Source organism: Microcaecilia unicolor, chromosome 3, assembly GCF_901765095.1.
Source record: "Microcaecilia unicolor chromosome 3, aMicUni1.1, whole genome shotgun sequence".
Lineage (NCBI taxonomy): Eukaryota > Metazoa > Chordata > Amphibia > Gymnophiona > Siphonopidae > Microcaecilia > Microcaecilia unicolor.
In genome coordinates this window covers 396,822,032-396,884,577 of record NC_044033.1, presented here as the reverse complement: position 1 = coordinate 396,884,577, position 62,546 = coordinate 396,822,032, and the positions used below count along the sequence as shown (strand labels likewise).

The following is a 62,546-nucleotide window of genomic DNA, read 5'->3' as shown; positions in this document are numbered from 1 at the left end:
AAAGGGAAATTATCTGCTTAGTTTTAATTTCATATTTAGCTATAAAGTACTTTGTAACCACATAAGTTACTTTGTTCTACAAAATATATACAGACCTACATCTGTTGAATCTGAAGTATGGCAAAATGTGACATTAATTTTCAACATTGGGACCATATATCACATATTCAGTAGGATTCTACATTAAATTACTCATCTTTTCCAAACTCAAGTTCAAGGTGAATTACAATTCATGTACACAAGTTATTTTCCCTGCCCAAGATGGGATTACAATCTAAACTATACTTGAGGCAATGAAGGGTAAAGTGACTTGGCCTAGGTTGCAAGGACCACCAGTAAAAGCAGTGGGCTATGAACTCTGATTTCCCTGGTTCTCAGCCTCAAGCCAGCACATGCAAGCTGGTAAATATGGTGTAGCTCAGTGGTATCCAACACGCGGTCCCCAAATTTTTCTGTTGTGGCTCTAAATTGTAAACAATATGCAGACACAAGTAACTCATTAATGATCTCTGCCACAGTTATATTTGCTACCGCTGACAAGCCACAGTTAAGTGAGTTTAAATATATCATTTGTGTTGTAGAACCAATCATTCAAGTTTAATAAGCACTTGATGTAGTAATTACAATCTCTCTTAATGTGTTACTCAGGTGTCTCATTTATGACATTTGCTACTGCTGACAAGCCAAAATAAAGTGAGTTTTTAAAAATATATCCTTGAAGTGTTGCAGAATCAATATTAGTTTTAATGTTTAATACCTGGTCTGAAAAAGCAGTTAAAGTCAGTTTACAAATTCAGCAGTATTTAACTAGTATAGACTTGTATGTGTAAACCTGAAATATTTTGGTCGCCCTCAGAGCTTTTTTGTATTCACATTGTGGCCCTTTACATGAAAAAGTTTGGAGACCACTGGTGTAGCTAATAAGCCAACTTATTAACTACAGATTTTATTTAATTTGGACTTCTAGCTCAAATCAGAACCAACAGCACCATGAATTTTTGAGTCACACCTACTCAGAATACTTTCATTCTCCATCTGCCAATTTACTTTCTCCCAGTTCAGCCATTACAGTATCAGTCCTCTGGCCATGAAGAACAGACCATGATTCCTTCTGGAACCTGCCAAAAGCGTGCTCCTCAGCCAGCTAGCCAATCAGTAAGTGTTACTACTGACCAGTGGTTGGTGGGGACTCCCTCCCAAGGCCTGCAAATACTGCTGCCTCTAAGGTGCCATAAACTCTTGTCAGCACCAGGAGCAGAAGCAAGGTTCAGGAAGGCAACCCAAATGTCCTGCAGAACAGTACTGCTGTCAGGGCAGGAATAAAGCATAGGCAAACTAGGCACATGCCTAGCACCCAAATGTTTAGGAGGGGCCCTCTCAGAGGAGCTAGTCAATATCTCCTAAGGCAGATTTTGACATTAATAAGCCAGCTGCTGGCAAAAAGAAGTGTGGGTATAGGGGAAGGAGCCCATTGCTGCCCACAGAAGTCTGACAATTCTTCACACTTGTGCAAAGTCTTCTATTTGGCAGGAAGAAAACAGTGTTTCTTATCTGCTGCTTCCTCTGTTGAGTTTAATCTGCAGTCAGAACCACAGATGACCCCATTTGTGGAAGTTTTCACTGTATTTATGTTATGACTAGAGGGGCTCAATGCACCTGTCTTCCTTGGGCCCATTAAGGTTAATCTTGTCCTGACTGCTAGGCATTGGGTAAACCCCAATATATTTATTTATTTTGGCTGTGTGTAAGAAGTCCAAGAGAGTCTGCTGTCGTAGAGAACTCTAAGTTCCCACAAAAGGATAAAAGGGGTGGGAGATGGACCACGGATGCCAGAAGCTGGACAGACTTAACACAATGTTGTGTTTCGGCCGTTAGGCCTGCATCAGGAGTCTGTGTAAAATAAAGGACAAATGAACATCTAGTATCCTGATATGATGAAAGTGCAGAATGGTCTTGAAAAAGACCTTTTGGTGGTAAGTACACGTGTCAGTGGAGATTGAACTAAGTGAAATGCTAAAAGGCTGTGTGTTCCATCTCTGTGAAAAACTGTGGCACTGGGGGCTTGTCAGAATATACTATACCAGCTATTAAAAAAAACAAAACAAAATACCCCAAACACAATCAGTGCAGCAATAGAAAGCATTAACCAAATGGCTGGGTAAAGCACAAGTTTCATCATTATTGGTGCATTATTAGTGCACTGTACAATGTAAACAAACTGTGAAATTAAACAAACATTCTTTGTTTAATTTTACAGTTTGTTTACATTGTACAGTGCACTAATAATGCACCAATAATGATGAAACTTGTGCTTTACCATTCTTGAAAGGCATAGCTTTCTAATTACGTATTGCTATTTTCGATCCTGAATGTACACATCCTGTATTTGATGTAGCACTGGCAAAATACTATCTTTTAAATTAAGAAAAAAAAAAGGACAGCAATGTATATTTTCAGGACAGCTTTACAAAATGCATCAGGAAGAAAGAAAAAACAGAGTACAGTAAGAGGAAATGCAAATAAAGCAGACTGTTCCACAGTGGAGCATGAGCAACTGGGAACCATATTTCCAAAAATGTTGTTAGAAAAACAGGAAAAATTCTAAATAAATAAAAAAAAGAAAAACCATAAGTACATAAGTATTGCCATACTGGGACAGCATCCTGTTTCCAACAGTGGCCAATCTAGGTCACAAATACCTGGCAAGATCCCCCCCAAAAATACAAAACATTTTATACTGCTTAGCCCTGAAATAGTGGATTTTCCCCAAGTCCAATTTAATAATGGTCTATGGACTTTTCCTTTTGGAAGCCGTCTAAACCTTTTTTAAACTCTGCTAAGCTAACCGCCTTTACCACATTCTCTGGCAACGAATTCCAGTAAATACAGTTTTATGCTTCTGCTGAAGCCAGCAGCAGAATGTTATAAGGTCAATGAGAAGGTACAGCTGAATGCTGAGTCAGCAAGTTGTACTCCTCTTACACTCACAAAGGGAAATGGATCAATATGCCTAAAAATGGAGACAAAGCAATGTTTTGTGTATTCTATTTAAATCAAAGACTTGTATGCATGTAGCCTCTGAAGACATGGCAGTAATTGATGGGCATGGTTAGCAAAACACCTCATTAAACAGTTGTACCCTTAATGCTGATCTCCAGAAATCAGATTGCACTTGGTTGACAGATTGATAAACCTGGTAACCATGTCAATGTGACTCAAATTCACAAAATAAGATCAACATTTACATATTAACATAGTAAGTGACGGCAGATAAAGACCTGAATGGTCCATCCACTCTGCCCAACAGTCTCATATATTTGTTTTTTTTAAGGGGGGGGGGGGGGGGGAAGGAAAGGCAATACATAGCACCTGATGACGCGACCAACTCATGTACGTCAACATGGTGCTTTGTGAATGAGAAAGACCTTCATATTAAGAAACTTCCTCAAAGCTCTCCAGCAAAAATACCTGTCTGGATGCCCTGGGGTATGCTTAAATCAGGGCATCAGAAGAAGGATAGTAACCATTTTACATGATCATTCACCAGATAAGGTAAGGAACAGCATTACAGGTATTAAAAAAAAGCCCAAAATGTTTTAGTACTATTGGAAACCATACATTTCTACTTAAGCCTCATTCTCTTACATTTCTGTCTGTCAGCTGACAAAGCTTTTTCCTTGCTTTTGATTTTTGCAATTCCAGCACCTGGCATATCGGTTCTGGTTTTGGTGTTGATGTAAAGCATGGTTCTTCCGCTAGTCCCTGTCTCCCTGCCATAGCTGCTGAGATCCTAGTGGTCAAAACATTCTTATATGGCATCTTAAAAACTCCCTCATTCTCCATAAGTTCCGAGGTGTCTGGAGATGAAGCAGACGCTTCATATTGGCTAGCGAGGCCCAGATCTATGCTTCTTCTAAAGTTACTGTTTGAGCCAGCACTTGATATTGGGCTGATACTTGTTACTGGAAAGATTGCATCCTTAATGTCATGCGTTGCCAAATGTTTATCATCCTCCAGTCTTAAGACAACTTTATTCACCTGCTGAACTGCACCAGTATCTTCACTTGAGGACACCACCTCTTCTGTATTGACGCTATAATACAATGTAGAACTATCACATATCTCTGCTCTTCTTGGGTGCAACTCCAAACTGTCCGCTGCACCAAATTTTCCTTCAGTGAAGACTGCTGTTATGCTATCTTTCGCTCCATTTACCATATAATTTTCAAGTTTGCTTGCCGATACATCTGGAACATCATGTTCCCTTCTTATGGCTGACAGTGTGGTGATGCACTTTGTATCTTCATGTTTACCACTTGCTAGGCTGACATAATTGGAAATTTCACAAATATCTACAGCTTTTACCTTCTTTGCCAGGCAATTTTCTGTCACTAAATCAAGGTTTGGTACCACACGGCAATTTTGAATGGAAGACAAATAGCTTTCCGTTAATACATGGCCATTGGTAGATTTGCATTCCAGCCACCTATGAGGAAAAAAGTCTCCAAAGCCACCATCTCCAAAGGCAGAATTTATCTTGGATACATTTCCAGTTTTCAAGGCCAGTTTTAACAGCAGCCAGTGATGATGGTTGTCATAATCCATCCACGTTACAGGGCCCTCAGGATGTACACCTGATGCTGCTGCATGAGCGCCATGTGATTTTGCACACACTGCACCTGATACTTCGAAGTGTTCACTTTGGCTGACAGACTGCAAATCAGATCCATGACTGGCCTGCTTGCATACATGACCGTGCTGTTTTCTTCTGAAGCAATGTGCAATTTCAGTGGATTTAGGGTGCAGTTGGCTGTAATAAATTATCAGGGCTGCACAGCCTGCAAAATAGGACAATAATGTCATCTTTCTTCATCCTTCCCAATACACAAAAGTTTAAGAACTGTTGTGCTGTCTGAAGCAAGGGAAATTTGGCAGTCATTTCATTTAATTTGACTAACTTATAGCACAATACAGACAGAGAGGGCACTACAGTATACAAATCAAAAGAAAAAAGCAACACTGGGCCTTCAGAACTAGGACAACAGGAGTACTTTATTAATCAATGACCCGACACGGGCCGTGTTTCGGCGCTAACAAAGGCGCCTGCTTCAGGGGTCGATGTGCTGATGCAATGACGTGCAGATGACAAAGCACGATTGCCTTGAGCCACTGAGAAGTTATCTGCGATCGTTTGCAATGGCGAAAAACGCTGATAGCGCTGGCTTCAGCAGAAGCACTTTCTCCTGTGTTCTAATTAATCTTGTGTTATTGCTATAGAGAACCAATCTTCAATCGGAGTCAGCGCCTCTCAGCGCTTTCCGGCGCAATAACACAAGATTAATTAGAACACAGGAGAAAGTGCTTCTGCTGAAGCCAGCGCTATCAGCGTTTTTCGCCATTGCAAACGATCGCAGATAACTTCTCAGTGGCTCAAGGCAATCGTGCTTTGTCATCTGCACGTCATTGCATCAGCACATCGACCCCTGAAGCAGGCGCCTTTGTTAGCGCCGAAACACGGCCCGTGTCAGGTCATTGATTAATAAAGTACTCCTGTTATCCTAGTTCTGAAGGCCCAGTGTTGCTTTTTTCTTTTGATTTGACTAACTTATAGCACAAAATTATAGACCATCATAAAAACAACAATGTACATCACAAAATCAAAAGTAATAAATAACATAACCATCATAGTAACTTTGAAGGTTTTCACAGTTGCATTTTTAAGATTACCTCTAACAGTGGCATTTTAAGAGAATCAACTAAAATGCTGTCAGCATTTGTATACTCTCAAGCAGCAGCAACAGAAGAACAGACAAGTGAATGGAAGTAATCCAAATGTGAATTTGCCATCCCATTGCTAATACTTGTTCTCCCCAGGTGGCAAAAATAGATCCAGTATTAATACTCCAACTTCTGTGGCAAAAATCCTGTATCTAAGGAAGAAAAGCAGCATGCAAGAACTGGCTCACCTATATTAATTTTCTTCCTCAACTACTAACTAAAAAAATATTCAATACTTCTTTTTGTGTGGTTACATGCAATACAATACAATACAGTCCTGCTTGTGTTAAACCAAAATTTATGGCATAAGTACAATGCCTCAAGGTCTAGCAGTGTAGTGATGGAGACCCTGGTATGATTCACCAGTCCATCGGCTCAGTCAGACCTGGGTGCATCATGGAGGTAGTGCAATCAAGGTCCAGGGAAGAAGAGGATGGTTATGGTCCCTTCTGATTAACAAATGGCACCAAGAATGTGCCTTACAGGTGTCCCTTCCCATTCCAACAATGCCTTCTTGAGCTGCCCTGGAATGCTATGTTTTTGTTTATTTATAAACTTGACATACTGTTCTAATTGGAAAATCAAAGCTGTTTACAATAGCATATTATAAAATTCATAATAATTAACATCTGTATTGTGCACAGATACACAGAATAATGTGTTTACCTGCTAATTTCTTTTCCTTGAATCCAGCTAACCAATCCGTACCTATGACTTATGTCCCCTTAAGAGGAAATGGAAGCAGAGAACTAGAAGATTCTGATATCATCCATATAAGGAGAGGTGTGACCAGAAAGTTTCTAGTATACTAACGCCAAAACAACTTGACAAAAGATAAAATATGAGAGAAAAACAAGAAAGGAAACTGGAAGGAGGCTTAAAGGACTTCCTTTACAAAACAAATCATATGAACAATATACAGATGGTGGCAGAATAAAGCCCAAGAAAAATAAAGGGTGAGTTCTGGACTGATCTATCTGGATTCAAGGAAAGAAAATTAGCAGGCAAGAACAAATTACACCTTCCTTATCATCCTGCTAGACTAGTCCAGACCTGTGGGATGTACAAACCCTTATCTTTCAAGACACAGCGCTCTTCATTACTGCTCTGCCAAATGCAGTATATCACCTAGCCCAAACATCAAACAATGTTTGATAAAAGAATGCTGAGAAGACATATAGCAATCCTGTAAATATCTGCTCTCGACTCCACCTGCGATATTTAAGCTTATTGTAGTTGCTATACAAAATGAAAAACCCCTCACTAATCATAGATAGAAAAGAATACCAGGCAAAAACAGGAAAAGAATAGAAGAATCAGAAAAACAGAAGACAAAACATGAGGCACAAGGCTGCCTCCTGAGTGTCCCCTCAATCAGGGCTGCTCAATTCAAACACTTCAAAGCATAGCTAAAGAAGTGAGCCTTCGAGGCTACCTTACATTTTTCACATGGACTCTTTACATAACATTGGTGGTAATGAATTCCACAAAGATGGCACTAGATTAAAAAACAAATTCTGAGAAATGAGTAGAATCCATATGTGCATGGGTCAATGGCAGAATAACCAGTAAGTTCTCTCCTTGACAGCAAAGTGCTCTAGATGGCACATAAGAAATTGTTAGACTGGATAGATAAGCAAGAAGGCCTGTGTAAAATGCTTTATATGTCCACAAAACAATCTCAAAATGCATTCTAAATCAGTTTCCCCCAAGTCCGGTCCTTGAATACCCTTTGCCAGTCAGGTGTTCAGGATATCCACAATGAGCATAAGAAGATAAGAGTAGCCATACTGGGTCAGACCAGTGGTCCATCTAGCCCAGTATCCTGTTTTCCAAACAGTGGCCAAGCCAGAAACCCAAATTGTGGCAACACCCTATACCACAAATCCCAGGGCAAGCAGTTGCTTCCCATTTGTAGTATGGAGTGTTGCCACAATTTGGGTTTCTGCCAGGTAATGAATATGCATGGAAAAGATTTGCATATAATAGAGGCAGTGTATGAAAATGAAGTTCATGCATATTCATTGTGGATATCATGAAAACCTGACTGGCAAGGGGTACTCCAGGACCAGACTTGGGAAATACTGCTCTATGACAGAGGCAATCAGCGATGCTGATATAGGAATATTACATAATAAACAATTCAGAACTGACATACTCTGAACTGACTGCAAGCGATCAGTATGAACACCATGAGTACCACAATAAATCACATTATAATATTTGAATTTTGGAAAAATTAAGGCATGGATTAGTGTTTGTAAAAATGAGAAATCTAGATAAGATTTAAGGTGCACGTAAGCCTCAGAGCACAAAAAGAAGACTATTATTTTAGAGATGTGGAGCTCAAAATTCAGTTGTGTTATCAAAAAGAACTCCAAGATGGAGGAGAGTGTTGAGAGAAATCGATCCTCCAGCAAATTGAGATGAGAAAGAAGGCCAAAATACGCTTCCTGTGATCCAGATAGCCAAAATTTTGGAAGGGTTCAGCTTAAGGTGATGGCTAGACAACTAATTAACCACTGCCACAAAATAATAGTTCATTGGGCCCAGGCTATTATTATGCAGATGATATCATAAGAATATCATCTGCATAATAGTAGCCACTGATTCCATGACCTTGTAGCAAGGTAGGCAAAGGAGACATGAAACTGTTTTAAAGTAATGATGATAGAATAGTGGGACTCCACACAGCAACTTCTTAAGTGGTGAGATAACACCTGGAGTGGTAGAAACTCTAAAGCAATGGTCTAGAAGAAATGAGACAAATCAATTGAGGACACAACCACCCAGGCCTTTCTGCTAACTGTTGGAGAAGAAATGAGTGATCTACAACATCATAAGTGGTAGAGAGATCTAAAGAAACCATAAGCGCTACATGCCCAGAGTATGAATAACTGTGAAACTCATTCAGTAATGCTGTTACAGAAGTTTCTTTACTATAACACCAAGGATGCAATATGTTACATTTATGCACAAAATCGCAGTGTTAGAATGGGCTGTAAGACCCAAACCAACACCACAAACAATATAGGCTGACTCAATAGCTGGCTTAATCCATTGCACAACAGAAGCAGGAAACAAGACATATAAGATGAAAAGAATTAGAGACTTTCAAATAGTGCAGAAGAACCTTGAGGCATCTAGTTCATGGAGCAACTAAGAGAAACCAGAAACTAAGGATTTCCAGGAGGAAGGCAGAGGGATGGTTTTGTTAAAATGAAAAGGTGAAACCACCTTGGGAGGAAAGAAGTTAACTATCCACAAAGAAACAAAGGATAAGTAAGGATTCCTAGAAGACAGAGCTTGGATTTTGGAACAAAGAGTTGCTAGAAAAAAACGTTTTAGAGTAAGGTCTTTAAAGGAAGCCTAACATAGGGGCTGAAATGGAGATTCAACAAGGGCCTCCAAGACCAGACTAAAGGTCCTATTGAGGAACAACTGCTCAAAGAAGGAGCCTAATTAACTGCCCATAAGAAGCATACCATGTCTGGATGAGCCACAATAGAGGAACCAGCTATCATACCTCTAAAGCAAGAGAGAGGTGAGGTGAGGTGGGGTAGTTTGTAGGGGATTATATTTTGAGGAGTGGGGTACTCATAGGAAATAGGATTTTTTTTTCTTTATTTATAAAAATGAGGGCTGTTCACAGATTAAAATGTTTAACCGCACAAGTAATCGTGATTAAAATTTTAATCTAATGGTTAATTGCATAAAGTTTCCCCCTCACATTTTCACCTGTATAGTGCAAAATATAGACTGCAGATGTAAATTCTTTTACTAAACTGAAAATAAAACAATTTCTCTTACCTTTGTTGTCCAGTGATTTTATTTTTCTAATCATCTTATTCCCTGTCTCTGGTTCTGTTCCTCTGTCTGTGCTCTGAACTCTATTTTCAGAGCCTTCTCTCTCCTCACTATTTCTTTTCTCTCCTCCTCTCTTCTTCATTTCTTCCCCTATAACATCTTTCACATTCAACTTTCTGCCCTTTTATTTCCTCCTTATATCTGCCTGGTTTCTATTCCTTCCCTTCCCCTTCATCCATGGGCACCATCTCCTCTCTCCTCTCCTCCCCTCCCCTCCATGGGCACCATCTCCTCTCTCCTCTCCTCCCCTCCCCTCCATGGGCACCATCTCCTCTCTCCTCTCCTCCCCTCCCCTCCATGGGCACCATCTCCTCTCTCCTCTCCTCCCCTCCATGGGCACCATCTCCTCTCTCCTCTCCTCCCCTCCCCTCCATGGGCACCATCTCCTCCTGTCTCTCCTTTCACCCTGTGGGCACCATCTCCTCTTGTCTCTCTTTCCCTTCCTCTCTATGTGCACCATCTGATCTCATTCCTTCCCTTCCTCTCCTCAGGAGCTCCTGCAGCTTTTTCTCTCCAACTGCCCCATATTCTCTCCTACCCCCCCCCCCCCCCCCCAACACTTACAGCCTTTTCTTTTTTTTTCCTACCATTCCGTAACTCTCTCAGACTCTTCCTCCCTCCTACATATATTTTTCTTTCCTACTACTGTCCCCCTCTCTCCCCGATGCTCCTGCAGCTTGTTCTCTCCTGTCCACCACACACTGGCAGCCTTTTCTCTGTGCCACCGCAATCTCTGGTATCTCATCCCACCCCCGCCGCACGTGGCCCTCCAAACTTGCCTTATACACGTGGTGGCACTAACCTTTTCTTTCCTACCACCCCACTCTCTGGCATCTCATCCTGCCTGCCCGCCACCCTCCAAACTTGCCTTGTACACATGGCAGCATTAACCACATGCTGCTCCGCTCCTCTCTGTAACCGGAGCCCTCCCGCACTAGTGTCCAATTCCTACAGCAGGAAACAGGAAGTTTCATTAGAGAAGGCGGGACACTAGAGAGGGAGGGCTCCGGTTACAGAGAAGAGTGGAGCAGCGTGTGCTTAATGCCACCGTCTGTACAAGGCAAGTTTGGAGGGTGGCAGGCAGGATGAGATGCCAGAGGGCAGCGTGGTAGGAAAGAAAAGGTTGCCGGTGTATGGCAGCGGGTAGGAGAGAACAAGCTGCAGGAGCACCAAGGAGGGAGGGGGGGGAAGTGGTAGGAAATAATAATAATCGCATTAAAATTATTAGTGCAAGTTAAACATTTTAACACATTAATCGCATTAAATGAACAGCCCTAATGAAAATTAAACAATAAACAGTGAGAAAACCAATCTAACAAAAACATCAGTGCTTCAATAGCAATAATTAAAAAAAAAAAAAAAGGTGCCCCCCCCTCCCTTGGAAACCCAACAAAGAAAGCATCAAAAGAGGGAATTGCATCAGAAAGGTCACTGACTCTGGAGCACAATACTAAAGGAGGAATTTCTTATGCCAGGTCTCATATCTTCCCCAGATTCTTTCAAAAGACCACAAAATATTTGTCTTCAATGCAGTTAGATGCTCCATTTTATAGATGGTGGGGCAACTGGGGGTAGTTTTTTTTTTTTGGAGTATGACAATTGCAGGGCATATTGTTTAGGTGTGGGAGCATTATGTGTGGGAGCATTATTTTTCTATACCTATTTTCTTACTTTCCATCCTTAATCTCTTTGCATCACCAAGTGTATCTGACACCCTGGAATGGCAATGCCATAACAGACCTCTGTAAGCCACATTGAGCCTGCAAATAGGTGGGAAAATGTGGGATACAAATGCAATAAATAAATAAATAAATAATGTAGCAAAGGGGTGGGCTGGGGTGGGAATTGCAGGGGGCAGTGTTTGAGGATAGGGCACTTTGTAGAATGCTGGAGTAGCTGCATTGGGGTAGTTTTGTTTTAAGACGGAGCAGTTTGGGGGGTGGTTTGGCAGATGTGTGGGGGCAGTTTGAGGGTCTCAAAGAATAGGGAATTCCACATTTTAAACTGCTTTGCTCTGTTCTCAAACTGCTATATTTCACTCTAAGTTTATATTTTACTGAAGCTGGAACTCTTTCTTCTATAGAAATGACAGATCATTTTTTTTTTTTTTTGGGGGGGGGGGGGTGTTATCTCTGGAACCCCTAGTTCAATTTGGCCCTTTTTCAAACTCAGTGTGTCAGTTTTTCCCTCATGCCAAGTTTCATCTCATTCCGTTACATTTTCTGATAGTTATTTTGCTCCCAGATAGACAGACATCCTTGACCCCTTTTGTATAATTCGGCTAATTCTTAGTAGACTCTTTTGGGAGTAATAGAATAGTTAGACGCTATGAATCCCCCACTCATATATTTCTATACCAGGTTATCTAATCTTTCTGGAATTCATATTATACAACAGATTGTTTTTATATCATTTGGTCTTGTGATAGCATGGATGAGCGTGATGATCCTCACCGATAATAAATCCAGACATGACAATACTATTCAGCCACACATTATTCCACAGCATCCCCTGCTCAAAGTCTGTGGCCAACAGCAGAAGAGTAACATTTTCTATCAGCATTACCTGTGAGACACAAGACAAAAAAATACAATTATAAGGTGGTTGATTCTAAATTGTGTTATGCACTTAAAAGGCTTTTGTGTTGGAAATGGGAGGGTCATGAATATTTTGGAGCAGATCTGGGACGTGGTTTTGAGTTACACGCATAATTATAGAATAATGGTGCTCCACGCAAATTCAGGCACAGGCATTTACACCATGCTTAAGCATTTTTTCTATAAACCGCACCGAAATTAGGCAAGTCTTATAGAATACCACTTAAGTGTTTTTTTCGGCACCATATATAGAATCTAGCCTCAAATGTATACAGGACCCTTATGACTGAAGTCCTACAAAAAACTGGTCAAGCTTCTTTGAATGAAAGACACAAATTAATATACTCTCTGGGTAGCGAGTGGCGTAATAAAAAAAAAAGGATATATTTGTTGCCATGGGTAATGCATTCTACAGGACCCATGAAGTCCATCTCTACTTTCACGAATGCGGTGTTGACAAGGGGCATGAGCACGAGAGGGGCAGGTAGAACCCTCACAGGACTACTCAGCTGGCAGGACTGACAAAAGACCTCAACTTGCTTGAATACACCTAGCCCACTCCCGGGTCTTTTCCTCCTTCAAGTGACCTCCTAACAGGTGACTGTGGGTTAATCGCATGACCTGCCTACAATAAGGTTGAGGAACTAACAATTGCCCTAAATCTCCGCTCCCCCCAGGGTTCCTCTGGCCACCCTATACAACAAGTCATTCTTTATTCCAAAATACAGGAGTGCTGCCTTAGAGGGTTATTGGTTGCCCACAGGATTCCCATCTACTGTAACATCTGCTGTTCTAAGGGACTCATCCTCTGACTGTGCTCTTTTAAAATTCCCTGTAGCTCCCTTGCTACTCCATTCGGGTAAGATGTCTAAAGGGTCCGGGGTGTCCAGACTGCTATCTTCTCCCAGCTCCAGATCTCCATCCGCTGCAGCTCCTAGATTCAGAGAGCAATACATTTTCTCTAATCGCTGCTGGCAGTGGAATTTAGGCAGGAAGATCTCAGGGAAAGACTCCTCCTCTTTTTTTGGGCCAGTGATCAGCTGAGCCCTGATGGCACCGAAATATGGGAAATCCTGGTCTAAAACTACTGGGTATGGAAGCCAAGGCAAGGCTGTTACTTCCAGCTGAGCTTGCTCTACAGGTGTTTTAAAGGATACTTGAGCAGTTGGGTACTGCCTCTGGTCACCATGTATGCATGCCAGGGTCATAGTCCACTCGTAATTCAACTGCAGATGGTTGAATATCTCTCTCTGAACAAGGGTCTTGACGCTTCCAGAGTCCCCTAGGGCTTGGTAGGATTGCCCTTCTAATTCAACTTGTGACATAACTTGGGCTCCCCAGAGGGGAAGCTTCCACAATGTTTACATCCATGACAACTTTAGCTAAAACTTGGCAGTCTCGGGCTATATGACCTTTTCACCCACTGGAAACAAGTGGGGCTGCAAGGATCCCACAACTGGGTCTGTGGATTGCGGTATGTTCGTGGGGACGAAGGTCTCCACTTCTCAGATTCCTTCCTTGGAGACCCAGAGTGGGAAGGTTGATACTGATCCCTCAGATTATCCACTCCAGTCTTTTCCTCCCAGGACTCCCAGTCCGCTTCCTCTCCTTGTAGAGTTCTAATTCCGGTTGGGCTTGGTAGAATGCCTCAGCCACTTCTAAAGCATTCTCTGGGGTCAGTTTAGGCTTTGGGAGTTGTTCCTCCTGATGAAGGACAACACGAATTGCGGTCTCGCATCGAGGAGCTAAAGCAAAATTGAGGAGCTTAAGTGGAATTGATGTGTGTTGTGGTCCCGGATGGAAGCGCTCTTCAAGCTGCACAGCGCCACAGAGGGAGTCTATCATGACATTTAGCTTGTGAAAGTTTACGTACAATACAGGATTGAAGCTCTACTCAAGGAGGAGTTAAGTGGTCAAGCTCTGTATAATAAGGAAAGGAGGACACCTTTCGATGCAATAAGTTGAATAATTTGAGACTTGACGCTACACTGGACTGGTGTTATTTTAAGAATCAACTAAGGATGCTATTTTATAATCCTGAAACTGCACAGTGCTATATATCTTTGATTTGTTTGTAAGTGTAATATCGTGATGCAACGGTGTATTGCATCACATATAATAACAGGCAATAATGTGGATATATAGAGGCAAATGGGTGGTGTGAAAGACTTGTATGAGTGAGTTCCTAAGGTATCACATTTGTTTGTGGTCAGTATTATTGTCTGTCATAATATGTATTAAAGAGGTATAAAATATTAGAGTACTTTGGTATTGGTGTTTATATGATCTGTACTCTATTTTAAGTAATTTCCCCCAGAGTGAAATAGATTTGTATTCAATTTAAAGCCAAACTTAAAGAACATTTATTTTGTTAATCAAGGATTTATTTGGAGATCAAGGATTGGGATCCTTTTAGTGACATTCTCTTCATCCTCTTACCTTTTCTATTTTATTTGTACGTTCTGTTTGTTTGCGATACTGTCTTATTTAAATTGTAGTTCTGTTTCACTTTCTATTATTGATTTTGTTTTGCTATGTAAACTGCTCTGATCTGTGTGCCAACGAGGGCTTTATAGCAAGTATCAATAAACTAAACTATCCATGAAAACGTATTTCTTGGTGTTGATTTTAAGTTTTCCTCTTTGCGGCTTCATAAAGATTAGATTAGAGGGACCACAGTTGTTAAGGCACAAAGGGCCTGATAGAACAATTTAAGCGGCAGGAGCCTTTCCTGCACTCTTAAATCCCCTGTTGCCATCCAAGTGGGGATATTCAGCAGCATTTAACCGGGGAGTGCTGCAGAATATCCCCCCACAGATTGTCCGACTGAAAAGTGTGCAGGCCAGGGGCGGTGCCGCATATTATGCAGGTGAAGGGATATTCAGCACCAGCACCCGCGATGCTCACAGGGTTAAATTAGATAAACTCATAAGCTGTCCTAATTTAATCTAGTGAACATGTGGGTGCTGGCGCTGAATATCGGCTGGCACCCACATAAATCTAATTTCCTTTCTGATCCCCTCCTGACCCCCCAAAAGCTCCCACCCCTCCTTCCTATGGCCTCCTCCCATCTGGCCATCCCTCCCAAAGTGTAGGTAGGCCCCCCTCGGCCTACATTTAGTGCCTGGTGGTCCACAGGAACGTTGGGGGCAGGAGCAAGCCCTCTCGCTTCTGCCCCTTGTGGCTGCTGGGCCAAAATGGCTGCTGCGACCTCTCACAGCATTACACATACCGCAAACCACTATGACAGGTTGTGGCAGCCATAAGGGGCAGGAGGGGGCTCTACTCCTGCCTCTAACAACCACTGCTGGACCACCAGGACTAGAGGGAGGCCTTGGGGGAGGGGGGCCTTCTAGGGGAGGGGGTACTGGGTTATGCCAGAAGGCTGGAGGGGAGGAAGGGAAGGAAGAGACATTGTCGGGGGGGGGGGGGGGGGCAGGCAGGAGCGGTAGCAGGGCATTTTTTAAAGTCAACCCATGTTATGCAGGTCTTGGCCTGATATGCAGCCAGGGCCCGCATAACTGTCTTAAGCGGGCTCGGCTGAATATCAGCTGGGTCCCCATAAGCTCTGGGTGGCCAGGCCACCCCAAATTATCCCCCAATATTCAGTGCTACTGCCCGGACATGGCCCGACACTGAATATCGGGGGATAATTTAGCCAGCGACAATCACCTTTTAAAAAAAATGATGAAAGACACCGGCTAAATATCAGGGGGAAAGTGGTTAGATATAATCCCAATAGACTGTTCAGGTTATTAGAAGAGTATTTGCTATGGCTGCAGTGTTATCTTAGAGATAAAATATGGGCTCTCTCATTTTGGTCTTATACTTTGAAAAGAGAACTTACCATATAAAAAAAGGTGGCCCTATACCTGGAAGGGCTGGTCTTGAAATTAATGTAGCAGAAAACATAAACTGCTCCAAGGATGATGTTAAAAAGTTTCCAGTGAGAAGGTCTTATTATAATGTCAGTCTGCTGAGCTACAAGCCAGAAAGACATCACTAACCAGTGAATACCTGAAAGAACAAGACAGCACGAAAGGCTATGAAGTAAGAGCACTCTGCAGTTCATGTCCCTTAATAGTAAAATAAACATTTTAGCATGGTCAATATATACCTGTATTGTAAGTCACCTTAGCTAGTATCTACATGGTATTCAAATTTGGCTAGTGTGTTTTATATTTATTTTTCAAATAAAGATTAAAAAAATCACACAATCCAACCTATTCATTGTGATATACAGGGTACTATATTCAAACTGTGTATTCCGTGGCAATACTAACTAAACCTAAACCCTTTTAACATCCAAAGAGAAGATTAAGGGGTCCTTTTACTAAGCCGTGGTAAAAAGTGACCTGCGGTAGTGTGGGTGAATGTTTTTGGCACGTGCTGGGCCATTTTTACTGCGGCTGGGAAAAAAGGCTTTTTTCAATGGAGGCAGTAAATGGCCATGTGCTAGAAGCAAAAGTAGTGTGTAGCTATTTACTGCCTGAGCCCTTACCGCCATTCACTGACCTAGCCTTAAAGGCTCATGTGCTGCATGCGCCAATGTGACCGCACTGCCGATTACCACCGGGAGCGCCCCCACAGTAGAAAATATACACTCATTCTGCACCTGGACTAGCTTGCTACAACAAACATTAACTTTGATCAGTTCCCTATCTATTGCTGAAGTATACAAAGAACTTGTCTTGAGTTTAGCTAACCATCAAATTATCCCAACAGACTCTGCTCCCATCATATATCTGCTCTTGGTCCTTCAACTATATGGTAAGCTGTATTATAGAAAATCTTTAGCATCATATCTATGTTAATTCAATGTTCATACTTATTAGATCTATCATTACATACAGAATCCACGGGGATGGGGACCCGCAGTAACCACAGGGACGGAGACAGAACCCGCAGGGACGGGGCAGGGACAGAGCCCATGGGGACGGTGACAAATTTTCTACTTTGAAGCCTGTTAACAAACTGGACTGTTATTTATGTTTGAGTGATGCAGACAATGATATTTTGATTCTTTGGAAAAACATGCTGGCCACAACTAGCAAAATTTGCATGGGGGATATTGTACGTTCCTGCTACCAGCACGTCTTCTATTGCAGAAAGGACTGTGGAAGACAGGAGAGCTAGACTGAATCCTGAGATTGTTGATGACATATTCATCCATAGATTTAAAAAATCATAACAGTGATTCATAGGGCACATTTCTCCTCCACTAGGGCATATGGAACGAGTTGTATTTTGTACCCCTGAACCAGTGGCGTAGCCAGACCTGACATTTTGGGTGGGCCCAGAGCTAACGTGGGTGGGCACTTTATATATAGGTTATGAGTAGGCTTTCTTGGGATACATACAGAATATAGCTAGAATGTTTCCTCTAACAGCTTTCCACAGGAAAAATGTATTCAAATTCTGATAGCACATCAATAACAGCAACACAAAATCCCTTCACTGCCAGGTACTTTGTGAAGTAACACTATATCCTGCAAAGAAGCTTCTTAGAACCTATGCTGCAAACCCTAACACCAATTCTGAACAGGAATACCAGTAACAGTACCTTTCAAAAAGGCAGCAGTGAATATGCACAACAGCAATACATTGGAATAGCCAGACACGTCAGACTCATAAATCCTCACACAAACCACATGCCAGCAGAATCTCTCACCTGCTCGGTCACAGATAGAACACAGACCAACCTTATCAATTAGAAAATAAAGGACCAAAAATTAAAATTTGTCCTGTAGTCCATCCTTTCCCTACCCTCCTCCCATCCATCCCAGTGGCCCGGCATCAGCCCTCCCCTACTCTCCCCATCCATCCACCTAGCCCAGCATCAGCCTTTCCCTTCCTCACCATCCTTCCGTAGCTAGGCATCAGCCCTATCCTACCCCCACCCCTCCCTATAGCCTCAGCCCTGCCCTACTTCCACCCATCTCCTGCCCTTCCCATTCTCCCCCTCCCCCACCCTGAAGCACACCAGCATTAAAAATAAAACATTTTGTTTTTTTTAATGTCCTGTGCACTGTAGAGTCCACCACCACCCAGAAACCTGCCTACATTAAATATAAAACTTGTTTTTTTTTTATTTTAACCTGGGCACTGTAGAGCCCACCCCCACCCAGAAACTCACCTTTATTAAAATTTATTGTTGGTGGGTTACTGGGTGAAGGTGGGCCCTTCACTGAAGGGAAAAAAAAGTATATTTAATGATTATACTTTTTTTCCCTAGGCAGTGAAGAGCCCACCCCCACCCAGAAACCCACCACAAGCATTACATTGTGTGTGTATATATATATATATATATATATATATATATATATATATATATATATATTACCTGGGCAGCTGGGCTTCAGTTTTCCAAATTTTTATGCACACCATACACTCAGTGTGCACATGGTGGCAGATACAGACTCAAAGCACTGCAGATTGTGCTCTGTGTACTGCTAGCTCCTGTGCCAAACATATTCCGCGAATTAGAAAAGAAAGACGGAAGTCCAAAAGACAGCCGGCGTGGTTAAAAAGTGAGGTGAAGGAAGCTATTAGGTCTAAAAGAAACGCCTTCAGAAAATGGAAGAAGGAACCGTCTGAAAATAACAAGAAGCAGCATAAGGAGTGTCAAAGCAAATGCAAGGCGCAGATAAAGAAGGCCAAGAGGGATTACAAAAAAAAGATAGCAGTAGAGGCAAAAAAACATAGTAAAATTTTTTTCGGTATATTAAAAGCAGGAAGCCGGCAAAATAAATGGACCAAGTCAAGCTGGCCAAGTGCTCGTCAGAGCCGGCCTTCTTTTTTCCATTATAGGCCGAAGCCGACCATCTCATAACCATGCCCCCATCCCACCTTCCATAACCTGACGAAACACCCCCTTTAACTTTGGCCAACCCTGCGACGGAAAGCAGTTGAAGCCGGCCAAAATCGGCTTTCAATTATACCGATTTGGCCAGCTTTAGGAGAAGGCCGGCCATCTCCTGATTTGTGTCAGAAGATGGCCACCCTTCTCCTTTGAAAATAAGCAGGATTGGCACTCAGGGCTGAATTGAAGCCCTAGATTTATCTGGTAACCTAGATGAGCGTTGGTTGGAGTGGAACACTTTCACCCCGAGTGACAAAGGGACCTGTTAAGAGGACCCAGGCGCCAAGGAGGACTAGAAAATAGAATTTGACCTCTTCTGGGGTCTGGATTTTAGCTTACACTTCTGTAAGCAATGGATGGTGGTTTCAGCTTGCATTTCAGCAAACAGTGCTTTGTGGCTTCGGTTTGCTCTGCGGCATTTGGCGGGAAACCCTCAGTCTACACTGTCGGATAGGCAGCCTGGGTCACATGTGTGCTAAAAACGCTAGCACAGTAAACAGGGCCTGAAATGTAAAACTTATGAAATACCAAAGTACAGCAGGTGGTACTCTGATTTAACTTCACAAGGAACAGCAGATGAAGCCCCTATTGCAAAAAAGGCACTTGCAATGTATAAATTAAATGTGTTTTCTATTAAAGCAAGGACTGCAGTTGGTGTTGGAAATAAGGAGGAGCAGAAGGCCGCCTTAACCCCTAGTCCCTGAAGAAAGAAGAGTGAAACCTGCGGCGTCGGGTGTGTTCAGGGGAAGGCGAAGGACTAAAATGTGATCCCCAGTTATATGGTGGAATAAGGAGATATATATTGAGACAACAATGCAGCCATGATGAGAAGCTCCAGATGCATGACTCAGATAAGTGATGGCTTATGTTTAAATAGTAGCTGCCTTACACCATTATACATGTTGAGATAACAGTATTAATCAATGAGGCAGTAAGCACGTGAACAGTGAGCAGGTATTTTGGACTGGTGGGGCATAAGAACTTTTTAAAAGAAAAAACAAACATATATAAAAAATATTCGCACCAGTCTGATAGCACTTTTATTGGGACATGATGTTTCTAACAAAATAAAAATAATAATATAAAAAAAAAAAACAGAGCAACCCGATGAATGAAGTGCTACACCACTAAGCTACGGAGATATACTATGTGCTTATTATAGTGGGAATATCTGAGGGTGCTCTTCCACAAAAATAGAAATTCAGCACAATACTAGCGGTAGGCCAATGCTTTCCTGGTTTTGATGAGATAATTCTATTAAAGCATGGCTTTTGCATCATGCACCCATATAAATGATTTCAAATCCACATATTCTGTGCCATATGACTATTGTGCATAAAGTATTCTTCTGTGAAAATCATTTAACATTATTCTGCACTGGAGAAACATGATGTAATTGTTCTGACAAAGCTTAAAAATAAAAAAAAATTATTTGCAGCGTGTTGCTGCTTTTACCGTCATCTGCCCTTGCTGTGAACTATTACTGTTTACATAATACAGTACAGTTAGTTGTGACCTTTGACTTTTAAAGCCAGTAACAAGTATTGATAGGCTAATAGTACTTTCTGGAAGCCAAGATAGATAAATGCTGTGCTGCATTCTCACAGGAAACATTACCCTAAGAGATAATTCTCAGTATAATTGAAATATGCCAGTTTTGAGAACTTATCTCTGCAGTCTGTATTTTGTACTGTACAGGAGGAAATGTGAGGGGGATGCTTTATGCGATTAATTGTGCAATTCATTTTTTTAATCCCATGATTAAATCTTTTAATCATTGCTACCTCTAGAGAAAAGACAGATCTCTGGGGTGCGGTAGCTCTGGTTCCTCTCCCACCCTCTTCTTTCTACCAACAGCTGATTTACCATGGCAAAAATCTGCCTTGGAAATCATTGAACTAGCACATTTGATAGGGCCCCTTCTAAACATTTGAGCTCTAGGTACATGCCTAGTTTGCCTATGCCTTAATGCTGCCCTGCTTGCCATAGACCCTCTACTGGATTCAGGCTTGGGTCTTTGATTGGGGTACTTGAAGACATTCTATTTTTTCTTCCTGCGCCACTTCACTATTGGTTTTGCATTGTGCTTAGTATCGTCCTGTGGAAAGCTGAAGCTTTTCCTGTCAACAAGTTTCAAGTTTATTGGATGCTTACTATTCCCACCCATCAGACGAACTGGGCTGCTTACAATCTAAAAATGAAAAGGGGAAATAGGACTGCAGACAGACTAGACTGCAAACTAAAAAAGGATCGACGTGAACTCCAGTGCAGATGGTTCTATGAGTAACAGAAACACTGTTTCCTCCAGGATATGGCCATAGTCTGCACCAAATGCAAGTAATAAACAAAAACGGTAAGAACACCAAAATCCCACGAAAAAACAAAGAACAAAAACAGAAGTGGGAAACGGATACTGGCACTTCGGAATCAGACCAAGGAACACCGAAGATGGAATGTTAACCATTTATTGATGATGCTTTATGTTGACTTGACACAAACGTGCCTGCCTCAAGAGTCTCTTGATGATATATGATGTAAGCAATACAAAACACAATTAAGTCAGTTGTAAAAGACTATATTGCAAAGAGGGTCTTGAAAAAGGCCGCTACAAAGCATGTGCTTTATCAACTGTTCGGCTGGACCTTAGTCTGATTCCGAAGTGCCAGTATCCGTTTCCCACTTCTGTTTTTGTTCTGTAGTCTGCACCATCCATCTTCCCTTTGATCTTCACCAGATTCATGATCCTGCTGCTGCAAAGAATTCCCACAAAATAATGCTGCCACCACCATGCTTTCATGTAGGGATGGTACTGGCAGGATGATGTACTATGGTTGTTTCATGTTGCATACATCACTTAGTATTGAGACCACAAACCTTCTCCCACTTGTGTATAGTGTTCCCTGTTTTTTTTTTAATCCTATGCGATACATCATGTGGCTTTCCTTTAGCCATGGCTTCCTTCTTGCCACCCTCTCAGAGTCTATTTTTGAGGGCTAATCATGAAATTATTTAATAGTCAACACATTTTCCCCAGCCTCAGCCAGAGACCTCTGTAATTCTTATTGTTTCCACATTACACTGATGGAACTGACAGTAACCCAAGAAATATTCGATACATTGAAATTTCTTATAGCCTTCTCTCATTTCAGATTTTTGAATTATTTTATCCCAGAGTTCTTTTGGGACCACCATGCTTAGCATGATTAGATTTTTGCTTCCATGTCACTTCATACAACAGAAACAATTTAGTTTAGTTTTAATTTAGTTACAATCTTGCTATACCAGCAAGGTAGTTTACAATACATTAAGAAGCAAAATTTACATAGGGAAGACAAAATACTAGAACCAAACAAGTAGAATAACAGCAAGGAGGGGACAAAGGTACAGTAAAGTAGTGAAGAAATCGTAGTGAAAATAGAAATTATAGGGACAAGGAACGGAAACAAAGGCTTCAGTATAGAATCAAATTTTATGGCCTGTTTAAAGGTAGAGTTCCAGTCTCAAGGTCATAGGCAGAATGGGTTTGCAAAGGGAGGTGTGAGCTAAGAAAAGGCAGAACAATGTGTAGATTCAAAGTGGATTCTAGATGGTGGTGGAATTGCCAGTTACATCAGCTGTTAAGAATCAACAAGGGGAATAAGGGGTGAGAAAATCAGATGTTGGAGAACCTGCACGCAGAGTTTTGAATGATAAAATTGCATTCCCCACCCAGGAGTATTCAAATCAGCTTGGCTACTGTGATTGGACACATGCGAGCTGTATATACCTTATTATGGGTCCTGTTAAAGCAATTTTTGGAACAGAGCTCATTTGTGTTTGCTAATACAAAGGATGTGACTTTTTAGTTTGTTTCTCATTCTTAATTACTTTTTGAATATTTCTATAAAAAAGTTATTTCTTAGTGAAAAGTGTAGAGTAAGTTGTGAAGAGTGGCCTAGTGGTTAGGGTGGTGGACTTTGGTCCTGGGGAACTGAGTTTGATTCCCACTTCAGGCACAGGCAGCTCCTTGTGACTCTGGGCAAGTCACTTAAACCTCCATTTCCCCATGTAAGCCACATTGAGCCTGCCATGAGTGGGAAAGCAGGGGGTACAAATGTAACAAAAAAAAAAAAAGACCAGTGAAACAAACTACTTTAATGCATTTTGAACTGTATATTTTAAACAGCAGAATGTGAGAAATGTACCAGAGTGTGAAGAATTCTGAAAGGCAGTGTACATAGCAATTTAGCTTAGTACTAGGGTACAGGTATGGACATGCTTGATGTGTGCTGCTGTACAGTTCCTTGCTGGCTATCAAGAGGTAGGAAAGAAAATGCACACTGCTTCTACTGCTGTAGTCTTCCCTGACCTCTAGCACCATCTGCAATGACATTAATATTTTTGAAGCACTTAGACTTACAAAGTTCCATAGTAACCTATAGAACTTTGTAAGTCTAAGTGCTTTGAAAATGAGCCCCAATGCACTGTCTGCTACCTCTCTTATACAATCTGCCACGTATGAGAGGGGGTGGTGGAGGACAACACCTTGACCCTCACATTCTTCCATTGCTGCTATTTTAACAGTACAGAGGGAAAAACTATCTGTTTGAATGTTTTAAAGAGAGGAGGGCAGCAGGCAACAAATTGGTAGGTTGTTATAGAAGTCTATATTTTTAACTATATCACTGTCAAAGCTGTTCTCAGCTACACTGAATCACTGCTTTATGGCTAAGAGCTAACGTATGTGGATATTTCTTCATCATTTTGGAAATAAACTGAGCAATGATGCAAGTATTTTGACAAAAAGCCATCTCATCCTAACTTGTGCATTATGCAAGAGGGGTGCCTACTGACAGGGATTAAATGACACCAGCAGTCTTCCACAGCATTTTTCAGCGAGATGTTTGTTGTTGATACTGTTCCTGCATCGGGAAAAAAAATTGTTCTGCTAACTGAGTACATTCCTCCAGCTGAGGAAAGGAAGGCACTACACAATAATTAAGGAAACTCTGACCCTACCTCCGACAGCAAATATCCAGAAATGATAAACTCTGGTGAAGATAATCAAAGCCACAATCCTGGCCCCAAGCATCCCCATCCGCCAGAGGAGCTGGCAGAGCAGGGCGGCCGCAGGCATGTGCAGGTGACCTGGTTTCATGAGACATGTGAAACGACTGTATGACACCAGAGACCAAGACAGAGATAGCAGTGACAACCCAGCACTCACAGCTGTAAAACAGAAAACAGATCAAAATGGATATTTTATTTATTTTTATTTATTTATTGCACTTGTATCCCACATTTTCCCACCTATTTGCAGGCTCAATGTGGCTTACAAACCTGTTATGGCATCGCCATACCAGGTTAAATAGTACAATTGGTGTTATAAAGAAGTTAATGAAGACAAGAGGATTTGTTCAAGCAGTTGTAGAAAGATACATTCTGAATAAAGTTGGATAGGTGTTGTGTTACAGTTAAGTTATCCCTGCAAAAAGATGCCAATCAAAAAAAGATGGAGGTCACTTCAGACAAACATTTGGCAAATCATTTTCAGGTGCCTCTCTAGTGAAGAAGTCACTCTGTAAAATGCAAATACCCACAGTTCCCTCTCTGCTCTCTGCTACAGGGTATCAGCCAAACCAAGGTTGAAATGTGCTATCTTATATTTCCATCAGGAGTGACCAGCATCTGAATCTTGATCTTATCTCCTTCATGTCCTGCAAGGCAGAAGGAACACAGCTCAGTTTTTTCAGCTAGGTTGGTTCTGTAGTACTACGACTATACTTTACTACAGAATTGATACTATGTATACATGAATTTGTATTTTTGTTTGGTATCTAAGAGTGATAGAGAGGTAGCAAACTAAAATAAAGCAAACATGGCACAGGAGACACAGAGCAAAACATGTCTACAATGGCAGCCTACTTTGAGCACAGTTCTTTTTGCCCACCATTTTTGAGAATTTCCCTCAATACGGCTCATGGGCAATTCAGCTGTTTACCTATGTGAAAAATCCCACTGAATAACTGTGTGCCACTCTCTGCAGTAGGAGTACCTATATCATTTAAAACATGGGTGCTTTTATCCACTAGCAGAAAGGGGGGCAGAATAAGCAGGTAGGAAGAAAAGTAAGTGTGCAGTCCATATCTCGAAAGCCTGGCAAGTACTTTCTGTGAGTTCATTTACACTTGTCTCAAAGTAGGTTCAAATGTAGGCAAGCACATTTACCGGCTGTCTGTGGCCTCTTCGATTTTCATATAAAAAGACTATGTTATAAAAGAAAGAATGTGCAGATGTTCACTTTTAAAGTAAGCCTAAAAAAATACCGCACAAACTTGCACCTGCTCCTTGCATTCTTTATAAAATGGAAAGTGCTTATTTTTTTGTGTGCATAGAAATATGTTTGTAATTTGGTTATGCATATATTTTTATGTCTATAAACCCTGTGCAATCTTATAAGATGAACACAGTTTATTTAGATTTTGCTCACACCTTTTTCAGTGGTAGCTCAAGGTGAGTTACATTCAGGTACTCTGGATATTTCTCTGTCCCAGGAGGGCTCACAATCTAGGTTTGTACCTGAGGCAATGGAGGGTTAAGTGACTTGCCCCAGATCACAAGGAGCAGCAGTGGGATTTGAGCCGGCCACCTCTGGATTGCAAGACCGTTGCTCTAACCACTAGGCCACTCCTCCACTCCACTTTATGTGCAGAAATCCCTTATTAAATTACCCTCAAAGCATCATCAGCAAAAATATTTGTGTAGCATAGCTCACTGCGACTCAGAGATCTATTCTTGGACATGATCCCCTAGATTCTATATATGGCGCCCAGAACTGTGTGCCCTAATTTGTGCATGTGCCCATGATACCCATGCAAATTAACTGAGTAACAAGACAATCACCACCAATAACTGGGTACTAACAACCAATTATTGATGTTAATTAGCATTCATTAAAATTTGCGCACACAAATCCGGCTGCGTGCTATGATGCATGGTGCATAACTTTACTAGTGTGTAACTGAAAAGAAGGCATGGCACATGGAATTTTACAATATGGCCTTAGCACACCTAACTTGGGTGCCAGCATTTACACCAGGTTTCAGTAGGCGTAAGTCTGGCATCTAAAGTTAGGCGTGGGAATTGGTGCTAAGCGCAATTATAGAATCGTGCTTAGCGCCAGTTTTTTCAGCGCCAAATTTTGAGCGCCATTTACTGAATGCAGCCCAATTTGTGTTCATGGAAAAATTTAGTTAATTCCAATGTCTGATTTCCAAATAAAAATTTCAAAAACAAAAGAAGGAAATTTTTCCAGAGAAAACAAGCTGGTTTATTATTTCCTCTTTCCATTGCTACGTACATCTAAATAAAGAACATAGGATACTTCTTTACATTTAAATTCTTTCCTAAAATTGGGTGATATCAGCAGGTCAAACTGTATTACTTGTGTTAGAATTTAACCCTGATATTCGGATTAATATCCTTATGCTTGCAAAAGGTGAAATTTGCTCTTGCTTACTAATTTCCTTTCTTTGAGTCCTGCTACATCAGTTCAGACAAAGTGGGTTATATCCCCCAATCAGGAAATGGAGGCATAGAAAAAAAAATGACAACTCAGTGACATCATCAGTATCAAGAGCTGCCTCTGTCCTGGAGCTTGCCAGTATTCTACTGACAAAGCAGATCTAAAACTCCTGAACAGCAACATAGGTTAGTTATACCCATGCCGTACATCAAGAATTTGACATCGGTGTACAGTATTAGGAAACAAAGTCCTACCATAATTTATGGATGCATTAACATGATTGACTAATATGACAGGAGCAACCAAATATGATTTCAAAAAGGTATATGAAAGAATAAAAAAAAACCTGTAGACTGATCAGGAAAATAAAGTTGTGAACAACTTTTATCAGCCCGCCCTGTCAGCCAGTGCCACAACAGAAAGTAAGACAATTATGGATCCTCCAACACTCAGATTAGGATACCACCCCCATGCTCATTAGTACAGTTAAGACTAAAGACCCAGATTGAATTAATGACCTGGTCCAGAGTGATAGAACATCTTAGCAACTCCCTACACCATCTAATAGATGTTTTTTGGGGGGGTCATCCTTACTGGATGTCGAGAATCATAGGTTGACACACTATACCAGATGTAAAACTACCCTCTACCATCTCTCTCTAATGAGAAACAGGATACGCACCAAATGCTCCATCAGACTGATCTAGACAAGGGGCTGGCAAGGCACAGCTGAGTGGTTAATGGCCATAGACAAAATGAGGAAGCAAGCTGACTACAGATGTTGACACTGCATAAGGCAGCAGCCAGCCTATGCCAAGAGGAAGATCGGCCTCAGAGTCAACAGGCCAAACAGCGGAGAAATTCAGGACTGCTAAGTTCTGGGGCCTCTCAATAGACTGATTTTCTCCAGTGTCTGGCAAACTGGAAGCTCCACTGATGAAGTACTCCAGAGACTGAAGCAGAAGAGCAATCATCTCTCTACACATACCTGGGGTTGCCAGGACCTAAGAGGTAGAGGTCCTGGGGAGGCTCAGCAGAATGGGCACAGAGGCCCCAGGGTGGCCAAGAGAGCTCCAATGAGTAGTGACTCTTGCAACAGAAACAGACTGGGTAGTTCCAATGATGCTGCCCTTCCCTAGCCACCCACTGAATCTCGGGAGATGGCTGCCTACAGTTTTCTCAGGAAGGTGCTGGCGGCCTCCTGGGAAGTCTATACAGGTACTTGTTGGCAAGATGCTTGGTCCCACAGATGAGGGAGTACAAGCCCCAACCTCAGAAGCCAAGTTCGATCTACAACAGTGACCACAGCCTCTACCAGAACAAGGAACTCAAGCTTGAACCTGGAGACCCCTCTGATCTGAGTCAAGAAGCAGGGAATGATTCCTTCATTCCAGAGGAACTGTGGGCCATCAAAGCTTCATCAGCAGGCACCAAAGAGCCAATCCCTTTGCCAAGGACTGGTTCCCAGAACGACCACCTTGCCTGCAGATGCTGACCTGTAACCAGCAACACTGCATGATAGTCTCCATTGAAATAGAAAACTGTCCCAATTTGTGTGTCATCCTTATGTGGACTGCTGCTCCACATTTTACCCTTTTTCCAGAAGATTGATAACCTTTACAAATCACATCTTTTTAAATACGCTGATTGCTAGTTTGGACATTAATCTTGTATGTTTACCTTACATTTATCTAAAAAGACTCCTGAGGCAGGCACTATTGTCGAAACATGGTGCTGTGTCGGGTCTTTCATTGAATAAAGTACTTTGTTACAGCTACGTCATTCTCCTGTCCTCCTTGGAAGTTTTTTTTTTTTTGTTACATTTGTACCCCATGCTTTCCCACTCATGGCAGGCTCAATGCGGCTTACATGGGGCAATGGAGGGCTAAGTGACTTGCCCATAGTCACAAGGAGCTGCCTGTGCCTGAAGTGGGAATCGAACTCAGTTCCTCAGTTCCCCAGGACCAAAGTCCACCACCCTAACCACTAGGCCACTCCTCCACTGTGATAACATGCACATACAGCCTTGTACTGGCAATAATCTGGTTAGGCAGCAGCAGTCCCCATTTAGCTGCAGCATCTTTTCTCTGCTAATCAAGTCAGCCACTGCGACTGGCATAATTGGATGGCTCAGGGTGCAGCCTACAAAGGAACTAGAATGGCCCCTAGATAAAGTAGCAGGCACAGCTCCAGAGGTCTGTCGGGGGGCGGGGGGTCCTAGCCAAGGTGACCCATTACTGAAGCTAGTATTGCCCTTGAGGAGGGTGAATGGAAAACAACCCCAGTAACTCCCACTAAAGGACCTGGGCTCAGGAAATGCAGGAATCCCACAGAAAGTGACATCTGTCTGTCTTTTTCTTCCAGACTAAACAAACCGTTGGCCTGTCCCAAGACTCCATGGTTTGAAGTCCTGCCCACCCCGGATCTTTCTCTCTCAGGAAGTATGTTGGGGGGGGAGGGTTTTTAACCCATATTAAAAACTGGAAACAATCCCAGTACTCACCCCCCACCCCCACCCCAGCTGGCTATAGCCTCTAGTACCAACACCAGCTCCTACATCTTCCAGGCAAAGGCCTGCAAGCTCTGGCCTGGGCTCCCAGGTCTTCTGTTGACTGGAACTTTCCAAATAGCTACTGCCTCACCAAACCAGTGGATCGAGGCTTGGGGAAAGGGAGAGCCCAAGTTTCTCCGTTGTTTTAGCAGAAAGGGCCATAGCCTGATCCCCGAGAGCCCGCTGATACAGCAGCTTACCACTGGATCACCCTCCATAGAGCGAGACCCTGAGAGTCATGCCTGAAACTACATTGCACCAATCCACTGCATGATCTGCTGGAGGCACAGAAATACTGACAAATTCCAGGACTGCACCAACTCTTACACTGATGAATTGTCCATTTTTTGTGTAACTCCATCTGATGGTCGGGGAATATAACCCACTTGTCTGGACTGGTCTAGCAAGACAATAAGAAATGTGATATTATGATTTTTAGTAGGTAGAACAGAGGGGACCATGGCAGTGAATCTCACCTGCCAGATGGCACTATTTGAACTTCACTGCTCCTCACTTACACTATGTAGATGCACTGACCAGTGGAAGAGGGATGTTTCTACCAACTTCATTGAATGCACAGACTTACTACTGGATGCACCCATCCCTGTCCATCTCCCCAACTTCTCAAAGAAGCTGAAGCCCAATCTGGCATGGCTGGAATGTGGGAAGGAGTCCTAATGTTTATTTACCTGGAATAGCATCTGATTGCTCTGCGGCAAGGTAAATGTATGTCTGCAGCAGCAGGTGGGGCAGTGATTGAAGAAGAGCTTCCAGGAGCCGCAGCACTGCCAGATCTCCCTGCTGCAGGACCAGATCTCCAGTGGTGGGAGGTCCTCCTCCTCCTCTAGCTGCCCACAGTATATCCCAGTGCCTGGATAAAGAAAAAGACTTGTTAAGTGCAACAGGACAGTGGTGGGGAAACCAAACAAACTTCTGATACCATGCACACTTCTATCTGATGCATAGAATGCAACAGCGCAAAATGTTTCCTCTATTAGACAAAGCACCAAGCTTGCTTTTGGCATACCTGCATTTCATCTTAGTGCACAAAAATCTGGAAAACTGTGGTCCACAACATGAGACCAATGTCATGTACATGCTTAACTCTCTATTTCTTGTTATTCTTAATCAGCACCAACTGAAATGCAAGCTATTCTGATCAGAATGGAAATTATTCCAACAATAAAATCAAGCTAAACAGTATCAGAGCTTTTTCTCTTGCACTACAGTAGCATAGTTCATTGGCTTGTGTCAAAGTTAATTTGCTTATTTTTGATAGGTAGCCACACCCAAGCCATGAGGATCCACCCAAGCCATGCCCACTTTCCGGCCCAACCTGCTTCTTTTGAATAACCCCACCCCTTTCAAGCATAGCTCAGTCCTCTCGGCATGTCAAAGAAAGTGATGTCATAACTCCACCCAGGTCATTCAAAATGGCAGCAAGTAGTGGATGCCCCTATGGGCACTTCCTGTTTTACACTATTCACTGCCATTTTGGATAAGTCACATGACAGGAAATTACGTCAATCACCCCCAACACCAACCCTCAGCCCTGGAGGAGCATGAGCAGTTTTTGTTTTTCCCTGTCCTTAAACCATTCCTTTTTGTTTTTATCCATTCACTCCTTGCTGATTTTTCCGACCTTCTGTTTTGTTTTTTCAACACGTGGCAACAGGCAGAAGTCTGTTACAGCTAAAATGTTCATTCTGCAGGCACCAGGGCATCACCTTCCTTTCAGAAAAAATTAGAGCACCAAGCATATACTTTATCTTGCTGATTTTAGAGACTTCACACACAGAGAAAAAATAAAATCAACTTTTTAGACACAAGCCTCCTGTTTCAAGGCTATGTACCAGTTTACCTGATGAAAAAAAAGCAGCAGACACTCCCCATCCCATCCCCCAACCCCATCTGTACACTGCCCAAAAAAGAAAAAAGGCAAAATGATTGGGTTTCTCTGGCTTTCTGTCTCTGCACACAGACACAAAGCTGTTTTAAGATAAATTTCACAAAGCCTGGGGTCTGGCTTGCCATGGCTTCGCTGATATCCTCACCTCTTCCTCCTCTCAAATCATGCTGGTTTTAAACTGTGTCAGTCTGTTCTTCTCTGTGTGAGAAGAAACAGATTGACACACAGCCCCCTCCCTATCCCCACACACCCTCCTTTTCTGCAACCAAGCTGAAAGAAAAAAAACAAAAAAAGCTGGTTTTAGAGATCAGAGTCTCCCACAGTAGTGTGTGCATAGCCAGCCTGCTTTTTGTTTTTCCATACTCTCACAGCCCCCCCTCCCTATCCCCCACCCCTTTCGGCGGGCAATTAAGAAAAAAGCAGAGCTGTGTGGTTACAGTTTTTAAGACAGAGAGAAAACCCAGAGTCATATGTTTACACTGATTTTATGTTTGCAGAAGTCTCTTACTAGAACTCTAAAAATGGCTTTTGTTTAACCAAATGCTGACTCTTCCCGCTTTTCCTACTTCACGGCTTTCATGGCTAACACATCCCCAACACTATCAGCAAGCAATCCCCTCTCCTAACCCCCTCTCCCCCCATGCGCACGTCAGCAAGCTAAGCTCTCGTATACAGAGACCTGTAAGAAATACATTTCACACTTTATATGCTGACAACTAAAAAAAAAAGCTGGCACAGCCCACAACTCGTGTACATAAACAGATGCAGCCATGTTCCCTCTAAGCTGAGTGGGAGTCCTTCATCTCAGTCCTGCCAGTTGGGGTGCTGTTTCACAATCACATTTTCAATAGTGAAGGACAGGCAAGGTTTGCAGAATTCCAAGGAACCTGCCTGTCCCTAGCGATTGAAAACACAATATTGAAGCACCACCCCCTACTGGCAGCAATGCAGTTGGAGGACTCCTGATAAGCTTAGAAAGAACAGTGGATGCAGCACCCAGCTAACCTGCCATATGAAGTCATGTACAAAAAAAAAAAAAAAAAACCTAAGCAGAATTTATTTTGATCCGGAGGCGGAGGTGAGTTTAGGAAGCATCAATGCCTCTACAAAATATAATAAGGCTCTCAAAAGAAAACATAAAGAAGAATGACTATCCTGTCCCCTCTCCCCTCACATGGTACCCCTTCCCCCGATGCAGAATTTACTTTAAACCGGAGCTGGTAGGGAGTTCACGTTTTTCCTATAGATACTGAAGATTGATGCATGCCTGCTCCATCCCTTCTCATGCATCATAGCAGGACCCTCTAACAGTGGTAAAAATTTCTTCATTAAAAAATTGTTAGAACACGCCAATCTTATGTTCAGCGTGAAACCCAGTCAAATCGTATGCTGTTACACCTGCTGGCAACTTAAGCATGAAGAATTGTTATAAACTGGTACTCATATAGACGTTTTTATGGATTCATTGAAGGTAACATTTAACGATGACCTGATGTTTCCAGCCCATAAAGTAAATCTGGTCATCATCAATAATTTTATGGAGTCCGCTTGTAAAAATTATTAACTTGAAAAAGCCTTTACCAAATACACACATCACAGAAATTTAAGCATCTATCATCCAGAACAATTTTTGTGAAGGCAGAACACTGCATTATCACCTTAAATGCCAAATATATGATGCTGTTTAAGAATCTGAGAGATACACAGCAGATAGAGGTTCTCACCAAGCAAATGTATACAGGCAAGACATGTTTCTTTGGCAAGGTTTTTGAAGACGCTACCAGAAAACTGCACAGCTATCACAATGTGGATTTGAACGTGTTGATGCCCAAGGCTTACAAATTGAGGACGGACATCTTTCCCCCAGCTTTGACAGTCATATACAGTTAGAAAACAGAGTGTTGCTATGTAGTTTGTCTGTTGGTTTTACTAAGTTATGTATTTTAGGGAATTTTAATGTTCCATTTGTGCCTGATGAAAACCAGATTTAGGGATATTTCAGTCAATGGTTGCTCTTTCTCTGGTTCAATTAGTGTCTGAGTCAACACATTCTGCTGGGCATGTTCTTGATTTAGTTTTTTTGGCATCTGCTTTGTTGTACTTCCTGAGTGGTCCTGTAGAAGTGGGTGGTGTTGGATGGTCCGTTTGTTTTCTTATATTGTTTACTTTTGTCTTTTGTGGATGTTGTGCGAACGGCTCCTGTTAAAGAGCAGTTAGCGGTTATTCGATTGAGATTTCATTCAGAAAATTTGTGGAATGATCTGCAAGGGAATTCAGCAATGCTGCTTGTGACAACTGATTCAGTTGTACGATGGTACGCTTTTGAGTTAGTGGGTGAAATGAAGGTGGAGGCAATAATTAGGAATGTTAAACCTACTCAGTCATTGGTTGACCTGTGTTCTTCTGGTGTTTTGCGTTTGTTATCAAAAGAAGTAGCCTCGTCGGTGTGTCATTTTGTGAATTTATCTTTGTGTGATGGTGATTTTCCAGAATTGTATAAGCAGGCTACTGTTAAACCGCTATGGATCTGGGAGATCTGGGAAACTATCTCCCAATTTCCATTATTCCTTTCATTGGAAGTTATTGAAAAGGTGGTTTTGAAACAGCTAGAGGAATTTGTTGATATCAGTGGTGCTTTATTCATTTCAGTTTGTTTTTAGACGTGCACAAAGTGTTGAGACTGCTTTGGCCTCCATGGTGGATTCGATTAGAAAAGGTATGGATGATAATACTTGTTTCTTTCATTTCCTTAGATGTTTCAGGGTCTTTTGATTCAGTTGACATAGCATTGTTGCTTTGTAAGCTAAGGTGTTTAGGTGTGGAAGGACAGGTCCTCAAGTGGTTTGAGTCATATTTGGTAGATAGATCAATGATTGTGTGTAGTGGAGTAAAGGTGATTGATGTTAAGTTGGATCAGGGAGTTCCATAGGGATCAGCCCTTTCAGGTTTGTTATTTAATACATATATGGCCTCTTTTGGTGAAGTATTTAAGTCTTTAAGAGTTAATATCGCTTTTAAGTGGATGGTGTTCAGTTCTTCTTCCCTATAACATCTTGAGGGGATAGTTTAAATCTGCAATGGTGTGAATATATAGAAAAAGTTGGACAATGGACTTGTTTTAAATGTATCAAAGATGGAGGTTATGATTTTGGGTAGGAAGGTAAATGAAACTTGGCCTACTGTTTCTTTTGTTGATGTTTCTTTACAGGTTAAGGAAGAGATAAAGCTGTTGGAGGTGGCCTTGGATTGCAGACATATTGTCAAGACAAGTGTGTAATGTTGTTCGGGCATCATTTATACATTTACATCTTTTGCATAAAGTGAGACTTATGCTATCTTTGTATGATTACAGAAATGCTGTTCAGAGTTTGGTTGTGACTAGACTACTGTAATACTTGCATTAGTGGCTACAAGTTGTAAAGGTATTACAAGTGGTTCAGAATGCAACTGCAAGGGTGTGTGTATATCTAAGTTTGCTTATATGACTCTGATTCTTTAACAGTTACATTGGTTGCCTATCAACAAAGGATACAGTTTAAGGTGTTAGTACTTGTGCATCAGACTCTTTAGTCAAGTGCTTCTTTTTATTTTAAACAGATGTTAAGTGTTTATTGTCCAGGCAGGTCATGAAGACCTGAGACTGCTATGTGCCTTTCTGTGGGTGATATTGTGAACATTCACTAGGCTGTGACCATACCTTCAGCCTTTTCTGTGGCAGGGGCATCTTTATGGAATGCCTTGGCAGATCAACTGCGTTTATGCAATAGCATATTGCAGTTCAAAAAATTGTTAAAAACACATCTTTTAGTGACAGCTTTTTTTTTTAAAGCTGGGTAAGTCAATTCCCTTGTTCTCTGCTAACTGTTGGGTCAGGAGGGTATCAGGATTCAGTAGTGTCTTAGGGTTGTTGTATATTGTGTTTTTGTAGAAACCAGCTAAGTTTAGGTGGTATATAAATTTGTAAAATAAACAATAAATAAAAAGAAGTGATGAACCAACGCTTTTTCCACACATGCTAGTTGCACTCTCACAGGCAACAACATGTCTAACCGCCTGAAGAGGAACCTGGTGCTTTAAAAATTTTTAGTTCAGGCTTCACATCCTCGGCATCGCTTCAGACGACTTAATAGCAGCTATAGCAGAGACAGCCCTAAATACTCTGAAAGGTAACGTACCGTTATCATAGCATCAGATCAGCACCCTGAAAAGACAAAGACATGGGATAAAGAGTCTCAGGGCAAAATGATACCTCTTAAAACAAGTAGAGAGGTTTGGTAGCCGTGTTAGTCCACTTTTAAAGGTAATCAATCTGACGAAGAAGGGCAACCTTTGAAAGCTAATCAAGAAATGTATTATGTCCAATAAAAAAGGTATCATCTTATTTTCTTTTCCATGTTTTATTTCTATTGATTACTCTTAAAACAAAGAAGAAGCTGGTGACGCAGTCTGGAGGTTTTATTTAACCCTTGCTAAGTTTTGCCTTGCCGCTGCTCAACCTGGTTCACGGGGCTACACAGACAAATGCTCTTTCCTAACAAAGGAAACCCAGAGGTTGGGAAGAGTTTACACTGTCCTTGGTCGAACTTAATATACCTTTCACGGTAGTCAGCAACATGAGCAACAGGTATCTGCTCGAACATCTTAAAGAAAAACCTGTGCAGGCCTCTGTGCACCACCCCTGTGAAAACTGAAGAAAATTCATAAGAACATAAGAGTTGCTATACTGGGACAGACTGAAGGTCTATCAAGGCCAGTATCCTGTTTCCAACAGTGGCCAATCCAGGTCACAAGTACCTGGCAGAAACCTTAAAAAAAGAAAAACCTGTGAAAAATTATACCCTCCCCTATAAGAAGCAATCTGCATTGAACAGACAACAATGGTTAAACATGTAATACGTACAACAGGGCTGGTTGCGAGAAGACTCGGATGAGATTGAATATTTTGAAAATACATGGACAGGTCCGGAGAAGTTCAGAGGGATCATTACGATTCTTTATCACTTTCTCAGGGGGACAGAATTTTAGAAATATGCTTTTATGGAGTCACGGGAGCGGGATTTGCACGGAAAGTTAAGTGTGAGTGAATGGCATGCGATTTGCTTGGAAGTTAAGAAATCTTTTCCTTGTGTTTTATTGAAAGAAAATGAAATGATATAAGATTCTCACTCACTGGTATTATACTCCAGAGAAAATTCACAAGATGTTTCCCATTGTTCCGGATAATTGTTGGCGCTGTGGAACTGAGAAAGGGACCTTTTTTTGCATTTGGTGAGAATGTCCACAGATTCGAGACTTTTGGCAAACTGTGACAAAGTCAATCTTTATAGCAGTGGGACAGATTCTTTTTGATCCTAAATGGTGCCTTTTGGGCTTGGGTAACAAGAGGGGTCTTAAATGGCAGCGCCGTGTGAAGTGGATGTGCCTGGCTGCTGCTAAATCTGTAATTGCTGCACACTGGCAGTATTCAGATGGTCTCACTCCGCTTGATTGGGGGTTAAAATTACAAATTTTAACCCCCAATCAAGCGGAGTGAGACCATCTGAACACTGCCAGTGTCAACATCTTGAGGAAATGGGTCGTATGACTGCTAATCGCGTGGGACAGTTCGATCCAGAGGATGAAGAATAGACCCACTTGGACCATTTGCTACAAGGATTACAATCCCCTTCTTAGTTGAAATGGGGAGGGAGTTGATGTAGGGGAGCTATCATAGGTGGAAAACGATGAGCGCAGGGCAATTGATAAATAACTGGGTTTTGAGTATTCCATTTACATGTAAAGGAGATATATTTCGATGGGGGTGGGGGGAAGAGTACAGGGTTGGGTGGGAGGAGGGGCTTCATATTTTGGGAAATGGTATGTTGATCTTTTCTTACTATATGTTAATGCCTTGTGAGGGATCAACGCTGCATTGTACTTTATGTTTCACTTTTACTGTTCTACAATAAAAATAGTGTTATAAAAAAAAAATACTGAGTAGAGTGGAACGGGTAGACGTGAATCATTTGTTTACTCTTTCCCAAAATAGTAGGACTAGGGGGCACACAATGAAGCTACTAAGAAGTAAATTGTTTTAAAAACGGAGAAATATTTCCTCACTCAACGTGTAATTAAACTCTGGAATTCGTTGCCAGAGAGTGTGGTAAAAGCAGTTAGCTTAGCAGGGTTTAAAAAAGATTTGGATAATTTCCTAAAAGAAAGTCCAAAAGTCATTATTAAGATAGACTTGGGAAAATCCACCTCTTATTTCTAGATAAGCAGCATAAAATCTGTTTTACTGTTTTGGGATCTTGCCAGGTACTTGTGACCTGGATTGGCCACTGTTGAAACAGGATACTGGGCTCAGCTTGATGGACCTTCGATCTGTACCAGTATGGCAACGCTTATATTCTTATTCTAAACATTTACATGTGTAACAGGCACATAAATTTAAGTTACTGCATTATAGAATTACCCCAATGACATTTCTTTACAGGATGTCTGTTTACAGTATGAGACTTATCATATAGCAGTTGAACAAAGTTGTTTGTTTTAACCAATCACAGCATTGAACTGCTTTTGCTTTAGGGGAACAGATGGCTAAAGTCCTGCAAAATCAAGAGCAGTACCACCGAAAACCGTGTCAGTGTCTCTTACCGCTTTAGAATCCCCAGATGTAGAAGGTGGACTATAGTCAGAGGCCAGCATTCTCTGTACCCATCAGTCCGAAACCAAATGAAACTCAGGCCCTGGACCAGGCAGGCAGGCAGAAGAAGGGCAAGGCTCCACAGGCCCCACATGCATTGTCCCAAAAGAAAATAGTGGACTGTTAAGCCAATCTCTGCAAAATAAGGAAAATGTCCATTTAAACCATGAAGGCACATATCCACAGCTCCATTAGTTCCTTATTTTTTGAAAGCTATGTCAAATAGAAAATCTTAACTAGGTGACATCATACTAAACATCAACACAGCCAAAAGCTAACACATGCATTACATTTTTTCTTCAGTTCTGAGCCCCACAGTTGTCAATGTTCACTGAAGGACTTTATGAATAGTGCCAGTGTGCATATCTAATGCTCAGAAGACCAAGTAGACAAAGTCCTGGCAAGAGGGAAAACACTGCACTTATGTCTTCAAATGCTATAAGCCAGTGTTTCTGAAGTCCGGTCCTGGTGTGCCGCTTGCCAGGTTTTCAGGATATCCACAGTGAATATGCATGAACTTGATTTGCATACACTGCCTCCATTATACGCAAACCTCTTTCAAGCATATTCATTGTAGATATTCTGAAAACCTGACTGGCAAGGGGTACTCCAGGACTGGACTTGGGGAAACACTGCTTTAAGCAGTGAACACCCAAAACACTTCAGCAGAGAGCTAGGGTTTCAGCTACCTTCTGTTTTGGAAATGAAGTGATATACCAGGATCTGCTTATTGGTAGGGATGACCTCACTGCTCTGGGTGTATGTGCAATACACATACACCCAGATTCTATATAAGGTGCCCAAAACTGAGCACCAATCCAAGATGTGCGCCCAACTAAATTGGCTAATGAGCCAATTAGTACCAGTGATTGGGTGCTAATTGGCACCAAATTTCATTTGCATGCACATCTTGCTACGCGCTATTCTAGAACAACGTGTGCCCAAATTCCATACAGCGTAACCTAAAAGGGGGCGTGGCTATGGGAGGTGTATGGGCAAGTCAGGGGCATTCCTAAAATTTGTGTTCAGTGTTATACAATACCGGGGATGTGTGCCCAAATTGAGTGCTGAGAGTTACACCCGGTTTCAGCAAGTGTAAGTCTTGCTGCCCAAGTTTAGGTGCTGAAATCAGCACTCAGTGCTATTTGATAATGGGCGCTCATCTTGCTCCTGCTTTTTTTTTTTTTGTTTCAACAATTTTTATTGAGAATCCAGCATATTAAACATTTTCAATACATTTCACCTTACAAAATTTGAAATATCAAAACATGCTGCATATGAAAAACATAATACTATTCAGCATCCAAGATTTAACACTTTTTTCTCCCCTCTCCTGCCAAACTTCCCCCCTCCACAGCTTTAAACATTAAGTAGTAATAATCTATATCCCATCCGGAACTGGTCAATAACACCAAAGCTATAATATGGAGTTTTGTTCTCTATAATAGTCTCCACCATTTTGCCCAGCACCCACGTCAAGCTCACTGGTCTATAATTTCCCGGCCACATCTCGTCTGGAACCTTTTTAATTGTCAACAATTTGTATTAATGACCGCATAAAGAATACACATATACAATTTCAATTTTATAACACTCAGTTAGAAAAGGTTGTCTGCCACAAGTATATGGTACTTCACCCCATCATCAATCTTTCCAATTCTATACTGCCCCCTCCCCTTATCTCAAAGAAAATATTTGAACTACCAGGCCTTTAAAATCTAAATGTTCAACTTATGAAAAATAACCGACCTTACCCAATAAAGCTTTTTCAAATTTAAACCATTTACTGTGACCTATCATTTATCTTCTATCTGGCCACTTATAATGTACTATGTATTTATTGCAGTTAATTTATCCTAATTTATCTTGCTCCTGCTTATGCGACTTACAATCTCAAGATGGCAGCTGAGAACTTGCAAGGCTGCCACAGCCATCTGTGGACCTAGCAGGGGTAAGAGTGATTGGGGATCACTCTTGTTCTGAAGACCCAGTAGACTACCAGGAGGTTTAAAGGTAGGCTCTGGGAGGGCATTCAGGTAGTGGGTGGTGGCGGAGAGTGATCGCAAGGGGAAGGGGCATTAAGTTTCAGCCAAAACCCGAATATGGATTTTGGGTTAGTTTGGTGCTGAAACTGAAATTCGGTCAGGCTCTAGTACTTACACTGCTTACACTTTCCCAGGCTAAGATTTGGAACTGGCTGCAGTTTCTCTCCCTATTTCTCCTTCAGGACAGGACCTGAGCTTCCTTTCTCTCCTTAAGACCACTGAATATCCATGGATAGCTCTGGCCAGTGCAAAGTTTAAGGGCAATTCTATAAGAAATTAATTACATTAATGCAATAACCCCCGGATTCTATAAATCACTTGTCCCTGAAACATGCGTGAAAACAGAATAATCCATTTGTGTATCTAAAATGTAAACTTCTACAAAACAGATGCAGATGTGATTCCATGTTCCCCAATGAAAGGAGAGTTTAATTTTACTTTCATTTAATTTCAGTATATTCCATCTTTATAACACCTAGGCAGATTAATCAACAGTTAATATATAACCCATCAAGAAACAGGATACCCTCATTGAAATCTCACCATCTGTATTGTATAGAGCAGTGTAGAAAAATGAGCACAAAATACAGAGGTTATAACTGCTGTTTCTACCAGTTATAATCATTTTAAAGCTGTTTTTGTGATATTCAATTTTATTTCATGATATTTATATCTAGAGCTTTCAAATAAATTACAAAGCCGTAAAATAAGTTTAAAATTATATTTTGTCCTCCACCTTTTAAGACACTGCCTATCCAACAGGAACAACTTTAGACTTTTTGCAGATGGACCACACATTTATTTTTAATAATTTGCTATTGTTTTCCATAGCGTTTACTATTGTTTTGGGTGAAGTAAAGCACTGCTGGCAAGCTCCTCCTACTGGCTTCAGCCCTTTATAATGAATCTAGGTATCGTCGTTGATGATACGTTGAAACCTTCTGCTCAGTGTGCTGCGGCAGCTAAGAAAGCAAATAGAATGTTAGGTATTATTAGGAAAGGAATGGAAAACAAAAATGAGGATGTTATAATGTCTTTGTATCACTCCATGGTGCGACCGCACCTCGAATATTGTGTTCAATTCTGGTCGCCGCATCTCAAAAATGATACAGTGGAATTAAAAAAAGGTGCAGAGAAGGGCGACGAAAATGATAAAGGGGATGGGACGACTTCCCTATGAGGAAAGGCTAAAGCAGCTGGGGCTCTTCAGCTTGGAGAAAAGACAGCTGAGGGGAAATATGATAGAGGTCTATAAAATAATGAGTGGAGTGCAGGGGCGTAGCTACGGGTGGGCCTGGGTGGGCCTAGGCCCACCCAGTCTTGGTTCAGGCCCACCCAGAAGCGCTACACCCAAATCAATTCCCTCCCTTCCCTCCACCCACGCATGTCCGGCGCCTCTCTCTCCCCTCCCACAGTTCCGGTACCGCTACCTACGTGTCTTCCTTACCCACCCGCCATCCTTGCCGCGGACCTTGCTCTCTATGATCGCCGCCCAGCAGGAACTTCAAACAGCGCGTTAGCGCTGTGTCAGAGCCTTCCTCTCTGACGCATCTCACGCAACTTCCTGTTTACGCAAGCTGGGTGGGACGCGGCAGAGAGGAAGGCTCGGACAAAGCGCTGACGCGCTGTTTGAAGTTCCTGCTGGGCGGCGATCATAGAGAGAGAGAAGTTCCGCGGCAAGGATGGCGGGTGGGTAAGGAAAACACGCCCTGGCGGTGCCGAACTGTGGGAGGGGAGAGAGAGGCGCTGGACATGGGGGTTGGAGGGGAGGGAAGGGGCCCTTGACATGTATGCTTGTGGGTGGGAGGTTGGAGAGAAGGGAGAGATGTGCTGGGCATGTAAGGAGATGCTGGAGGGAAGGGATAGAGTTGCTGGATATGTAGGGGGAGAGAAGGGATAGAGGTGCTGGATATGTGGGTGGGAGGGAAGGGAGAGACGTGCTGGATATGTGGATGGGAGGGAAGGGAGAGAGGTGCTGGATATGTAGGAGGGAGAGAAGGGAGAGATGTGCTGGGTGAGGGTGTGGGAGGGAAGGGAGAGAGCTGCTGGATTTGTTGGGGAGGGCAGGTGGGAAGGGGGAGAGGTGCTGGGCATGCAAGGGAGGCTGCAGCAAAGGGAGAGAGGTGCTGGATATGCAGGGGAGGACTGGAGGGAAGAGGGAGAGATGTGGACCTGCAAGGGGGGCGAGAACGAAGGGAGAGATGTACTGGACCTATGAGAGGGGGAAGGGTTAGTGTTGGAGGAAAGGGAGAAGGATGTTGGATCAAGGAGATAAAGGAATGGGGGGGGGGGGGGGGGGGTCAAATGCTGAACCCACAGTGGAAGAACCAGATGCATAAGGGGGAGGGAAGAGAGAAGGAAAGTTGCTGGTTAGAGAGGAAAGGTGTGTGGGAGGGAGAAAGGGGACATAGAGAGGTACAAAAAAACAGAAGGGATGAGCATTGGATGGGAGCATGGGGACAGGGACACAGATGAGATGCTGTATTGGGATGACATATGGGCACATAGGGGCAATGCCTGACATGGGGGTGGGGAGGGAGATATGGGAATAGAGATACAATGGACATGGGGGGGTATGGGAATAGAGATATAATGGACACAGAGGGGAGATACCAGACAAGAGGGAGAATAGGAACACAGATGGGAGATGCTGGGCATGGGGTACATGGGTGCACAAAGGAATGATGATGGATGCGGGGATATGAACACGGGAGATTCTGGATAAGGAAATATATGGACACAGAGATGGGAGATGGATGGTGGACATGGAGACAGAAGAAATGTCAAATGGACAGGAAAGACACAGGGAAGCAGAAACCAGAGACAGGGACCAATATGATATGAAAAATAAAATGACCAGACAACAAAAAGGTACAAAAATTATTTTTATTTCTATTTTGTGATTAGATTATGTCAGATTTGGCATATGTCAGACATGGCTGGGGCCCAGGGAAGAAATTTAGGAGAGGACCCCAAAGCCCATTACCAGGCTGCACCTTCTTCAGCTTCTGGCAGGCTTGGGGCTCTCTCTGGCCAGAAAGCCAAGCACAATTGCCCTATTTGCACCCCCCCCCCCCAAAAAAAAAAAACATCATCCCTGGCATGTGATACCTTTAAATTTTGCACAGGAGGAAATGCCTTTCTTTTTTGTTTCTCTAGTGTTGTACTACATGCAAGGTCTGGTTTCTTGGGGTTTCAGTTTAATTTATATTTATAGAGTTTGTGGTCACTTATTCTGTATTTGGCTCTTGTGTTCTGTGTGCGTGGCCCCGAGGTATTCTGTCACCATGAAGTTTCTATGTAGCATTCTGTAGTAATTTGGCTTGTTCAGTTTTCTTGATAGATGTACCAATATTTTAGAGCCGCTTTTCATAGGTAGAGGATCCTTGTTTTGGAAGTTAGTGCTGGCATGGTAGATTTGCTCTAGATTCTGAGTGACTTTTTGTTTGTAGATTTTTTTTAAATTACTTTACAACATGTCTATTATTGAGATTACCAGAATTTCTTTGTATGGTGAGTTTTATGGGGAAATGTCCTTGCTGTGCTCTGCATCCATTATTGATGGAAGGCCAGGAGGTGCTCTGGATGCAGAATGTGTTTGGCGTTCAGTGTTTGGCTTTCAATACCATATGTGTGTTGGAGGACCTTGGCTGAATGGGGGCTGAAGAAGAGTGCAGTTCCTTGTACTTCCTTTAGCTCTCAATTAATTGGCCACTGAAGCCTGCACTGCTACCCTCATTGAAGTAATGGGTACCCTCATTGAAGTAATGGGGAGGCAGAGGTGCAGCATGGGGTGGGGTAGGGGTAAAGCATGGGTGTATTAGGTGGCTGGGTTTTTTTCTCTTTCAAAAAGTTGGCAACTCTAGTGCCCACCCATCCAACTTGTTGGCCCACCCAAAAATTGCCTTCTGGCTACGCCACTGGTGGAGTGGAACAGGTAGACGTGAAGCGTCTATTTACGCTTTCTAAAAATAATAGGACTAGAAGCTACAAAGTAGTAAATTTAAAATGAATCGGAGAAAATATTTCTTCACTCAACGTGTAATTCAACTCTGGAATTCGTTGCCAGAAAATGTGGTAAAGGCGGTTAGCTTAGCAGAGTTTAAAAAGGGTTTGGACGGCTTCTGAAAGGAAAAGTCCATAGACCATTATTAAATTGGACTTGGGGAAAATCCACTATTTCTGGGACAAGCAGCATAAAATATTTTGTACTTTTTGGGGGGATCTTGCCAGGTATCTGTGACATCAGTAGCCAGATCAAACCAGAGCTGCACAGAGATGTCCCTCCACCTGCTAGATAGAGAGAATACTGAGGTTCAGCTGGCTGCACAGGTCCACATATAGCAAACCTCGGAGGTTCTCTCTATCTCCACCTGCTGGTAGAGGGACACAACCCACAAGTCTCTGGATTGATCTGTTGGTTGTTTGTTTGATCAATTGATCAAAAAAAAAAATACTGCTACACCATTAAAAATGGCATTGAGACAGAAAATCTTCACAAACACACTCCTTTGCCATGAAGGATTATCAAGTTCAAGACCCATGATGGCAGCACTGGAGGTATAATTTGTAAAACTTCTATAAAAAAAATGAATGTAAAGGAGAAAGCACAAGAATTGTCTTGCTAACAGAAGTGTCAACGTCAAGTCATCATTCTCTACAATCTAAGGAGAGAAAGAAGATTTTCAAGTATTCTCAAGAAATGCCACCTGAGTCCAGGCAAAGCATTAATAAAGAAGGCTAAAAGAGAATGTGAAGAGAAACTTGCCGCAGAGGTTAAAACTCACAGTAACAACTTTTTCAGGTACATCAGAAGCAGAAATCCTGCGAGGGAATCCATGGGACCATTAGATCATGAAAAAGCAAAAGGGGCACTCAGGGAAGATAAGGCCATAGCAGAGAAATTGAATGAATCCTTTGCTTCAATCTTTACAGAAGAAGATCTGTGCCCTGAAAATGGCAAGGACATATCAAGATCAAGTATGCATTTGTAGTATTGCATCATACATTATCATATGAGTTTATCTTGTTGGGCATACTGGATGGACCGTACAGGTCTTTATCTGCCATCATCTACTATGTTACTATGTAAGAGATCTGCCTATACCGGAAATGGAACTGAAAGAAATCTTGGTGAACCTGAAGGATGTACTGAGCCAAACTGACAAATTATAAAGTAGAAAATCACCTGGGCTCGATGGCATACATCCAAGGGTACTCAAAGAATTCAAGAATGAAATTGCTGATCTGCTGTTAGTAATATATAACCTGTCGTTAAAATTGTCCGTAGTACTTGAAGATTGGAGAGTGGCCAATGTGATGCTGATTTTTAAAAAGAGTTTCAGTGGTGATCCGGGAAATTACAGACCAGTAAGCCTGACGTTGGTGCTGGGCAAAATAGTGGAAACTATTATAAAAAATTAAATTACGGAATACATAGACAAACATGGTTTAATGGTACAGAATCAGCATGGGTTCAGCCAAGGGAAGTCTTGCCTCACCAATTTTGGATAAAGGTGAACTGGTTGATGTAGTGTATCTACATTTTCAGAAACCTTTTGATAACGTTTCTCATGAGAGATTCCTAAGAAAATTAAAGAGTCATGGGATAGGAGACAAGATTCTAGTGTGGATTAGGAATCGGTTATTGGTCAGATAACAGAGGGTAGGATTAAATGGTAATTTCTCTCAATGGAGGAGGGTGAACAGTGTAGTGCTGCAGGGATCAGTACTGGGACCGGTGCTATTTAACATATTTATAAATTATACAGAAATCGGAACAACAGGTGAGATGACACAAAACTATTCAAGGTCGTTAAAACACGTGCAGACTGCGAAATATTGCAGGAAGACCTTAAGAAATTGGAAGGCTAGGCATCCAAATGGCAGATGAAATTTAATGGTGGACAAATGCAAAGTAATGTACATTGGAAAAATAATCCTAATCATAGTTACCTGATGCTAGGGTCCACCTTAGGGGTCAGCACCCAAGAAAAAGATGTGTCGTTGTAAATAACACGCTGAAATCCTCCACTCAGTGTGCAGCGGCCAAAAAAGCAAACAGGAAGCTAGGAAATATTAGGAAACGGATGGTGAATAAGACCGAAAATACTATAATGCCTCTGTATAGCTCCATGGTGCAACCCCACCTTGAGTACTGCATTCAGTTTTGGTCGCCGTATTTCAATTAGAAAAGGTTCTAAGAAGAGCGACCAAAATTATAAAGGGGATGGAACTCCTCAGATGTGTGGAAAGGCTCAAGAGGTTAGGCTCTTCAGCTTGGAAAAGAGAAAGATGAGGGGAGATATGATTGTGGTCTACAAAATCCCGAGTAGTGTAGAACAAGTAGAAGTGAATCCATTTTATAATCGGTCCAAAAGTACAACGACTAGGGGACACTCAAGGAAGTTACATGGAAATACTTTTAAAACAAATAGGAGGAAATATTTTTTCACTCAACCAATAGTTAAGCTCTGGAACTCTTTGCCACAGGAAGTAGTAACAGCGGTTAGTATATCTGGGTTTAAAAAAAGGTTTGGACAAGTTCCTGGAGGAAAAGTCCATAGTGTGTTATTGAAACAAACATGGGGAAGGTACTGCTTGCCCCAAGATTGGTAGCGTGGATGTTGCCACTATTTGGGTTTATGCCAGGTATTTGTGACCTGGTTTGGCCACCGTTGGAAACAAGATACTGAGCTAGATGGACCATTGGTCTGATCCAGTATGGCATGTTCTTATGTTAAGCATTAGTGCATATTACAACTTTGTAAAAGGACCCCATATGTTGGCTGAAATTCTGCATAATGTATTAATTTAAAGTTATATAGCACCAGTTGTGCTGAATATTCCCCTCCTGTTAAAGAGCTATCAAGTTACTCAGTTCCCAGAGAGTCCTGGATTTCTGACAAACCCATCATGGTGCATTATGGGCCCTGCAACACTGATTCCAATGGGTAGAATCAGTGACATGTACCCACAAGCATTAGAGATGTAAAAACAAAACCCAAACCAAAAATTATTCCTCCTGGAGCTGGATAACTTGACAGCTCTCTGCTTTTATTATTCCTTCTGCCCCTCCCCGTTCACTGTGGGCACCACACCCAGGCAGACCTCATTTTTGAGAATCTTGAAATTATTAGATTGCACTGCAGTGTCTTTTATTAAACAGATCCCTGCAGTTGTGACTGAAAAAGCGGCTGGAAAAAGACATCACAAGAAAAAGTCAATGAAAGAGTGGATTTACATCAATTAGCAGAAGATTAGGCACTGGCAGTTTGAATTATTGCTAATTAACACACTAATCCATTCTCCATTTTTACAGCCTTAAGCCAACTATTGTGGGACGTCCCCTGCTCCTCCCTCCACCCCCCCCCCCCCCCCCAATATTCCTCCTCTTTGTACTAGCAAATCTAGGTCGTGTAATAATAAACCTTTTCTCTCTAGGCTTGTTGCAGTCACATTTGAAAAATGGTACTATTTGATTTCAAAACTCATATTTAACCCATAACAAGCCACTTCTAGAAAATGACACTTTTCATTAGGACTAACAAGGCTGCACAATCTCCTCCCCCCTCCCAGAGCAGTCAACCTGCAGCGAGCTCAGATCTCCGCAAGGGGGTAATGCATGCACAGAGAAAAGCACGCGGGGCGGGACTTCTACAAAAGGGCGCTCAATTCGTTTCCAACTGATAGTGAACGGGTTTTGCTATGAATACAACCGGCATTACCTTACCGGCTCAAATAATAGCCAGACAATTTTACTTTTTTACAACAGTAAATCACACCCCAAAGTTTTCTTTTCTTTTTTCCTAAAAGCTGCCCTTTGTAGCGGAATGCGGGAAAACTGTGAGCGCGGCTTCTCCCCATCTGATTTCCAGCGGTTAACGGGAAAAGCCTTGTGCATGCATATAACCCGGGGGGGGGGGGGAGAGACATGCTGACGGTCGGGAGCAATCAGTGGGCGCGCGCGTTCGGTTCATTCACGCATCGGAAGGCTAGTAAGACTCACGCGCACTTCTCTCGGCAAGAAGCAACAGGAAGGAAAACGCTGCGAAGGCGGCAGTCCCACGCGCCGCTGACATCCTCGGTGCCGCTTCGGTGCACAGTGACAGTACATACAATCCCTGAGCACGCGCCGCTCTCCCCACCCCTTAAAGAGGTTGGCAGCCACGCCAAGCCAACCCACCCACAGTCAGAAACCTGAGTCACTATAGACAGATACGTTGTGATTCGTGAATTGAACGTTCAGATCCAAGCCAGCTTTTGTCCAAATGCATTGCATAGGCTCGTAGTTCCTGGTTTGTTTGTTTTTTAAAGGAAAGCGGTTGATGAAAACACTATAAGAAAATATTGTGGGACATACAGGGTCGGATCGTTCGGCTGACCTGGAACTACATTGCGCACAACATACAGATACAGCTATTGCTATCCTGAGAAACTGCTTGAGAGCAGCCCATGACACAGCTGGCATCCATAGAGCATCTGCTCAAGCTCATTGTAGGAAAAGGGGCATTTGGAACTGGAGGGGTGGGAAGTTGGGAACTTGGTTGCCTTTCGGTTAGTGATTTGTGATCAAGATGCAGTTATCGATTCTGCTCCACTCATATTTATCCAGTTTCAGGAGGAAGACTTACATCCTAAAGCAATGTGGTGTTTGTAGTTCCAGAATCCTGAGTGTATCCGGACATGAGTGCTCAGCTGCAGGGGTTGTCAGAAATTCAGGAATGCTCTATTTCTCTTGAACCTGTGTAAATTGCCCACTCCAGCACACTGCTGTCTAGGGTTGACAACTTTTTGACAGAGAAATACCAAGGTTAGATTGAGTTTTCGTTACGAAGCTATCTAGATGGATTGAAGCCAGTAGGCGGAGATTGCCGCCTCACTGGTTCATCCAAAACAATAGCAAATGCTATTGAGAACAATGGCAAAAGATTATTAGAAATAACGGACTGCCAATGTGTGACCATCTGTAAAATGTCAAAAGTTGTTCTAGTTGGATAGGCAGTGCCTTAAAAGGTGACAAAAGATTTTTTTTTTTACTTATTTGACAGCTTTTTAATATATTTGAAAGCTCCCCATATGTAGATATAAATATCATGAAATAAAAAGTGAATACGAAAAAAGCTTAAAAAATTATAACACAGGCAGGCTACACACACACCCTTGCTCCCCCACCTCACACTTAAGGCACACAATGACAGAGCATGAAGCAGGTAGGTGATTAGTCTGTCACCAGTGAGTGTGTTTTTCATAGGCGGTGGGTGGCCCAACTGTTTGGGGAGGCTAAAGAGGGTGGGGTTAGGGGTGGGACTTAAATCCATAATTGTCTGATAACACACAGAAAAAATAAATAAAAATAAAAGTCACAATACCTTTTATTAAATTTAGATATTAGATATGTATCATATGTCAAAGAATAAAGTGGTTGCTCAAAGCATATACTAACCACAATCGCTCAACTGCAAAACACTATGCACAACTTTGCAAAAACACACTCAGAACCTTACTGTACCATAAATATTACACTGGGCAGAACCTAATACACCAATATACCACCCATACGGAAAATGCAGACCGTCAACAATATGAAACAAGGGATCATATCATCACAATTCTCATGTAGAGCCACAAAACACCCTAATTCATGTTTAATGTGGGATAAAATGCCATAAATAAGTAAATAAATATAAACTTTTAATGTTGAGCACCTGATTATCACATATTCCAAAACACTATAATGAAAATAAAATGATCTTTTCTACCTTTGTTGTCTGGTGACTTTGTTTTTCTGATCATGCTGGCCCGGTATCCGATTCTGCTGCTATCTGTCCTCTTAACTCCGTTTCCAGGGCTTCCTTTCCATTTATTTCCTTACTTTCCGCCTTTCTTCTTCATTTCTTGTCCTACATCCGTAAATAAAAGCTGGGTCCTCCGCAGACTTGACTGTCTAGTGGATCCAGCTTCTGCCTATTTTCTTCATCCATGTGCAGTTTTTCTCTCTTCCTTTTCCCTCATCTCATCTCCTTCCTCAGTCTTCCCTCCCCTCCATCCATGTCCAGCATTTCTTCTCTCTCCCTTCCCTCTCCTCCATCCAAGTCCAGCAACTCTCCTCTCCCCTGCCCTCCCCTCCAGCCATCCATATCCACCCAGCGATTCTCTCCTCTCCCCTGCCCCCCCTCCAGCCATCCACACCCACCCAGCGATTCCTCTCTCCTGCCCCCCTCCAGCCATCCACACCCACCCAGCGATTCTCTCCTCTCCCCTGGCCCCCCTCCAGCCATCCACACCCACCCAGCGATTCTCTCCTCTCCCCTGCCCCCCCTCCAGCCATCCACACCCACCCAGCGATTCTCTCCTCTCCCCTGCCCCCCTCCAGCCATCCACACCCACCCAGTGATTCTCTTCGCTCCCCTGCCCCCCTCCAGCCATCCATACCCACCCTCAACAATTCTCCTTGCTCCCCTGCCTCTGTCGCAGCAGCCGCAGTGAAAGCCCGTCTCTAGCCTTGTAAGCCTTCCCTTCATTTCTGTCAGTGTCCCGCCCTCGCGGAAAGAGGAAATGACATCAGAAGAAGGCAGGACACTGACGGGAATGAAGGGAAGGCTTACAAGTGAAATATTCAGATCCTTTTCTCAATAGAGAAACCTCAAACTTGTAAATTTCCACCAATCTCTTTTCACTCATATTTTCTCATTTACCACATAATCAGGCACTCTTTTATAATTTCAGTCAACTTAGATCAAACTACAATTCTCTCTTTCAATTCTTACACACGGAGCTCAAAGCTGCATGTCTGTCTTGGCCAAATCGTCAGTTGCTCTCTTCTCTGTGTTCCCGGGCAGAATTCTAACAGGAGCTGATCATCCAATCAGAGAGCTCTATTTGAATGCAGATTAACATACAGACACTCTAATGGGAATTTTTAGTCAAAAACACTAGATAAACCCTTAGATTTTGGATCAAACTTCACATTTTTGATCAGAGCCATGCCCTAACATTAAGGCTGTAAACATTTCCAACAATTTTTACCCATAAATATGCAAATGAAAACCTCCCCAAAATGAACTAATTTGCATATGGCTTGAGCAAATTTGAGTACATAGCATACCAATCCCACTTCCTAGCACCTAAATTCTGCAATTAGATTTAATACAAATACTTTTAAAACTTATTTTTAGCACTTTTAAAATTTCAGAGGTCTGTGCAAGTCTCTTTGGTATGAACTTCTCATGTGCAGGAATTCATCCTCGTTAAATATCTCCCTGGCAACCCAGGGCACCTCCAGCCAACCCCCCTGCTCTCCCGGCAGTAAGGTAAACAACTACTACTACTACTTATCATTTCTATAGCGCTACTAGACGTACGCAGCGCTGTACACTTGAACATGAAGAGACAGTCCCTGCTCGACAGCTTACAATCTAATTAGGACAGACAAACAGGACAAACAAGAAATAAGGGACTATTAAGGTGAGGATGATGAAATAAGGGTTCTGAACAAGTGAATAAGGGTTAGGAGTTAAAAGCAGCATCAAAAAGGTGGGCTTTTAGCTTAGATTTGAAGACGGCCAGAGATGGAGCTTGATGTACCGGCTCAGGAAGTCTATTCCAGGCATATGGTGCAGCAAGGCTAGAGACGGGCTTTCACTGCAGCTGCTGCTGCGACAATGGAGGTAAATCAACAATTTAAACCCTCCAGAGCAGCGGGACTCCTGGGATAAACAGCTGATCCATCCTGCTGCGGCCAAGCCTCTTATACCGGGCGCCTATGATGCTTCTCCCTTGCCTCAAGCAGCCGAACTCCCTTTCACCTGCTGTTCCAGTACCTCCAGCAATTCCTAGGCTCGGGTGCCTCCACTGCTGTGACTATGTTCAAGAATTATGTACAGCAATTACTGTAGTTATATAATACCATAAATAATTAACGGTTTCTAGTAGCACTTTAGAAATAATAAGTAGTAGTAGTATCAGCTATTGCTATAGCAACATAATAGTAAAAATACTTAACGGTTTGAATTGTACACCTATCCTAAGTCTAACAGTTTGGACTAACTAGAAATAAACCATGTGCCCATGCAACCCCGGTGAGTGTGAAGGAAGGGAGGGAGGGGTGGGAAATGAATCCGCTGCTCACTGACGAAGAGGCTCCCCCTGCCTCTTCTGTGGCTCTTTATTCCTTTTTTCGTGCCACAGCACTAAGATCCTGCCCCTTCCGGCCTCCCCACCGATGTCCGTCAGGATTTCCCTGACGTCACTCTTGCCTAATGGGTGAGCCGGAAGAGGAGGACAGCACGAGCCGGGGAGCTACCGCGTGGCAGCCGCCATGTTATTTGCGACTGCTCGCTAGGCACCTTGCCGGCCTCCTTTTGTAGCTGGTAGAAACTGTATTTTGTTCTCTTTTTTTCTACACTGTTCTATGCAATATAGTAATACATAGCCAAATTTCATTGATGATATCCTGTTTACTGAATGGGTTGGGTTCATCTTAATTAAGGAGGCTGAAGAAAACAGGAGACGGGGTGTTCCTCTACATAAGTATTGCCACACTGGGACAGACCAAAGGTCCATCAAGCCCAGCATCCTGTTTCCAACAGTGGCCAATCCAGGTCACAGATACCTGGCAAGATCCCCCAAAAAAGTACAAAATATTTTATGCTGCTTATCCCAGAAATAGTGGATTTTCCCCCAAGTCCAATTTAATAATGGTCTATGGACTTTTCCTTTTCAGAAGCCGTCCAAACCCTTTTTAAACTCTGCTAAGCTAACCGCCTTTACCACATTTTCTGGCAACGAATTCCAGAGTTGAATTACACGAATGAACAAAACATTTCTCCGATTCGTTTTAAATTTACTACTCTGTAGCTTCATCGCATGCTCCGTAGTCCTAGTATTTCTGGAAAGCGTAAACAGACGTTTCACGTCTACCTGTTCCACTCCATTTATTATTTTATAGACCTCTATGATATCTCCCCTCGGCCGTCTTTTCTCCAAGCTGAAGAGCCCCAGCCGCTTTAGCCTTTCCTCATAGGGAAGTCGTCCCATCCCCTTTATCATTTTCATCGCCCTTCTCTGCACCTTTTCTAATTCCACTATATCATTTTTGAGATGCGGCGACCAGAATTGAACACAATATTCGAGGTGCGGTTGCACCATGGAGCGATGCAAAGGCATTATAACGTCCTCATTTTTATTTTCCATTCCTTTCCTAATAATACCTAACGTTCTATTTGCTTTCTTAGCCGTCGCAGCACACTGAGCAGAAGGTTTCAACGTATCATCAATGACGGCACCTAGATTCATTATAAAGGACTGAAGCCAGTAGGAGGAGCTTGCCAGCAGTGCTTTACTTCACCCAAAACAATAGCAAAAGATTATTAAAAATAAATGCGTGGTCCATCTGTAAAAAGTCTAAAGTTGTTCCTGTTGGATAGGCAGTGTCTTAAAAGGTGGAGGACAAAATATATTTTTAAACTTATTTGACGGCTTTGTAATTTATTTGAAAGCTCTAGATATAAATATCATGAAATAAAATTGAATATCACAAAAACAGCTTTAAAATGATTATAACTGGTAGAAACAGCAGTTATAACCTCTGTATTTTGTGCTCATTTTTCTACACTGCTCTATACAATACAGATGGTGAGATTTCAGTGAGGGTATCCTGTTTCTTGATGGGTTATATATTAACTGTTGATTAATCTGCCTAGGTGTTATGAAGATGGAATATACTGAAATTAAATGAAAGTAAAATTAAACTCTCCTTTCATTGGGGAACATGGAATCACATCTGCATCTGTTTTGTAAAAGTTTACATTTTAGATACTCAAATGGATTATTCTGTTTTCACGCATGTTTCAGGGACAAGTGGTTTTATAAGTCAAAATAAAAATAAATATTTTGTTTCATGCACCTCTTTTGTTTAAACATAACTAAATGGGCTTTAAGCCCCTAATGCAGTTCATTGGTTTTCTTATATTTTGTTCTTGTGATGACTTATACTGTGCCAAAACTGAAAATTCTCATCTCTTCTATCTGGTCACTAATAAAAGTAGCTCATTGTGAACACTATCCACCCTAAAAGGTTGTTTCCATAGCGTCCCACAGATCAATCCAAAAACTTGTGGGTTGTGTCCTTCTACTAGCAGGTGGAGATAGAGAGAACCTCAGAGGTTTGCTATATGTGGACCTGTGCAGCCAGCTGAACCTCAGTATGTATTCTCTCTATCTAGCAGGTGGAGGGACATCTCTGTGCAGCTCTGGTTTGATCTGGGTACTGGTGTCCTTTGGGCCTAGTTTAGGTCAGACAGAGAGAAAAGAAGGAGCATTGAGAAAGGAGACAGAAGCAACAAGGGTTGGCTTTCTGCTTTTAGCCTGATAAACAGAGACACAAGAAGAGATGTCTCACTGAGTGGAAAGAATCTAAAATAATTTATTTCAGAGAAAAGGTAAGAAAGCTGAGCCTGGAGCAGAGCTGGAGAGGCCCAAGGAGTCAGTGATCTCTAGGACATGGGTTAGTCTATGCAGCAGTGGTCACTAATAATGCAGGCTTGGGATTCCTGAGAAAATCCCAGTAGACTATGGGTTGGGTGGTGTGTAATGAGGTGGAATTAGTTTAACTCAAGTACAGAATCCTTGTACAACTATTTGGAAGATGAGATTTCCTTCATTAACATTATACTGGGGAAAAGGAGGTGGACACTGGATAAGTTATACATAATTATAAATATCCTGTTTTGTAACAATTTTGCCTCATGATCATCATTTGAAGAAAATCATTTAGGAACATCAACTTTGCCAGTAGAGTCTTGAGGTAAAGTACCCCCCCCCCCCCCCCCCACAAAGGAAAGAACCTCAATTTTCCCCCTTCTTGGAAAGGATGGGGGGAAGGGAGGTTTACATATGCAAGAATATAGTACATAAGTTCTAGTAAATTATCAAACCTATAAATGGCAATTGACTGACTCACCTGCAAATGCGCAGTAGAGACTTCCCTCTCTGTCCCGCCCCCGCGTCAAGACGTGATGACGGGGGAGGGGGCGGGACAGAGAGGGAAACTGCGCGGAAGGGGAAGGAGGGAACCGCTGACGTCGCTACCGCTCCCCCCCCAAGGTAGCCGCTACCGCCCCCCCCCCCCGGAGTCGCCACCCCCCCCCCTTCACCCGGCCCGGGCCCTCTCTTCGTTATTCAACTTACAGCAGCGCCGAAACAGCAGCAAGCAGCTCAGCTTCAGCGCCCGTCAGCCTTCCTTCCCTGCCTGTGCCCCGCCCTCGCCGACGTGACGTCACACGAGGGCGAGGCACAGGCAGTGAAGGAAGGCCAACGGGAGCTGCTGCTTGCTGCTGTTTTGGCGCTGCTGTAAGTTGAATAACGAAGAGAGGGCCCGGGCCGGGTGAAGGGGGGGCAGGGGCGACTCCGGGGTGGGGGGGCGGTAGCGGCTACCTTGGGGGGGGGAGGAGACATGGGAGGTCTCAGAAGGAGGGGGGGCCTTGGAGCTGGGAGGGCTGGACTGAAGGGGGCCTTCCAGCTGGCTGGGAAGAAGGCACGGGGGGGCCTTGGAACTGGGAGGGAGGGCAGGGGGGCCCTTACAGTTGTGAGGGAATGGGGCCCTTACAGTTGTGAGGGAGAGCAGGGGGCCTTGGAACTGGGAGGGAGGGAAGGGGGCCTTGGGAGCTGGGGTGGAGGGCCTGGGGCCTTGGAACTGGGAGGGAGGGAGGGCGGGCAGGGGGCCTTGCAGCTGGGAAGGGGGGAGGACTGGAGCCTTGGAGCTGGGAGGGAGGGACAGAGGGGGCCTTGGAGCTGGCAGGGAAGGAGGATGGCAGGGGGCCTTGCAGCTGCAACGGGAGGGGGGCCTTGGGAAAAAAAACATTCCAATACGCGCCCGTTTTAACGGGCTTAACGGCTAGTTATTATATGAATAACATACTATATGGCTAAACCCAGAATGCTGTCATGGAGGTTTAATGGAGGGTGCACATTTGGTACTACCACAGGTTTATGTATACTTTTGGGTGCACATCTGAAGCCTGTAACAATAGGTCCTGTGACTCTAAAGTGGAGGAGCAGCCAATCTGCAGAAGAGAGTCTGATTTGCAATACTTCTCTTGGTGCTTTGGAATGAGGATTAATATGTAACTAGCACCCTCACTCTCATTGTTTTACAACTCATACTCTGACCCACACCTGGGGTCACTGCTATCAAGCTGACTTTGCATTCTGTAGAAAGAACAATTGCATCTGTAACTACATGTCCTGAATTGCGCTAAACCATAAAACACATTGTGAAAGCTAATGACTCAACCATCCAGCATTTTGCTTACAGAAGCCCTTGCACATTTGAAAGAGAATGAAGAAAAACTGAGAAACAATGGAGAACATGACAAGCAGTTACAAAATGCAGTTTTTAGTGAGTGGTATTAATCTGTTGACATTTTACACACTTGGAGTTAGAATTCTTTCCTTATTTATACTTCACAGTGCTTGCTTCTTACAGGGCCTTGTCATATAAACAATGTTGCTGGAGTAAAAAAATCTGAAAATGAGGAATGCATCCTCCTGGCTGTGTCAAAAAACTGTTGACAATAATGGTGTCGCTAATCCCTTTCAATACTTTAGAGAAGAAATGGACACATCTGGGGAGTTACGGTGCTGAAATTCTACCCATGAGATTTGTGCGTTTTTTCTACGGTAGTATAGGTTACATCTTGCTTTCAAGGTGCTTAAAGCTTGGGACATTCTCTTCAGGTTTACAAATAGACACCACCACAGCAGACTGTTTTCCAAAAAGAGAGGTGTTTGTTGAGAAACTTGCAAAATAAATTGACAGAAAACATAGGAGTCAATACGCTGAAATCTTTTGCTCAGTGTATGGTGGCAGCCAAAAAAGCAAACAGGATGCTAGGAATTATTAGGAAAGGGATGAAAAATTAGACCATATTATAATGCCTGTATATGCTCCATGGTTCAACTTCACCTTGAGTATTGTGTCCAATTCTGGTCGTCGTATCTCAAAAAAAGATATAGGGGAATTAAAAAAGGTTCAAAGAAGAGCAGCCAAAATGATAAAGGGGATGGACTCCTCTCATATGAAGACTAAAGAAGTTAGGGCTCTTCAGCTTGGAAAAGAGGCTGCTGAGGGGAGATATGATTGAGGTCTACAAAATCTTGAGTGGTGTAGAACGAGTAGAAGTGAATCAATTTTTTACTCTTTCAAAAAGTACAAAGACCAGGGGACATTGAATGGAGTTACATGGTAATAATTTTAAAACAAATAGGAAGAAATATTTTTTCACTCAGTGAATAGTTAAACTCTGGAACTTGTTGCCGGAGAATGTGGTTACAGTGGTTAACATATCTGGGTTTTAAAAATGGTCAGGATAAGTTCCTGGAGGAAAAGTCCATAGTCTGCTAGTGAGGTAAACATGGGGGAAGCCACTGCTTGTCTGTGGGATCTTGTTATTATTTGGGATTTTGCCAGGTACTTGTGACCTGGATTGGCCAATGTTGGAAGCAGGATATTAAGCTAGATGGACCATTGGTCTGACCTAATATGGCTGTTCTTATGTTTTTATTTAGCTCTGGTTTGGTTAAATAGTGCTGTGTCAGTTCCAAAGCAGATATTCAGTGGCACTTAACCGTAGAGTGTCAAGGAATATCTGCTCTAATTCCTGTGGCACTTTCATTTGGTAAGTATCTAAACCTCATACTTGATGTATAACTAGTCTACTACAGGTATATAAAAATATTAATATGCCTCATCTGTAGTTTCATCCAATTCAGTCTTTACATTTTCAATTTGTATAGGACCATCAGAAGTGGACTTCCTCAAGAGGCATGAGTCTCTCAATTGTTCAGGAAGTAGGTGATACACCTATTTTGTCATCAGTCCGTGATAGTTTTCTTAAATCTTTTTTATAATTTTTTTCAAAACACTTTTAATGTATGTATTCATTCCATATTTTCTTGTGTATACATATTTTTAGTCCATACTTATCATCTCATATTTAATCAGGGATCTGTATACCCTTATCTTCTCAAAATAAATTGGGGGTTGATGTGCCGACACGTGTTTCGCCTATACTGTTTCAAGGCAATCCCTTAAATCATTTAATGCGAACTTATTGTCCTGCTGTGCTTTGTAAAGATGCACCCAAAAGTTAACCATGCACTGCTGATATTCAGTGCCACTGTCTCGATAACCATCTGGGAAAGTAGAAATGCAGAAATAGTAGTCCAGACTTGCTCAGATAATAATAATAATTATTATTATTATTACCATTTATTATTATTATTAGCATTTGTATAGCGCTACCAGACGCACGCAGCGCTGAACACATAATTATCCAGGTTCTAGCACTGAATATCGACTGGACCTCGATATCTGCTGATGACTGCGAAAGTCCCAGATATTCAGTGTTGGTACTCGGATTAGGCCTAGCACTTAGTTTCTGGGCATAATTCAGCCCACGGTGATCAGTGTTTAAAAGGACACTGACTGCTGTGGGCTAAATATTGCCCCATACTTCCTTGTGGTGATATCCATAATTTAAATCAAAAGGAGGGTTCACATACAGCATAGGCAGTTGAATGGGGTGAGCCACAGGGGCCAAGGCCCCAACAATATTTTTTGCTAACATAGTATCAGCAACTAGAGAGCCTGGGTGCAGGGCCAGAGGTTTTTTTTTTTTTGGCCCCTCCAAGCAAACAGGTTTTTCTGCTGCCTCTATATATGCAAAGGTCCTTCTTGTCTCTAGGTGCCCCTTCACGATTTCCCAAGGGCCAGGGCACGGGTAGTGGGCACTCTAGGTGTATCTGCAGCCTTGTGCTTCCCTATCAATTAACTTTCAGATCCTAAACTTTCCCTTGCGAAAGTTTGATAAACCCAGCAACCATGATCTTCCCAATATTATTCCCCTCCCATAATTGGGCATCATAATTTTCAATATTAACTTCAATGTGTGCCTGTGTGTATGTATATTCCCCCAGATTCTATATATGGTGCCTAAAGCTGTGTGCGCTAATCTGGTCATACTCTGGTTAGCATGCACAACTTAATTAGCTTAAAAGCTAGTCAGCGCTAATTGCCACTTAACAAGTAATTATTAACATTAATTGGCATTGATTGGAATTTACATGCACAAAACGCTAAGTGTATTTTATAATGTGGTGTGCGTAAATTCCACAGCGCATATCTGAAAAGGGGGCATGTCATTGGCGTTCCTAAATTCTATACTCCCGGCTTTAGGAGTATTTTATTTATGGCGCCTTGGACTTAGTCTTTTTCTTGAACAGATTACTTTTGTTATGGATTAACGTATTCCTGTAACTTTGAGTTCTGATATATTTCCTATTCTGTTAGCCATGCTTTTCACTTCCTGAGAACAATGCAACACAGACATCTGTCTAGGATGATGGGAATAGCTGGGTGTTCCTCTCGATTTCGGGGAGCTTCCAGGTCATAGCCAGCTGGACAATCCTAACTGTGCTGAAAGGTGTCTCATCAATAACAAGGCTATAAGCCGCCTAGGTAGTGTAGTGCACACTGACCATTCATACTATCTAGTATGGTTCAAATCCTACTGTAGCAGTTGGTCAGCATACACATGTTAACCTTATCAGCTAACTAAAGTGAGTGAGGAAGACCGAGATCTTTCTATGGAGCACAGACCCATTCAAGGGTGGACTGTCAATGAGTTGCGACCCCTGGAAGCAAATCGATATGGGTTAGTCCCCACTTTTTTGCCATTACCTATTCCATTCCAGGAGGGAGACTTTTTACCCAGTCTAGGATTTCTCGCTACCTCATCCTGGTGCATTATGGGACCTGCAGCACTGATTGCAATGGATAGAATCATGGACTACAACTACTACACTGCTTTGGGATGTAAGTTCAAAATCAGAACTGGCTAAAAAGTCTCCCTCCTGGAATGGGTAACTTGGCAGCTCTGTCTCCCCTACAATTATAAGCCTGTTTCTAGCCTAGAACCCTCTGTGCCTCAAAAGATGAGAACATGTGGTAGAGAAAGCTAAGTCTAGTACTCACCCCATGCTGCAGCAGAGGCACAGTCAGCAGAATGGAATAATGGAAACTAAGGATGCCCATCTGTGAAATGACCATATGCAAGCCCTTTGGTTGAAGGAGGAACCAGCATTCGTAGTGCACTGGTCCCCCTGACATGCCAGGACACCAACCGGGCACCCTAGGGGGCACTGCAGTGTACTTCAGAAAAAGCTCCCAGGTACTTAGCTCCCTTACCTTGTGTGCTGAGCCCCCCCAAACCCACTACCCACAACTGTACACCACTACCATAGCCCTTATGGGTGAAAGGGGGCACCTAGATGTGGGTATAGTGGGTTTCTGGTGGGTTTTGATGGGCTCACATTTACCACCACAAGTGTAACAGGTGGGGGGGATGGGCCTGGGTCTGCCTACCTGAAGTGCACTGCACCCACTAAAACTGCTCCAAGGACCTGCATACTTCTGTCATGGAGCTGCGTATGATATATGAGGATGGCAAAGAGGCTGGCAAAAAATATTTTTACAATGTTTTTTAGGGTGGGAGGGGGTTAGTGACCACTGGGGGAGTAAGGGGAGGTCATCCCCGATTCCCTCTGGTGGTCATCTGGTCAGTTCAAGCACCTTTTTGTGGCTTGGTCGTAACAAAAAAAGGACCAAGTAAAGTCATCAAAGTGTTCGTCAGGAACGTCCTTTTTTTTCCATTATGGGTCAAGGACGCCCATGTGTTAGGCACGCCCAAGTCCTGCCTTTGCTACGCCTCCAACACACCCCCACGAACTTTGGTCATCCCCGCGACGAAAAGCAGTTCGGGACGCCCAAAATCGGCTTTCGATTATGCCGATTCGGGCGACCCTGTGAGAATGACGCCCATCTTCCAATTTGTGTCAAAAGATGGGAGTCCTTCTCTTTCGAAATAAGCCTGCTAGCCTTGCAGCACCATAGCATCTGCCGTTAAGCTTAGCTGCACACCATCTCAATCACCTGGACCCAGAAGAGTCTTAGGACCCAAGGGGCTGAGGGAAATATTGCTCTCCAAATAAGAGCTCTAATTCATCTGGATTTTCACCTGATTGAGTTGAAGGAATAGCGGAATTCAAAATAGTTGTTTGAGTCATCTTGGCTGGCATCTGGTTAGGGCATGGGGGATGCCCCAGTCTCCTCTTCCTCTTAGGCACTGACAGTAGCCAAGAATAACAAGGAAAAGAAAACACAAGGACGGGTCAGTCAAGAGCTCTGGTCAGTATGGCCACTCAGATGCCATCTTGCCCCTATAACAGTGTTTGGATATCAGTCCAATATAAGCATAGTTATTCACATGCTACATTCCAAAATAACCAAAAAGCTCCCCCTCCCCCCCCCAACAGGTACAGAGCAGAAACAGGATGTTTCACATTACAACTCAACATACAAAAGATTCTATTCAAATTCCACTGCTAGGCACAATGCAGGTACTACTTTTAGATTGTAAGCTCTTTGAGCAGGGACTGTCTCTTTCTATGTAAAATTGTACAGTGCTGCGTAACCCTAGTAGCGCTTTAGAAATGTTAAGTAGTAGTAGCAGTAGTAGTACAGTGAGTGTAGCAGTAAATTTGAGAGACTGACATCATAATCCACATAGCCTGGCTTAGGAGTGAGGTTCGCTGCTCTCATAGTATGAGCAAAACTAATCTATCTGGAGTTATAGCCCCCAAACATTGTGTGAAATAACACAAAAAACATGCAACTGTACTCTCAGAAGCTTTCCATACCACATCGACACCAACTCCAGGAACTCAAACTGTTCCAGTCCAACCTTAAAACGTCAGCACTATAAATATTCTGCAACACCATTACACCTCCAGTTGAGAAAAGAGAAAATGCTAGACTGTTACAGATTCCTGTGCAGAAGCTACTTGTTAACAGAAACCCTCACCTTGATAAGAATGTCACAGAGTCAGCAGTCCCTGCACAGGTACCACATGAACACCTTTGCCTCCTCAAGTCAATCCCATTCACCCAACCAGGGCTGGTGCTAGACATACTGGGGCCCAGGGCAGAAATTAAGAAGGGGGCCCCAGATCCCCTCGCCTCCCTGCCCTCTTTCCCCAGTCTCCCCACCCGAAGTTATTATCACACAAAAACAACTTTAAATGACTTCTTCACACAGAAAACATAGACAGACCATCACCAAATCCAGAACAAGGGATCACAAATTAAAAATAGAAATATGAAGACCAAAACTGAACTGGGACTCCTAAGAAGTTAAATTACGCAAGTACTGTGACACTGGAGAAATAAAATCAGAAATGCATTTCCATTTGTACTGAACACAATCACTTCCCTTCCCCTGTGGGTTTAGGCCCCTCAAAATTAGCCATCTCCCTTACTGTGGTTGGTAGGGATCCCCAAACTCCATTAGCTGAAGACCTCCTCTGGTCAGGTGGACTCTCCAAGCTTTACTGCTGGCAGCAGTATCCCCAAGCTACTGCCACCTCTGCTACCATACATGTTCGGTTTTCACTCGATAAGGGGGGGAGCAGCAGCAACGGTGGCAGCAACTCAGGGACACTACCACTGATTGTAGAGCTTGGAGAGTTCGGGCCACTAGATCAGATGAGGAGGTCTTCAGCTGGCAGACTTGGGGATCCCTGTCAGCTCAGGTATTTATATTTTGAATTCAGGCAGGGTGTGCAGGGTGGAGGGTGGGGAGAAAATTCAGTGCCCAGCCCCCCTCCAAATCATCCATCAGGCTATGCCA

At 42.7% G+C, this 62,546-nt stretch overlaps 1 protein-coding gene across 1 annotated transcript; it reads right to left on the bottom strand.

The window, feature by feature from the left end:
- Positions 1 to 3,633: 3,633 nt before the first annotated feature.
- Positions 3,634 to 47,879, bottom strand: XKR5 (XK related 5). The gene is made up of 7 exons (XM_030195126.1): positions 47,807 to 47,879; positions 37,705 to 37,888; positions 29,849 to 30,030; positions 24,103 to 24,312; positions 16,090 to 16,259; positions 12,099 to 12,210; positions 3,634 to 4,838 (listed from the first exon to the last, which is right to left on the bottom strand). The coding sequence occupies exons 1-7, from the start codon at positions 47,877 to 47,879 to the stop codon at positions 3,634 to 3,636; spliced, it is 2,136 nt and encodes a 711-aa protein (XP_030050986.1).
- Between the last annotated feature and the right edge of the window lie 14,667 nt (positions 47,880 to 62,546).

What these genes read in the sequence shown, in the direction of transcription:
- XKR5 (XM_030195126.1), bottom strand. Translation starts at nt 47,879, where the DNA reads ATGTCAGCGGCGCGTGGGACTGCCGCCTTCGCAGCGTTTTCCTTCCTG. An exon ending in TCTTGCCGAGAGAAGTGCGC is followed by an intron (nt 37,889 to 47,806) that starts GTGAGTCTTACT and finishes CTTATTTTGCAG; the next exon opens with AGATTGGCTTAACAGTCCAC. An exon ending in GGGCCACCTTTTTTTATATG is followed by an intron (nt 12,211 to 16,089) that starts GTAAGTTCTCTT and finishes TGTGTCTCACAG; the next exon opens with GTAATGCTGATAGAAAATGT.